This window comes from Ovis aries, chromosome X, assembly GCF_016772045.2.
Source record: "Ovis aries strain OAR_USU_Benz2616 breed Rambouillet chromosome X, ARS-UI_Ramb_v3.0, whole genome shotgun sequence".
Lineage (NCBI taxonomy): Eukaryota > Metazoa > Chordata > Mammalia > Artiodactyla > Bovidae > Ovis > Ovis aries.
In genome coordinates this window covers 81,635,282-81,694,915 of record NC_056080.1, presented here as the reverse complement: position 1 = coordinate 81,694,915, position 59,634 = coordinate 81,635,282, and the positions used below count along the sequence as shown (strand labels likewise).

Genomic DNA, 59,634 nt, shown 5'->3' with positions numbered 1-59,634 from the left:
ATGTCTGGTTTTAACTGTTGCTTCTTGAGCTCATACAGATTTCTCAGGAGGCAGGTAAGGTGGTCAGGTATTCCCATCTCTTTAACAATTTTCCACAGTTTGTTGTGATCTACACAAAGGCTTTGGCATAATCAATAAAGCAGAAGTAGATGTTCTTTTTCTGGTATTCTCTTGTTTTTTATATGATCCAATGGATGTTGGCAATTTGGCCTCTTGTTCCTTTGCCTTTTCTAAATCCAGTTTGAATATCTGGAAGTTCACGGTTCACGTACTGTTGAAGCCTGGCTTGGAGAATTTTGAGCATTACTTTGCTAGCATGCGAGATGAGTGCAATTGTGTGGTAGTTTGAACATTCCTTGGCATTGCCCTTCTTTGGGACGGGAATGAAAACTGACCTTTTCCAGTCCTGTGGCCACTGCTGAGTTTTCCAAATTTGGTCCCATAACTTCATGACAAATAGATGGTGAAAGAATGGAAACAGTGGCAGATTTTATTTTCTTGGGATCCAAAAATCACTGCAGATGGTGACTGCAGCCATGAAATTAAAAGACATTAGCTCCTTTCTTTCCTTTTTTAAAATATAAGTTTATTTATTTTAATTGGAGGCTAATTACTTTACAATATTGTATTGGTTTTGCCACACATCAACATGAATCTGCCATCCTTGGAAGAAAAGCTATGACCAACCTAGACAGCATATTAAAAAGCAGAGACATTACTTTGCTGACAAAAGTACATGTAGTCAAAGCTATGGTTTTTCCAGTAGTCATTCATGTATGGATGTGAAAGTTGAACTATAAAGAAAGCTGAGTACTGAAGAACTGATGCTTTTGAACTGTGGTGTTGGAGAAGACTCTTGAGAGTCCCTTGGACTGCAAGGAGATCAAATCAGTTCAGCCTAAAGGGAATCAGTCCTGAATATTCATTGGAAGCACTGATGGTGAAGTTGAAACTCCAATACTTTGGCCACCTGATGTGAAGAACTGACACATTGGAAAAGACTCTGATGCTGGGAAAGATTGAAGGTGGGAGAAGGGGACGACAGAGGATAAGATGGTTGGATGGTATCACCAACTTAATGGACATGAGTTTGAGTAAACTCTGGGAGTCCGTGATGGACAGGGAAGCCTGACTGCTGCAGTCCATGGGGTTGCAAAGAGTTGGACACAACTGAGCGACTGTGAATTGAACATAATACTTACTGATTGAAAGGAGGTCACAAAAGAATATGTACAGTATGATTCCATTTATATAAAGTTCAAAACTGGAAAACCAACAACACAAAAGAGAACTAAGGTGACGGCGACAATATGAAAGTGAAAGTGTTGCTCAGTCGTGTCCCACTTTTTGGGACCCCGGGGACTGTAGCCCGCCAGGCTCCTCTGTCTATGGGATTCTCCAGGCAAGAATATTGGAGTGAGTAGCCATTCCCTTCCCCAAGGGATCTTCCTGACCCCGGGATCAAACTCGTGTGTGGTCTGAGCCACCAGGGAAGCCCAAACTTAAAAAAAAAAAAAAAAAAAAAAGTTTTACAAAAGAGCCGAATATATGAGCGAGAGGAACTTTCTTCTCCATTAGGTGGAGCTGTGGCTTTGTGAACCGGCTGACAGAAAATATTTTTCAATTCTCTCTCTATCCTACCACTACTTGGAAACTTGTTTCAATCACAGAGATAGAGAAGCTCAGCGAAGCTAGTTATGAACTCCTGTGTTCATCAGTCCCCTTCCCACTCCTATACGTGAGTGAATGGGCTCTTAATGAACACACCAAAGACTTTGATTACTAAGCCCCTGGAGAGACCAAAGCCCAGGTCCCAAGTTGACTGCTGAATGGAGTACATGCAGGACAGACAGGAACAGCAGAGCAAAGGCTACAGAAACTGAGCTGCCACTGGGATCACAGGTCAAAGAAGCGGGCTAGAAGGTGTATCTTAAACTGAACCAGGTCAAGTGTCTGCTAAAGCACAGATATCAACATCCTCCATAATTTGACCAGACCTAGGGTCTTTTAAATTAACAGTCAAACCATCCAGGATACATGTACACCCATGGCTGATTCATGTCAATGTACGACAAAAACCACTACAATACTGTAAAGTAATGAGCCTCCAATTAAAATAAATTTTAAAAATAATTCAAAAAAATCCAGCCTCTCCCTCTGGCATTAAAACATGTATAATATCATATAAGAAATGAATTGCCAGTCCAGGTTCGATGCAGGATATAGGATGCTTGGGGCTGGTGCACTGGGATGACCCAGACGGATGGTATGAGAAGGGAGGTGGGAGGGGGGTTCAGGATGGGGAACACGTGTACACCCTTGGCGGATTCATATTTATGTATGGCAAAACCAATACAATATTGTAAAGTTAATAATAATAATAAATAAATAAATGATAAAGGGTTAAAAAAAAATCCGGGATAAAATCCAAAATTAGTTGGCACATGAAGAACCATGAGAATCTCAACTTCTGTGGGAAAAAACCATTAACGGTCATGACATAGATGATGGAATTATCTGACAAAGACTTTTAAAGTGGCTAGTACACAAACGCTTGCATGAGTAATCACGAACACTTGAAACAAAAGTTAAAATAGAAAGCATCAACCAAGCATTAGAAGATACAGAGAAAAGCCAAACAGAACCTTCAGAACTGAAAAATATAATTAACTGGAATAAATAAATACCCAATGGAATGACTAATTATCAGAAGGGAGATGAAAAAGGAAAGATTCACTTGAAACTTTAGATAGACGAACACAAATCACTCATTCTGCAAAACAGAAAGAAAGAGAGAGATTTAAAGAACCAAACAGAGCCTCAAGGACCAGCTGAGACAACATCTAAAGCTCTAATATTTGTGTTATTAGAGTCACAGAAAGGGAAGAGAATCAGTGCAGTAATAATGGCAGGAAATGTTCCAAGTTTGAGAAAAGACAAAACCAAAGACTCAAGTTGTATGAACCTGAACACAATACCCCGCCCTGCAAATCCATGCCAAAGCAAAATCATAATCAAACTTCTCAAAATGAAACAGCAAAAATTTTGAAAAAATGATGCAACATCTATGATTCTGATGACTATGTATTTTTCATCAGAGTCACAGGGGCTATTAATAGCTTAATGAATATAAATCTGGCCCACATTATGTTGCTTCTTTATTTTGTGATTTTTTTTCCCTTGAAACCCCAAACTTTCTTGCTAAACTCTTCCTAGGTGCATAGCCACACATTTGCTCAGTACATTTCAAAATTACTTCTTCCAAAATCCTATCAAAATTCTCATTCTTAAATGCAGCTCTGTTGCATATAAGGAGAACAAAGTTACTATGTACTCAGAGTGAATGTGCAGTTGGTTATATCATTGGAGCAATTAAGTTTTAAAGCAAAATTGTGCAAAAATAGCAGGTGCACATCATTTAAGTCCTTGGGGCCAGATGTGTTTTGGAATTCAGAATGTTTAACACAGAGAGCATGCTAGTAATACCCCACAGGGTCTGAAATAGCACCCTGTAATGAAGCACACTAATATTTATTTTTGTACCAAAATACAAATGCCAAATTCACATATGAATATTTACACTTAGTAAGATAAACAATGACTGTAGCCTCATTATAGTTCAAGTACAGTTCTGTGACCAAAAACATTTGCTGCAAACTTAACAAATCTTGTTTCCTGGCGTTTTTTGAATTTTATATTTGCAGATAATTTATTGGGGACCCATATTTCAACCTTCAACTTATCAGCAACTCTTATCAATCATATCTGCAGATCGAGCTTCTTGAAATTTTTTCTTTAGATCTACTGCCAACATTCTAGCATTCTAGACCAGATCATTCTAAATCTCTGGCCTGGATGACTTGAAAAGACTTCTAATTGACTTCCCTGATCTGTCTTATTTCCCTACTAATCATCTTCCACTCTCCTCCCAGACTAATCTTTCAAAACTGTAAAAAGGACTGTGTGGTACTGCTTATATAACAAAGCCCAAATTTCTATACAAGTTCCTACAAGTTCCAGTAACTCTTTAAGCTCGAGCTTTATCTCTTGTTGCACCCATCATCCATGACAGTATGGCCATGCTAAACTACTCCAAGTTCCCAGAATAACCCACCAAGCTTCCATTTGCCAACCAGTTACTGTCAATCCACCTCATCTCCTTTTCCCTCACGTTCAGCTTCTTTATCAAAGTAACCCACACTCCCTGTGAAGTGTTCATTCCACTTGGAATAGTCAGTGCCTCTAATTGATGACATGTCTATCTACCCTTGCAGCCCCTGTATCTTGACCTGCCAGCCTGCTGCCTAAATGCCTAATAGATGCTCAAGAAATGTGGAGCAAAGCTGGGGAACTCTGTAGCTCTCTCCCCATCATGGAATCCACTCTTCCACAAAGAGAGGAAGAGTGAGCTCAACCTGTCTACAGCAAATGTTAGCAGAATACATAGATGGGATGGGGAGGGAGGTGGGAGGAGGGTTCAGGATGGGGAACACATGTACACCCATGGCTGATTCATGTCATTGTATGTCATTTATAAAGTCTTTAAAAAAAACTGATGAAAAAGAAAACATTTCTAGGAGTGCCTGGCAGTCCAGTGGTTAGGACTCAGTGCTTTCACTGCTGAGGGCCCAGGTTCAGTCCCTGGGTGGGGAAATAAGATCCCAAAAGCCATGCAGCGTGGGCAAATAAAAAAGAGAGAGAGAGAGAGAGAGAGAGAGAGAGAGAGAGAGAGAGAGAGAGAGAGAGAGAAGACATTTCTTGCTTGACCTACTTCCCTAATACAAATGTATGTGCTACATGTATATATCAAAAAAGAAAGAAGGTAATAATACATCACAAATGTTACCATGTAGGAGATGGAAGGAGTAGAAACTGGGTCCCAGATGGTTGATACGCAGGTGCAGTTACTCAGCTGCCAGTTCATTTCACTGGTCATTTCCATCTCTGAGGGTTGACACCACTTCACGTCAGATCTAAAGGGCAATTGAGAAATCAGCCCACTTTGGGAGATGACAAGTCTACCGTGTAAACATCTAGTCAGGACATAGCCTTTGAGACAACGCTTATGCTCATCAATAGGTAAAATATAATAGGAAGGAACCAGTAAAAAAGCTAAAAAAAATAAAAGACTGTGGCTATTTTCTACATGAAATTAAGGTATCATTACAAAGCTACATATTTCAGCTTAGTTTTTATTTTATTTTATTTATTTTTAAAAATTTTATTTCAGTTGCTAAGTCATGTCAAACTCTGCTGCCCCGTGGGCTGCCGTATCCCAGGCTTCCCTGTCCTTCACTATTTCCTGGAATTTGCTCACACTCATGCCCATTGAGTCAGCGATACCATCCAGCCATCTCATCCTCTGTCATCCCCTTCTCCTCCTGCCTTCAATCTTTCCCAGCATCAGGGTCTTTTCCAATGAAAAGACCAGGTGCCAAAGTATTAGAGCTGTGTAACCTTGATTAAACAACTTAAACTCTTTCTTTATTTGTAAAATTAAGATAAACTATGATTCATATAATTAGAGTTATTAAGAGAATAAATAATGTAACACGTGTACTATTTTGTATAAATAAGAGAATATATACAGCAAAAAGGAAACAAACTCTTATTGAACTCTTACTAGGCTCTGTTAAGTGTTTTCACAATATTAAATATTTAGTTTTCATAATAACTATGTGAAGTAGATATCATAAAGTCTTGTTTTATGGATGAGGAGACAAGACTCTCAGAGAGGACAAATACCTTGCTCAAAGTCTTACAGTCAATTAGTGGCAGGCTTAGAAGCCCATATTCTATATCACTAGTAAAAGTTATTATCCCTGTTTTCTTCATCTATTTCAACTCCTCTACCAAATTATGTAATAATCTATTCTGCATACACTTTAGTTTTAATTCTAAGACACGTTTCTTGTCTCTACAAGCTCATCTTTATTTTGTATTCATCATTTGATTTATTAAAATTTAGTTTTTATCCAAGTGATCCAGAGTTTAAAAAGTCAAATAGTGCTAAAAGACCTAAAACCAAAACACCAGTCATCACAAAAGCAGCCACTCTTTTCCTAATGGTATTTAATTCCATAATCCTAAAGAAGATGTTTATGCTACTATGTCTTCCCCTCTCACCCTGCTATATCTTCACAATACAGGCCCCAACTCTAGAGCAAGACTGTCTGGGTTCAAATTCCATTTCAGTCATTTCATATATGTACATTGGAGAAGTTACAGAATCTGTGTATCTCAGTTTCTGCATATGTTAAATGTGGATTCACTGCATTCACTCTACAAATACCCATTCAATATCTAGTAGGTGCCAGGCAGTATCCTTAGTGTCTGAAATATATAAAACAGATGGAAATATTTGCTTTCATGGAGCTTATAATCAAGTGGAAATAATAACGTTCCCAAGTAGAAAGACTGAGTTATCATGTGTAAAATACTTAGGATGAACAGTATCTGGCTCAGAGGAAACAAATGTTAGCACCAAATAATATGTCATTTTGATTTTTTTCCCGGAGACCTGTCTACATCCTTCTGTTCCATTCCAAATTGGCTTCTGTACAAGTAAATACAACCCTTGGACTTCCATTGTTATACTGGGAATTCCCTCCACCTCTTTAAGTAGGGCTCTCTGTTTCCCTGAAACCCATGTGTTCCTCTTTCTTAATTTAAGAAAACCTCTGTGGGATCACAGAGTGGATCTTCCTGTGGGATCACACACTGTGGGATCTTTCTCAGCAAAGGTTCTTGGTAGGCATTTTTTTTTAAACTTTTGGGTGTCTGAATCTATCACTTATATTTCCTTGAGAGCTTGATCCCTCTTATTTCCTCACCTCTGATAGCAATTATTATCAACTCTACCTCCAAAATATGTCCCAGGGGCGTCCACTTTCCATTATACCCCCTGCATGACCACCATTCCAGTCAGAGTATTTCATGTGCACACTCAAAGCAGTCTGTACAGGTAGTGGGATTTTAAAATTTATTCCTGGATTTTATTTGTGAATATTTTATGTACAATTCTGATATCTATATTAATAAGTGAACTTAGTAGTTTCCATTTTTTGCTCTATCTTTACTGGGCTTTCATATTAAAGTTACAGACTTTCCTTGTGGCTCAGATGGTAAAGAATTCACCTGCAATGCAGGTAGACCTGAGTTCAATCCCTGGGCCAGGACGATCCCCTGGCAAAGGAAATGGCAACCCACTCCAATATTCTGGCCTGGAGAATCCTATGGACAAAGGAGCCTGGCGGGCTACAGTCCATGGGGCTGCAAAGAGTCGGACATGACTGAGCAACTAACATTAAATTATGTCATTTTCTAGACTGTACTGTAGATCGTCCCTCTTTTCAATAGCCTGGAATTGAAATCGCCTACTCTTCTCCAAGCTAGGTTTCAGCAATATGTGAACTGTGAATTTCCAGATGTTCAAGCTGGTTTTAGAAAAGGCAGAGGAACCAGAGATCAAATTGCCAACATCTGCTGGATCATCAAAAAAGCAACAGAGTTCCAGAAAAACATCTATTTCTGCTTTATTGACTATGCCAAAGCCTTTGACTGTGTGGATCACAATAAACTGTGAAAAATTCTGAAAGAGATGGGAATACCAGACCACCTGACCTACCTCTTGAGAAACCTATATCCAAGTCAGGAAGCAACAGTTAGAACTGGAAACATGTATACTGTCATGTAAGAAACGAATCGCCAGTCTATGTTCGATTCAGGATACAGGATGCTTGGGGCTAGCGCACGGGGATGATCCAGAGAGATGATATGGGGTGGGAGGTGGGAGGGGGGTTCATGATTGGGAACTCATGAACACCCGTGGTGGATTCATGTCAATGTATGGCAAAAACCAATACAGTATTGTAAAGTAAAGTCAAAATAAAAATTAAAAAAAAATACAACAACAACAAAAAAGAACTGGACATGGAACAACAGACTGGTTCCAAATAGGAAAAGGAGTACATCAAGGCTGTATATTGTCACCCTGCTTATTTAACTTATATGCAGAGTACATCATGAGAAACACTGGGCTGGATGAAGCACAAGCTGGAATCAAAATTGCCAGGAGAAGTATCAATAACTTCAGATATGCAGATGACACCACCCTTATGGCAGAAAGTGAAGAGGAACTCAAAAGCCTCTTGATGAAAGTGAAAGAGGAGAGTGAAAAAGTTGGCTTAAAACTCAACATTCAGAAAACTAAGATCATGGCATCTGGTCCCATCACTTCGTGGCAAATAGATGGGGAAACAGTGGAAACAGTGTCAGACTTTATTTTGAGGGGCTCCCAAATCACTGCAGATGGTGATTGCAGCCATGAAATTAAAAGACGCTTACTAATTGGAAGGAAAGTTATTACCAACCTAGATAGCATATTCAAAAGCAGAGACATTACTTTGCCAACAAAGGTACGTCTAGTCAAGGCTATGGTTTTTCCTGTGGTCATGTATGGATGTGAGAGTTGGACTGTGAAGAAGGCTGAGCACCGAAGAATTGATGCTTTTGAACTGTGGTGTTGGAGAAGACTCTTGAGAGTCCTTAGGACTACAAGGAGACCAAACCAGTCCATTAAAAGAGATCAATCCTGGGTGTTCATTGGAAGGACTGATGCTAAAGCTGAAACTCCAGTACTTTGGCCACCTCATGTGAAGAGTTGACTCATTGGAAGAGACCCTGATGCTGGGTGGGATTGTGGGAAGGAGGAGAAGGGGACGACAGAAGATGAGATGGCTGGATGGCATCACCGACTCGATGCACGTGAGTTTGGGGAAACTCCGGGAGTTGGTGATAGACAGAGAGGCCTGGCGTGCTGCAATTTATGGGGTCACAAAGAGTCGGACACGACTGAGCAACTGAACTGAACTAAACTGAACTCTTTTAAGGACAGATAAAGCTCAACTTCATGCGACAATGGGCCTATGCATGTTTCTGCTGCTTCTTGGATGAATTCTGTCATTAAATTTAATTTGTAAAACCATCAATTTTCTTTAGATTTTCAAATATGTTGTTACCAAACAGTTGAACAAACTATGATGTATAATTGTTTTAATCTCTCCTCCATCTGTGGTTATGTCAGCCCTCTTATTCCTCATCTTGCATACATTCTCATTTCGGTTTAATCAGAGGAGCTTATTTTATTGCACTTTAAATCAATGTTTTGGATTTATCATTCCTGCAATTTTATTAATTTAAGATTTTATCTTTATAAATTTTATCTCCCTAATATATTTTTATTAGTTTAGATGTTTTTTCTTAAGATAAATTTAAGTTCTTATTAATTTATCTTTTTTAACAATGATGATTTTTTTTCCTATTCAGCTTTCACATTGCCCCATTAACTCTGATATAAAGTTCTCTTTTTCATTACCTCCAGAACTAGACAGCATATTAAAAGGCAGAGACATCACTTTGCCAACAAAGGTCCATATAGTCAAAGCAATGGTTTTCCAGGAGTCATGTATGGATGTGAGAGCTGGACCATAAAAAAGGCTGAGCACTGAAGAATTGATGGTTTCTAACTATGGTGCTAGAGAAGACTCTCGAGAGTCCCTCGGACTGGAAACAGATCAAACCAGTCCATCCTAAAGGAAATGAACCCTGAATACTCACTGGAAGGACTGATGCTGAAGCTGAAGCTCCAATACTTTTGCTACCTGATGTGAAGAGCTGACTCAGAAAAGATTCTGATGCTGGGAAAGATTGAAGGTGGGAGCAAAATGGGGCTCAGAGGATGAGATGGTTGAATGGTATCACCGACTCAATGACATGAGTTTGAACAAATTCCAGGAGATAGTGAAGGACAGGGAAGTCTGATGTGCTGCAGTCCATGGAGTTGCAAAGAGTTGGACACGACTTAGCGACTGAATGACAAAGATACTTGATAACTTCCCTTTTGATTTCCTGTTTGGCCAAAGGATTGTGTTCTATGCTTAGTTGCTCAGCTGTGTCTGACTCTTTTCAACCTGTGGACTGTAGCCCACCAGGCTCCTCTGTCAATTGGGATTCTTCAGGCCAGAATACTGGAGTGGATTGCCATACCCTCCTCCAGGGGATCTTCCCAACCCAGGGATTGAAACCAGGTCTCCCACACTGCAGGCGGATTCTTTACCATCTGAGCCACCAGGGAAGCCCAACATGTCCTGCAATTCGCATTAATTCTTGCAAAAAGATTACTGATTCATTCAGATTTTCATGGTCAACTTTTCATTAATTAGATATAATTTTATTGGATTATGATAAAATGTAGCCCATAAAATTCTTTGTTTGTTTTTAAGATTTTCTTTGGGATTCCTTGGAAGAAAATGAACATTGTGTGTGTGTGTATGTGTGTATGTGCACTTAGGTTTCTTATTTATTTATTAGGTATAATTTAAATTCAGGTATGTCTTTCCTTATGTTTTGTCTACGAGATTTGTCCAACAATGAACGAAGTCATTGAAACTACCCATTATAACTGTACTTTTCTCAAGCTCCCCATGCATTTCTAATAGCTTTTGCTGTAAGTATTAAGCTTTGTGTACACACTATTAAGACTGTTAAATCTCCCGAAATAGTGTCTTATTCTGTTGAGTGCTTTTAAACTTATATTCTACACCATTTCTTGTTAATATCATCAGTTCAGCCTTCCTCTGATTTCCATTTGCCTATTTTGGTTTTTTGTTTTGTTTTGTTTTGTTTTTTTTTTTTTTTTGTGTGTGTGTGTGTGTGTGGCAATTTTTTGGCCAAAAAATGTAGGGAATCACTCACTGAAGTAACACTGATTACCTTACAATGCTGAGGAGCTCCAACTGGCAGTTTTATTGTCTTTGTTTAATAAAGTAATAAAATAAGTATCATTCATTTACTGCAGTTTCTACCATAAAGTAAGAAAATAACCAAGAATACAAAGAACTACAAAGAATGCCAATATATAAGACATGCTTAGCCAAAGAAGAGCCTTCAGACAAACCACGAAGGGTTAAATCAAAGTAAAAAATAACCTTTTTTTCTAGGTGCTATGCTCATCAGTCCCTTCCTCTAACATGTATTTATTGGCTGTCTTTTTAAAAAATAACTCACCTGTTAGCTGCACTTTCTCCAAAGTTAAGATCTGTTTTATAAAACAAACACAAATTTCACATTATTTTAATGTAAATACTCCTATTAAAATGCATATAAATATATATGTAAAATATTAGTTTAAAAATAGATGCTTACTTTCTACAAGGCTAACAACTGAACCGTCCAGGTCATTTGCTATGACGTTTTCATTTTGCCGTCTGGCTTCAACACGTCTGGGGGCTTGTGAAGGCAATATTGGTTGTCATATAGCACAGAGAAAAGAATCTGAAAATAAGAATCAGACGAAAACCTAAACCAAATTTCCATTAATACAGTAATGATATATTTATATTTATACCTTCCCATTACAAAGTAACAGGACTTTAAATTACTAGGCTAATTAGTATAAATAAGGTCATTCAAAATTATTTGTTAAATTTAAATTGAGCACTTGTTATGTGCTAGACACTGTACTAGGTGCTAAAGATACAGCTGTGAATAAAGAAGATAAAAATCTCTGCCTTCATTTAGCTTATGTTCCGTTGGAGACCAGCAATAACCAAGATGAAGTACGTAACATGTTAAAGTGCAAGTTGCTCAGTCGTGTCCCACTCTTAGCGACCCCATGGACTGACTATACAGTCCATGGAATTATCCAGACTAGAATACTGGAGTGGGTAGCTGCTCCCTTCTCTAGAGGATCTTCCCAATCCAGGGAATGAACCCAGGTCTCCCAGACTGCAGGCAAGTTCATTACCAGCTGAGCCACCAGGGAAGCCCAAGAATACTGGAGTGTGTAGCCTATCCCTTCTCCAGTGGATCTTCCCAACCCAGGAATTGAACTGGGGTCTCCTGCATTTCAGGCAGTTTCTTTACCAGCTGAGCTACCAGGGAAGCCCACATAACATGTTAGATGGTAATAAGTGCTAAGGAAAAAATAGCAGGGAAAGGAATATGATATTTTAGTGGGAGAGCGGGCATTTAAATTTTAGACAAGAAAGGCTCACTGAGAAGGGGACTTTTACATAAAGACCTGAAGCTTGTAAAGAGTGACCCATGCAAATCCACCAGAAGGAACAGCATGAACAGCCCTGAAGAAACACTTTGCTTGGTGTATTTGAGGAACAGTGACTCCAGTGTATCTGGAGTCAAAGTGGCCAGAGTCAGAAGGTGATGAAGGGGTTTGTAAGGAATTGGTTTTCACTCTGAGGCTACCATCTCAGCCCAAGGTCTCTGAGATGGGAAAGTCACTAGAGGGATTTGAACAGACATAATCTCTCTGACTACAAGGAGATCCAACCAGTCCCTCCTAAAGGAGATCAGTCCTGGGTGTTCACTGGAAAGACTGATGTTGATGCTGAAACTCCGATACTTTGGCCACCTGATGCGAAGAGCTGACTCATTGGAAAAGATCCTGATGCTGGGAAAGATTGAGGGCAGGAGGAGAAGGGGATGACAGAGGATGAGATGGTCGGATGGCATCACCAACTCAGTGGGCATGAGTTTGAGTAAGCTCCCGGAGTTGATGATGGACAGGGAGGCCTGGCATGCTGTGGTTCATGGGGTCACAAAGAATCAGACACGACTGAGTGACTGAACTGAACTGAATCTCTGACTTGTATTTTAATGGGATCATTCTGATTGGTATATAAAGAATGGACCACAGAGGGCAAGGGTAGAAGCAGAAAGCCCTTGCAGTAGTGTAGGTGATGGTAACTCTGACTACAGTGGTAGCACCAGAGATAGTAACACATGGTCAGCTTTTACGTACGTTTTGAAGGTAAAGTCAAAACATTCCCTCATGTATTGGATGTGGGTGTGTGACAGAAAGAAAGGAATCAAGATGACTCCAAGCCTGAGTTGCATTGGTTCTAGTCACATTCTTCCTAGAAGAAATGAGTCGCTATTTGCCATTAACTGACATGGGGGAAAATCATGGATAAAGGAGGCTTGGGGTCAAGGGTCAAAAGCTTAATTTTGGACACATGGAGTTTGGAAACCCTACTAGTTGTTCAAGTGCTACCACAGAATGGACACTTGGATATACAAACCTGGAGTTCAGGAGCAGTGGCTGCAGCTGGGAGTTCTTATCATGTAAATGGTATTCAAGGCCATTGGCTTGGATGAGGTCATCTAGGGAATGAGTGTATATGGATAAAGAAGAGAGATGAGCAGGAATCAGTGGAAAACAGTCTAAGGTAGGCAAGAGTTAGACAAGAAGAAAACCAACAGGGAAACTGAAGAAAGCGTATCAAAGAAGAGGGAGTCATGAATCATGTCCAGTAAGATGAAGGCTGAGAAATTACCACTTTATTTGCAACCTAGAGGCCACTGGTAACTTTGACTAGAGCCATTTTAGTGGTATGGTGGGAACAAAACCCTCATTAGTACTACACAACTATTAAAGTATCAATACTTAAAATAGTTTAAGAGAAAATAGGGAAAATGTGAACACACCTTTCTTAACTACAAGAACAAGCAGACAAAATAATCAGTGAAAATACAGAGGATTGAACAACAGAATTAAAAACCTCAGCAGGACACAGTTTTCAAGTGCACATGAAACATCTACCAAAAATCATGGTTATATACTGGTCCATGAGGCAAGTATCAACAAATTTCCAAAGTACTAAAGTATAGAGAAGGTGCTCTGACATAGTGCAAGTAAGCTATACTTCAATAACTACAAAAAAGGTAATTAGAAGGGTCTCATATACATGAACTTTTAAATATACACTTCTAAGTAACACATGGGCCAGGTCTTGTTCTAAGCATTCTACATTTATATTGACTCTTTTATCTTGACAGGAACCTTCTGAGGATAAGGATGCTGAGTCACAAAGCGGTTAAGTCACATAGTCCATGAATGACAGAGTGAAAATTAAACTCAAGTACTCTGGTTCCATGGCCAGTATTTTTATTTCACAGTGACTGAAGAGGAATAGTAGTTTCAGCTGGCCACAGGGTTTTTGACACAACTGGCTCAAGAAACGAGCATCAGGCAACCAAGGCTAAGTGCTCAAGACAGCATGGGCAGAGATCACTAGAAGCCAGTTTTGGGCTGTTGGGACTCAGGCAGAGACATTACTTTGCAGACAAAGGTCCATCTAGTCAAAGCTATGGTTTTTCCAGTGGTCATGTATAGATGTGAGAGTTGGACTATAAAGAAAGCTGAGCGCCGAAGAATTGATGCTTTTGAACGTGGTGTTGGAGAAGACTCTTGAGAGTCCCTTGGACTGCAAGGAGACCAAACCAGTCCATCCTGAAGGAAATCAGTCCTGAATATTCATTGGAAGCACTGATGCTGAAGCTGAAGCTCCAATACTTTGGCCACCTGATGTGAAGAACTGACTCATTTGAAAAGACCCTGATGCTGGGAAAGATTGAAGGCGGGAGGAGAAGGAGATAATAGAGGATGAGATGGTTGGATGGCATCACCAACTCAATAAACATGAGTTTGAGCAAGCTCTGGGTGTTGGTGATGGACAGGGAGGCCTGACATGCTGCAGTCCATGGGGTCGCATAGAGTCAGCCATGACTGAGTGACTAACAGTTTTATGTTTAACCTTCTTAAAAGCACTAATGATTCCCAAACCATAGGGCCTCAGAAAAAGTCCTTATTTTGGAAATGAAGCAAATGTCTACTATACATATAGTGTTACTCAAAGGACTTACGTTCATCATAGTTTTGGTCAAAGTCACCCATTGAAAATGCAGAAAGTGTGTCCATTGAGAAAATATATACAAAAGAAAAATAAAAAAAAAAAACCATCATTTAAAATAGACACAGTTTAAGTCTTCAAGTTAAATTAAGAGCAAGCAAATTTTAATACATATAAACCCCATGAGAGTATACCTCATTACTACAGGAATTTTTGTCTAGCATAGAAGGCCAAGTAATATCACTGAAATACAATCAACCTTTAAAAAAAACAGGATATGGCTGATTATGTGCAGTCATGTACCAGTAAATGTACAACAACCAGCTATCTAGGAAAAGGCCTGTTTTGTAGCGTCTGTCCATTTATTTCTGTGGTATAATGCTTCCATTACAGACAATTACAAGTTACCACTGTGTCATCAACTAGCTTCCAGATTTCACAAGACAATAGCAGCTGGGCTCCTGCAAGCTGGTCTGAGTTGTATCTTGTATACTCACTGAGTATAAGGCTAACTAACCTTTGGAATTCCCTGGTAAGCAAGACTTGCTCCACATACAGACATCACACTTGATTTATGTATGTATTATGTGTTTACTTTTTAACACTTATCTTTTAAGTAGTATTTGCAGGTACAAAATTCAGAAATTAAAAAAGGGATACAGTGAAGACTCGCTCACCCATCTCTTTCCATTTTATTCATTTCTCAGATATCCTTCCAGAAATATTCTTTAAGAAATTAAAGAAATATATATGCTTTCTTTTTTGGTGTTAAAAAGAATAAGCAGTAGCATACTATACACTGTTTCCCACCTTGCTCATTTTCTATTGAACAATAGAAAATACATGTATTTTACAATACATGTTGGAGGTCATCCCATTCCAGTGCCCCTTATAGAGGGTCATTTTGTTATTACAATGTTGTAAGGTATATCCTTGTTTATATGACTTTTCACAACTATGAATATATATATGGGATAACTTCCTAGAAATGAAGTCGCTAGGTCAAAGACTGCTTTAGGAAGAGGCGGCAGATATAGTGAGTGGTTAGGAAATTAAAGAATTAAAGATTCTAATCCTGCCCTCAATTATCACTGACATAATCATAGAACAGAGTCATATCACCTGAAATCCAGACTTTGCTTGCTGAGGTTCTCACAACTGGACTGTTTGTTATGGAGGGAATCAGTGCATGCTGCCTGCTAAAGAGATCACAGGAAAGATGAGTCATGCTAGGCAATCAAGAGAGATACAAATATCCTACCTGGCTGAGCCTGCATTTCTTTCATTTATTTATCTATCCATCCTATTATATATTAACTACATACCTACCTATGATAAAGAGATAATTAATAGTCAAGAAACTTGTATAGTAGAGGTTGATAGTATAAATCAAATATAATTAACATAACCTTAAAAAGTGGACTGAATGAATAATACATGACTCTGATAGAAATCTTTGAACAATACTGAAAAGGACAAAACAGGAAGCTGAAATCAACCATGATTATTCTACTCAGAAATAGCTAACATGAATATTTTGAAGTGATGCACCTCAAAGTTTATATTTATTTGTATGTATGTAGAGGAGTACATGTATGTTTGTGGATAAACAGTTTGCCATACCATTAAATAATCATCCACAACAGTTAATTCTGCCTAGCAGAGTCCCTAAAGGAAGAAATCAAATTCTTCAAAGAGAGGTTCTTCTAGGGCCAACTTATGACTTTGAGAATCATTCAGTATAACAAAAGATGTTCCTCTGGGAAGCAGACAACTCTGTGATGAGTATGGAGTCCCACAAAAGATTGAAAACCTCTATTCCATATTATCATTAAAAAATGGCTGTATACTATTTCACCATATTTAAAGCCCAAATTTTCTTTAGTCAATCAGATGTTGCTAAACTGAGACAAATTATTCAGATGAAAACAAAATCAATCTATATTATGAGAATTATCAACTTACCCATAAGGAGGTAGAATGTCATGTTTGTCCTCCAGAGAAGCCAAATGCTGTTTTAGTGCTTCGAGTAAACTGTAGGGTGCCTAAAGATAATTAGGAAAAAGTTGTTTTTTGATAGTTATTAGCAAATTCAGACTCTTAGATATCATGAAAAGGTTCTGAAAAACAATTAGGACACCTGTCCAGCAAATGATTAAAGTGAAATTATTGCTACAAGTAAATTCATTTTTAAAAGTAGCATCTTGGTATGAAATCAGATTTTCAGACTATGCTTTTACATACCTTTTTAAAGAAACAACAAAAAAGTCTCTTAAGATGATCAAACGGCTGCTAAAATATGTCTCCTTTGGAAACGACACTGGGCTTGAAATTATTCATTACTTATGGTTCTTTCATGAGTCACTAGATTATTAGATAAATTTCAGTAAAACATTAAGCCTAGTGGGGAAAAGGGAGAGGAGGCGAGAAGAAAACAGAGAGACAGAGAAAGAAACACAGCAGGGAACAGAGAAGCTCATTCATGGTCTCTGGTCTCCCCTGGAATGTCATCTTCACAACCAGGATTTCCTTGGGTGTCCTAGAGAAACCAGTACCTACCAACAATCTCTTTACCATCACCATCTTTTCTTTTCCTTCATGGCAATGATCATCCTTGAAATTATAGGTTTCATTCTGTGTATGTTTATTGCCTGTCTCCTTGCAGTAAAATATAAAACTCTAAGGGACTGATGTTGAAGCTGAAACTCTAATACTTTGGCTACCTGATGCAAAGAGATGACTCATTGGAAAAGACCCTCATGCTGGGAAAGATTGAAGATGGGAGGAGAAGGGGGTGATAGAGGATGAGATGGTTGGATGGCATCACCAGCTCAATGGACATGAAAGTGCAAGTGAAAGTGCAGTCGCTCTGTCATGTCCGATTCTTTGCAACCCCATGGACTGTAGCCTACCAGGCTCCTCTGTCCATGGGATTCTCCAGGCAATAGTACTGGAGTGGATTGCCATTCCCTTCTCCAGGGGATCTTCCCAACCCAGGAATCGAACCCAGGTCTCCCGCATTGTAGATAGGCGCTTTACCGTCTGAGCCATCATGAATGTACCATGAGTTTGGGTAAACTCTGGGAGATGGTGATGGACAGGGATGGACTGGCATGCTGCAGTCCACGGGGTGGCAAAGAGTCAGACACAACTGAGCGATTGAACTGAACTGAACTGAAAAAGACAGTGATTTTGTCTGTTCATTGATGAATCTTGGTGTTTAGCATATAATAACTGCTTAATTGGTATTTGCCAAATGAATGTGGATGCACTCTTTCATTTTCCACTTCAATTAAAGATGGCAGAAGTGTGCTTCTTACATAAGGTCAATTCCCAACCAGGGTTCTGTGTGTCCCAGCATGTCTCCCCGATCCAATCATTCACTCCTCAAGAAGAGTTTGTTAATAAACTACTAGAAACCACCAGGCACAAAGAATACAGCAGGTCTCATGACCTGGGGTATGGGAGAGGAAAGATATCAAATAACCAAACGAATAAATGTCAAACGAAAGCTGTGAAAAGTACTATGAAGGAGAGGTACATGGTACTTGGTGTTTAGGTGAATCTGATCAAGTGAGGGATGGCAGACAAGCAAGCTTAACAACGTAACAGCTGAGCTGAGAGCTGAGGGGGAAAAGTAGGATGGTATGAAATGAATGAGGATGACGGGGGGGCATATGGCACAGACCACAAACAAAGGTGAACTATGTTGCCAGGGCAGGGAGAGCCAAGGGGAGCGTGGAGGAGATGAAACTGGGAGGGTTTTCGATGGTGCAAGACCTTAAACTCATATCAACGTTGTGGCGTTTGGACATTAACTTGAAAATTGTTGTTTTTCAGTCGCCAAGTCAGGTCCAACTCTTGGAGACCCCATGGACTGCAGCATGCCAGGCTTCCTTGTCACTCACCATCTCCCAGAGTTTTCCCAAGTTCATGTCCATTGCATCAGTGATGCCATCCAGCCATCTCATCCTCTGTTGCCCTCTTCTCTGCCTGTTCTCAATCTTTCCCAGCATCTGGGTCTTTTCCAATGATCCAGCTATTTGCATCAGGGAGCCAAAGTATTGGAGCTTCAGCTTCAGTATCAGTCCTTCCAATGAGTATTCAGGGTTGATTTCCTTTAAGATTGACTGGTTTGATCTCCTTGCAATCCAAGAAACTCTCAAGAGTCTTCTCCAGCATCACAGTTCAAAAGCATCAATTCTTCAGCACTCTGCCTTCTTTAAGGTCCAGTTCTCACAACTGTACATGATTACTGGAAAGACCATGGCCTTGACTATTTGGACCTTTGTCAGCAAAGTGATGTCCTTGGTTTTCAACACACTGTTTAGGTTTAAAACTAAATATTAAAATAATTAAGATCATGGCATCTGGCCCCATCACTTCATCGCAAATAGAAGGGGAAAAGGTGGAAGCAGTGACAGATTTCCTACGCTTGGGCTCTAAAATCACTGCCCAAATTCCAGATGTTCAAGCTGGAGTTTGAAAAGCCAGAGGAACCAGAGATCAAATTGCCAATGTCCGCTGGATCATCCAAAAAGCAAGAAAGTTCCAGAGAAACATCTACATCTGCTTTATTGACTACGCCAAAGCCTCTGACCGTGTGGATCTCAACGAACTGTGAAAAATTCTTCAAGAGATGAGAATACCAGACCACCTGACTTGCCTCCTGAGAAACCTACATGCAGGTCAAGAAGCAACAGTTAGAACTGGACATGGAACAATGGACTGGTTCCAAAGTGGGAAAGGAGTACATCAAAGCTGTATATTGTCACCCTGCTTATTTAATATATTCAGAGTACATCATGCAAAAGGCTAGGCTGGATGAAGCACAAGCTGGAATCAAGATTGCCAGGAGAAATATCAATAACCTCAGATATGCAGATGACACCATCCTTATGGCAGAAAGTGAAGAGAACTAAAGAGCCTCTTGATGAAAGTGAAAGAGGAGAGTGAAAAAGCTGTCTTAACACTCAACATTCAGAAAACAAAGATCATGGCACCTGGTCCCATCACTTCATTGCAAATAGATGGGGAAACAGTGGAAACAGTGTCAGACTTTATTTTGGGGGGCTCCAAAATCACTGCAGATGGTGACTGCAGCCATGGATTCAAATACCCTTGCTCCTTGGAAGAAAAGCTATGACTAACTTAGACAGCATATTCAAAAGCAGAAACAATACTTTGCCAATAAAGGTCTGTCTAGTCAAGGCTATGGTTTTTCCAGTAGTCATGTATGGATGTGAGAGTTGGACTATAAAGAAAGCTGAGCACCCAAGAACTGATGCTTTTGAACTGTGGTGTTGGAGAAGACACTTGAGAGTCCCTTGGACTGCAAGGAGATACAACCAGTCAATCTTAGAGGAAATCAGTCCTGAATATATATTGGCAGGACTGATGCTAAAGCTGAAGCTCTAATACTCTGGCCACCTGATGTGAAGAACTGACTCATTTGAAAAGACCCTGATGCTGGGAAAGATTGAAGGTGGGAGGAGAAGGGGACGACAGAGGATGAGATGGTTGGATGGCATCACTGACTCGATGAACATGAGTTTGAGTAAACTCTGGGAGTTGGTGATGCACTGGGAAGCCTGGCATGCTGCAGTCTATGGGGTTGCAAAGAGTCAGACACGCCTCTTTGAACAACTGACCTGAAAATCACTGCAGATGGCAACTGCAGTCATGAAATTAGAAGATGATTGTTCTTGGCAGGAAAGCTATGACAAACCTAGACACCTTGAGAATACTGGATGACTACTGGACGGCTTTGAAGTGAGGAGTGAAATGATCAGATCTGTATTGTGAAAGTTCTCAGACCAGCATCCTGGTTGCACTGCATAAAGCAACCAGCAGGGGGCAAAGTACATGGACGTGGAGCAGCGGAGAAGTGAGTTGAAGCTACGTTCTTGAGCTTACCGTGGCAGAGACCGACCCTAATGCGGCTGAACTAGCAGCTGGAAACGGGTTTAATGAAGGAAGTGTTCACAGAGGTGTGGCAGGGCTAAGCGGCCATTCTGAGAGCAACAGGGATAATGGCACAAAAGTTATCAAGAAGGGCAACACTCATCCTCTGATTAAATAAAAAAAAATTATAAAAGAAAAGAAAAGCAGCAAACACATGAGTCTGAGAAGACTCAGAGGAGGCTGGGATGATGCAGCAAAGCAGAAATCTGTTCAGAGGAATTTCCCATCACACCAAATACGGGGACAAGGAGAAGACTTCCCCACAGACGCCTCTTAAACACATGGGCACTCTCAGCACAAAGGAATTGGAGAGTCTGTCCCTAGCCAGAGGCCACAGGCCCCTGAGCAGCAGGGAGACCAGGAGGTCTGGAGTCCAGGGTGAGCTTCAAATGTTCAAACATACAAGATGGGAAAAAAGAGGGAGAGGGACCCCAAAATGATCAGGGGACTGCCAACATCAGCAGGGCAAACACACATGTACGGCAAAGGCACAAAGCATTTCTGGATCAGTCAGTCAGTCATTCAACAAACACATAACAAAATTATTAACAGAGAGAAGTTGCCATTCCTTGCACAATGTGGGTTGGAAACATTCTTTTTTCATCCAATTTGCTTTCCAACGATTCCAGCAGAAGGGTAGGCGGGAGGCTGTCAGAGCTCTTCTGGGAAGCACCCAGTAGCCCTCTGCCCACCAAAACCATGGCCATGCCATCCAGTACGTCCCCCAGAGTTTGGGCTCCTGGAACTCTGCTGAGGAGTGCAGCCCAGGTTTGAAGTGCTTGGGTGAAAAACGAATCACAAGCAGAGCAGCCGATGCATGAGTTTTAGGGGAGTTGAACCCAACACGAACGAAAGAGCGGGGCAGGGTGGCAAGAAAAGGAGTAGACCCAGACAGACACAATGGACAGCCACTCATGGAAGGATGCTCCATGAGCCAGAGACGGGGTAGAGACCAAGGAGGAAGGATCAGCCAAGGAAGTGAGGTAGACACCTCTTCAGAAAATGGAAGGGTTTGGCTGAGCCTGAACGTGGGGAGTGCGCACTTAACATTTCCCTTCCTCCACGTAAAGTCAAGATTGTCAGAAGCATGAGAGAAATTGGCTAAGCAATGCAGAGGTGCAGAGGAAGACCTCCGCAGCCTTGCAGGGGTCGAGCATCAAGATTGACTGCAAACGCTTCTCCCAAGAGCGCATGGACCTCTCTCAAGGGGGCTGACCGAGGGGGCAAAGAGGAGGAAGGAAGGAAGACCTCATCTTGAACTTTGAATCAAGATATCTTCAGAGGAGTCAGGGGACCAGTCTTCTGGCTCTTTTCAAATGTGATCCATTGAATTAAAAGATCAAGTGACTCCCCGCCTCCCTCCCATCCCAGAGAGCCTTCCATCTCAGTCCATCCTGGGCTTTCCAAAACGCCCCAGAAAGCACATGCCCAGCGAGCAGCTCAGCCAGACCAAGGCCAGGACAGATGACTCTCTGTGCTGGCTGAGGGCCCGAAGCCAGTGTGCTGATAAGGAATCCCTTGCAGTAAAAGCAGCTGATTCACGGAGCAAGGAGTGGAGACCTGCGTGACGCTTGAACAACAAAGAGCCTCGCCTGACTTCTGCAGTCTCTCTGCCAGCCATCGATTTCAGTTTTTGATTCAGGTGTCCTGGGGATCCTAGGAACCAGGCAGAGTGGAAATAAGGAAGACAGAGGAGGGTCCCATGGGAAGGAAGGACCTCTAACCAGGGGCTGTCTTGTCCAGATGGGTCCCTCCTCCAGAGCTCCGGCTGCAGGCACTGAGCACTGAAGGGGGCCAAGGCCAAGACGCCAAAGCCCAGTTCAACTGAAGCTTGTCTGTGCTGCCATGATGGGCCGGTTCAACTGAAGCTGGTCTGTGTCACCATGTTGGGCTGCATGGGAACCGTTCCCACCTTTGCTACTACCCTCAAGGAAGGGAGGTCAAGGCAGAGAAAGTCAGAGGATGATATCTGGGAAGATATCACTAATTATAGTGACTCTGGGCAATGAAATCCCATCTTCTCCTCTACTAAGGCAGACATTCTCATCGTTTCTCTGTCTGGTTAGTGGAATTCTCATTCGGGAAGCTGTGCCTTATTGCATCCAACAGTGGTTCCCATTGTGGACCATTTGATGGGGTTCAATGTCTGTGAGGAAATTGATCACTTTGGTACCTCTCTACACATGAATGAATGCTTGTGAAGACACGTATGTTTCCCTCAAAGGTTTTTGAGAAGTCATCAGATAAGACACTCCCTCCTTCTCCTGATGCCAAACTCAACATTTATTTGCAGCTGCAATGATCCTGTCCTCCCAAGGTCCATTGGGTTTTTTCTTCACAAGCTTCCCCCTGTACATGCCTGACCACCTCCCATTCCTCCAGTCTCAACCAAGGCAGCTCTGCAACACCAGAGTCAGGCAGCAGGTTGTGCTAGAGTTAAGGACCTGACTTATGGGATGGGGAGACCTGGGGGACAGCCATGGAAGTTCTGAGTCCCCAGATTCCCCAGAAGGCTCTGAACTTGAAGAAGCTTCCTCCTCCTCCCTTGCTGGAGATGATATGGAGAGCACTACCCACCCCTCTCCAAGTTACATGCCTCATCAGGATATGTCCTCACCCCTTCCTGGCCTCTAGGCCTCTAACTACAGTTAAGTTACAGCATTGCCAGCTGGGGACATGCCTCCACCTACAGTCCAGTCAAAACAGTAAAAATAAACAAGATCACCTCTTAGGAGGATTGCAGAAATCCATGCCAATCTTAAAAGTAAAGAGGATGCAGGGGTGATGGTCCCTACTGTATCTCCATATAATTCACCAGTATGGCCCCCAAACCAGTCAGGCCCTGAAGAATGACAAACTGCACCATAATCAATCAAGTAATAACCCAGTTGCAGCCACTATAGTTTCTTTGGTTTTTGTTGCTGTTGTTCAGTTGCTCAGACGTGTCCGACTCTTTGCGACCCCATGAACCACAGCACGCCAGGCCTCCCTGTCCATCACCAACTCCCAGAGTTTACCCAAACTCAGGTCCATTGAGTCGGTGATGCCATCCAACCATATCATCCTCTGTCGTCCCCTTCTCCTCCTGCCTTCAAACTTTCCCAGCATCAGGGTCTTTTTTAATGAGTCAGCTCTTTGCATCAGGTGGCCAAAGTATTGGAGTTTCAGCTTCAACATCAGTCCCCCCAATGCACACTCAGGACTGATCTCCTTTAGGATGGACTGGTTGGATCTCCTTGCAGTCCAAGGGACTCTCAAGAGTCTTCTCCAACACCACAGTTCAAAAGTATCACTTCTTCAGTGCTTAGCCTTCTTTATAGTCCAGCTCTAACAGCCATACATGGCTACTGGAAAAACCAAACCTTTGACTCTACAGACCTTTGTCGGAAAAGTGATGTCTCTGCATTTTAATACACTATCTAGGTTTGTCATAGCTCTTCAGTAGATGTAGGTTAATGTAATCTCAGGAACATGGTATGTGGCTAACAGTTTGGTGAGTGCTGTGCTTTCCACTGCCATCTAAAGTATGAATCAGTAAGAGTTTGTGGGCAGATGAAATGGAATGCTATACATTTATGATCTGGTTCAGGCTGTGTTAATTCTCTCAACCCATATGTTGGTCAGAATATGGTCAGAAGAAGTTTAGACCCTTTGGTTACCCCTCAGAATATTGCGCTGATCTACTTCCATTCATGATGTCATGCTAAATGGACCAGATGAGCAGAAAGAGGACCTTGGAAAGTGATATGCACTCCAGGGGATGGGAGGTCAACCCTACAAAGATTCAGGAGCCTTCACAGCAGTAAAATTTTTAGAGCACCAGTGGCCAGGGGTCTACCAGGAAATCCCATTCAAAATAGAAGATAAAGTGTTGTATCTCACATGTCTCACCATGAAAAAGGAAACATGAGTACTGGGAAGTCTCTTGGAGACCTGGAGACCAGGAAAGACTGCTTTGGCTCATATTCCAAGTGACCTAAAGTAGCTTGCTGTGTTAGTCTGGGTCCCAGAGCAGGTCAGCAGGCTGGGCCTGCAACCCCTGCTGCTCGAGCCCTATAATACACGCGGGATGGAGAGGAGGCAGGTCCAGAGGGCACCCACGGGCTGCATGAGCAGACTGCCAGACCCGCATTTCATCCTAACCTGCACCGCCTGCCATCTGAGGGATTCCTGATGAGAGACTTTGGGGAAAGGAAAAATCCTGAGCTCATCTGATGCTCACAACTCTGCTGTAAAGCAGACAGTAGCATCACCCTCATTCTGCATTTGCATAAAGGAGGAATGGAGAATGCAAATGAGTTGCTTGAGGTGACACTCTTGAAAGGCAGATAACACAGCTTCAAGTTTAAACTCACTGTTTGCAATACCTTGATATTTTCTTTTTTTATTATTTTTAAATTTTAATTGGAGGCTAATTACTTTACAATATTGTGGTGGTTTTTGCTCTACATTCACATGAATCAGCCATGGGTGTACATATGTTCCCCATCCTGACCCTCCCTCCCACCTCCCTCCCCATCCCATCCCTCAGGGTCATCCCACTGCACCAGCCCTGAGCACCCTGCCTCATGCATCGCACCTGGACTGGCGATCTATTTCACACATGATAATATACATGTTTCAATGCTATTCTCTCAAATCATCCCACCCTCACCTTCTCCCACAGAGTTGAACAGTCTGTTCTTTACATTATACAGAGCAAAGTAAGTCAGAAAGAAAAATACCAATACAGTATATCAATGCATATATATGGAATTTAGATAGATGGTAACGATGACCCTATATGCGAGACAGCAAAAGAGACACAGATGTAAAGAATACCTTGCTATTTTCACCGATCAGTTCTGTCCACTGAAAAAGCATGTTGGAGTTGTTACACTATAAGTCACCATTTAGCACTCAGAGAGGAACGATCTCTTTTGTAAAACCTACAGCTCACAGACCTGTTCCAAAGACACAAGTCTATGTATATATAAGTAGAAATATAAATGTTACTCTCAGGGAAATGAAAATACACATGTAACCATACAGAAAATGATGGCATCTCAGATGATAAACACAGCACAAAGACAAAAAGCCACTTAAAGACAGACAAGAGATGTACTGACCTGAGAAAGATATGGAATGTCATTCTGGTCAATTCCAGCTTGCTGAAATCAGAAAAAAAAGGGGCAAAAATAAAACATTACAGCAACGAGTGTTAACAAATTAAAGTAAGCGTGAGACCAATTTGTACACTAAAGAGAAAGGACTCCAAGAGCAAGAGTGCCTTGCTGGGCTGGTACACACCCAGATCAAGAAAAATGGCAGGCTAAAGTATATCTTGTGGGGCTTCCCAGGTGGCTTAGCAGTAAAGAATTCGCCTGCCAATGCAGGAGACGCAGGTTTGATACTTGGGTCAGGAAGATCCCCTGGAGGAGGAAATGGCAACCCACTCCAGTATTCTTGCCTAGGAAATCCTCTGGACAGAGGAGCCTGGTGGGCTACAGTCCACAGGGTTGCAAACAATTGGACACAACTTAGCGACTTAGCAAAAACCACAAAAGAATGCCTTGCACACTTAAGCATAAACTTATATTTGCTCTCAGGGTAAAATTTAAAAAGACCTGCCAGATTTTGAGTCTTTGTTGTTTTGTGAAGAGCTTGGCTTCATTTTGGATATCATACAAATGTGTTCTAACTTTTCAAATACTCAGAATTAGCTACTAGGGCAAACCTGTGGCCCACCTCATATGTTTCCTTATCTCACTGGCTTTAGAGCTGTTTCTGGTGGGAAAGTAAGCTTGGTATAAATTATCCTCAAGTCACAAACAGAAATCATTGTAAGATCGTTTTTGATCACAAGTACACTGGAGGGTACATTTGAAGTACCTATTCCTAGTTTTTAGTTGTACTGTTTACGAAATAGTTAAAACTACCCATTTCTGTTTATGTGGCAGTGATTGTGGGGTAGAGGTATAGTTGTACAGGATACTAAACTAATACAGAAAATAGCACAAAAGCTGTGGCTAGAAATAGATTTCTGTACCTCTGCAACTTTAAGGAACTGTGCCAATTTGGTCATTCTTTCGAGGAACTTGATGTAAATATCCAAACTTTCCCTGCATTGCTTCTTCCCCATGTCAAAATATTTATCTAAAAATAGAAAAAAAAAGACAAAGTAGCCAGTATTTTAGCAATCCCAAGTTTCTTTCCTTTCTGATGATTCTATGTTAATTCTGGATATGATTTTAACTTCTTGAAAACAATTACAGGTTTAATCCAGTAATGGTTTGTTTTAACAAACAACACTGCACATCTAAATATAAACAACAAATTTTTTATACAGGAACTACTGCATGCTGAACACTGGTGCTGGTAATATCTATGGCATTTAATAGCATACACATATAATTTAGATAGTTTAGTTTAATTTCTACAAATTCTAGTCTGGAATCTTTTTGATTAACATCAAGTTCTGATGGTCTCTGACAGAGAGGCTGTATTTCCTACCCTTTATAAATCAACAAATGTACCAGGTACTTCCTAAATGTAAGAAATATCTCAAACTGTCAACAACGAAAATGGTTAGGGCTAAATGATGACTGAAATTTCCCAAAAAGTCTAAGAACCATTTGATTGTATATGATCAGAACAATAATTTGTAGGCTGTATCTTAGGAAAGTTAGAATTGTACTATTTGACATTAGTTGAGTGGGACTTACTATGTAATAAATAAATACAGCAATCCATGTTAATTTCCCAATAAATTTCCCAGAAGTATCAGTTAGCACTTATATACAAATTGAAAAGTTCTGTGGCTGATTAATTATTTTTAACAAAAAAACCCAATATGATGTCTAGTTATGTAAATATACACGACCTTGTAAGGATCTTCTATTTTGAACCTAAAACACAGGAATCTAAATTTAGATATAAAAGGTTTTTACAAATAAAGAATTTTTGCTCGTTTAGTTTTTAAAAAGTCATGTCTATTCTTTAGCTTACCTAGCAGATTAAGGATCCCCTCATTATAGGCTACAAAGAGGCGAAGAGAATCCTTAAAGAGGAGCATGAAAGCAGCATGTATTATACCATTAGTTAGTTCATCAGCATTTGCCTGGAAATTAAAGAGGAATCAATTATCACCATGGTTTTTTCCCTCTCCAACCTACAGTCAAACAATGCTGCTTAATAGTATTTTCTTAAAAAAGGATTTATAAAGCTCTTACATTAAAATTCAGAAGAGCGTCAAACTGAATTTGAATAACTGGAAGAGTGTTCAGCAGCTTCTTAGTGTTCATAGTTCTCATCACACCATCTGTCCTATAAAAAATAAAAAAAAGTTCATAACATCAGTGCTAATTAAGAGTTTGAGAAGCACTGTGACACCAGCATTTTGAAAAATAGCTGCATTTTTGCCAAACTACATATCAGAACAGATATGTACTGCAGTACTTCTTGCTTAAAAATTAACAATATTTACCTACCCTCTCTTGGTTTTGGTGATGTCTGACTCCATCAGTCTATACGCGAGTGACTTTTCATTCAAGTACTTGCTATATCGTCTGATGAAAGCTGACATAGCATAGCCTAAAAATGAAATACCTTTTATTATTTCCAGTTTAACCAATGTTAACCATTTACAACATACGTCACCAAATGCAAAGATTTATCATTCCACATTCACACATATCCCTCAACAATATCTCTGAAGCATAAAAGCACTGTTTATAATAGTCAGGACATGGAAACAACCTAGATGTCCATCAGCAGATGAATGGATAAGAAAGCTGTGGTATATATACATAATGGAGTATTACTCAGCCATTAAAAAGAATACATTTGAATCAATTCTAATTAGGTGGATGAAACTGGAGCTGATTATACAGAGTGAAGTAAGCCAGAAAGAAAAACACCAATACAGTATACTAACACATATATATATGGAATTTAGAAAGATGGTAATGATAACCCTGTATGTGAGATGGCAAAAGAGACACAGATGTATAGAATGAACTTTTGGACTCTGAGGGAGAGGGAGAGGGTGGGATGATTTGGGAGAATGGCATTGAAACATGTATACTATCATGTAAGAAACAAATCGTCAGTCTATGTTCAATGCAGGATACAGGATGCTTGGGGCTGGTGCACGGGGATGATCCAGAGAGATGATATGGGGTGGGAGGTGGGAGGGGGGTTCAGGAGTGGGAACTCATGTACACCCGTGGCGGATTCATGTCAATGTATGGCAAAACCAATACAGTATTGTAAAGTAAAATAAAGTAAAAATAAAAATTAAAACAAAACAGAACAAAAAAATAAAATAAAATTTCGTGTGAAGTTTCAACATTTGGGGAAAAAAACACTAGAATGGCTTTTATTACTCATCAAGTACAGTATTCCTAAAACTTTCTGTTAAAGATTATTTTTTAAATGAATTTGTTTATTTATTTTTAATTTTAATTGGAGGCTAATTACTTCACAATATTGTGGTGGGTTTTGCCATACATTTACATGAATCAGCCATGGGTGTACATGTGTTCCCCATCCTGACCCTCCCTCCCACCTCACTCCCCATGTCATCCCTCAGGGTCATCCCAGTGCACCAGCCCTTCCTCAAAGTGTTGATATCACCTTTGGATGTGGTGTTGATGGTGACATTCCTGAACCGGAGAAATAACTGAACTTTATTAGTTCCTTTCACATTTTCACAGACACTATTGTAAATCCTTAGCATTTTCCTGACACCCCCATCCCCTTGTTACCATTGCTCTGGTCTTCCTTTCACTCAACAAACGACCTTGCCCCTACTTCATAGACAAAATGTAAAGAGAAAGGCCATGACAGAAACTCAGCTGCTCACTATGGGCCTTGATTCATTTATTCAATTTACTTATTCATTCAGCAATTATTCAGTGTTCACTATGATGCTGTAGGATCAATAGTGAACAATAGAGATCCCCTTGCAAAAAAAAAAACCCTGCCTACATGGATCTTATACTCCAATGATGATTGATAGACAAGCAAAAGAAAAGAAAAATACAGAGATGTTTAGTTGCTGAGAAGTGAAAAGAATAAAACTTAGGCAGAGAAGGGATAAAAGGACCATGATTTTGGGGAGACTGAGGCAGGAAAGCCTTACTGAGTAAATACCTGCATATGTGTTGTGTCAATGAATTTAGAAATTACTTTCCATCACAAAACGTACACCACATCACACCCTTCATCATTCAGAACCATTTTTTAAAACTAGGCATGGTTTCCAGAATATTTCCCTCCTTGCCACAAAGAAATATTTCCATCAAAAAATCATCTTACCTTCTATAACACTTTTATCCAGAAAGTTGTGTAAAGTGAACAAAGAACTTCTTGATGCAAGATGTTGGATAAAACGCTGTCAAACAAGTGTGTCAAATTCTCAAAATTAGTTTTGGTTCACAAATAGAGTTAATTCGTGATTTTGTCTTTGTGAATACATACTTAACATAATTCTATCATACATATCTTCTATCTATTTCAGGGGGCATTGATTAAGGTGAGCATCACCACACTCTGGGATAGCCAACATAAGGATCTGTAGTGCTGCCAAGTCTGTTGACATACCCCCCAAATAAACAAGGGGTTAAACATTAAAGCTAATGTGAATACACACTTTTCACCCACGCATTTCTATCAGTAATATCTCAGGAATTAGGGACACTGACCCACCATGCAGTCGACAATTCCCATATAATTCATAGTATATAAAGTGAAAGTCACCCAGTCATGTCCAACTCTTTGTAATCCCATCGACTATATATAAAGTGAATGGAATTCTCCGGGCCAGAATACTGGAGTGGGTAGCCTTTCCCTTCTCCAGGAAAGTGAAAGTGAAAGTGAAGTCACTCAGTCTTGTCCGACTCTTTGTGACCCCGTGGACTGTAGCCTACCAGGCTTCTCTGTCCATGGGATTCTCCAGGCAAGAATACTGGAGTGGGTTGCCATTTCCTTCTCCAGGGGATCTTCCCAACCCGGGTTTCCTGCATAGGAGGCAGACGCTTTAACCTCTGAGCCACCAGGGAAGCCCCTCCCTTCTCCAGGGGATCTTCCCAATCCAGGGATCAAACCCAGGTCTCCCACATTGCAGGTGGATTCTTTACCAGATGAGCCACCAGGGAATAAAACCCAGTCAGCTATCTGCAGATGCCATACCACTGTAACTGTGATTCCATCCATGCCTGTGAAGTCAACCAAGAATGGATACTGTAGTGCTATAGTATTTACGATGGAAAAAAGCCACACACAAGAGGACCTGGGCAGCTCAAACCTGGGGTATTCAAGGGTCAGTGGCAATTATAGGATTAATTATTTTAATCATCCATGTTAAATTATTTAACAATTCAATTAATAGAAAAATAAAAAGAATACTGTGGTACATCTCTAGACCCCAATGCCCAGAAATGACAATTGCTAACTTTTGCACATATCTCCTTCAGTTCTATTTTTTGGCAGGAATTTTTCATTTATTTATTTGGCTGAGTTAGGTTTTAGTTGCAACACAATGGATCTTCATTTTGTCAAGCGGGATCTTTTGTTGTGGCGCACCGACTCTCTAGCTGTGGCGCAGGCTCAGTTGGCCCGTGGCATGTGGGATCTTAGTTTCCCAGCCGGGGATCGAGCTTTCATCCCCTACACTGCAAGGCAGATTCTTAACGACTGGACCACCAGGGAATTCCCTTCAACTCTATTTTTAAAATAAGAGGCATAAAGCCTTACAGATCAAGTTACTGCCTTTGTCCCATCCTCAAGTTCAATTTACTTCTCCTACCTGGAAGGAAACATTATCAAAATTTTCATGTGTTATCTTTGAATCCTATTTTATTTATAGTTTCATACATATACCTGTTACATGGACAAATATTGTGTGAATTTTAAACATTTTAAACATTTATAGAAATAATATTGGACTCTAAATATCATTCCCTGGCATACTTCCTCTACTAGCAAAATGGTATACTTTATTAAATACTGATTGTAAAGAGAAATTCATAAGTAAAAATGGGAAAATTGGTGTTTTAATATCTACTTCTATGTACTTTCCCCACTTGTCATGAATGGAAGCAAAATGTAGTAAGCCCCTAACACACTGAGCATATTCAGCAGTTGTGTCCCGACAGTCCTTTGTACTAAAAGGAAGGAATATACGCCATGCTCACCTCATTTCCATACACCATGAGGTGATGGACAGTAACCAGGGCTTTGAACACCACCACCCAGCTGCTGCTACCAGTTTTCTCAGAAAGAATATCAGCCAGATGGACAACACTCATATTTGTTCCATTTATGTACTGGATCAGATCTAAATTAGAGACAGTGACAAGCATTAAAACACAGACTGAGAAAAAAAATTTCAAAACCAAAATTGGTAACTTTACCTGAAATACAGATGCAATCAAATCTGAGAGACATGACAAAGAGAATCATCTGAAACATTTTCTTCATTTCCAGTAGTAAAATTTGTGCATGCCCATGCTCAGTTGTTCAGCCGTGTCTGACTCTTTGCAACCCCACAGACTGTAGCCCAACAGGCTCCTCTGTCCATGGGATTCTCCAGGCAAGAATCCTGGAGTGGGTTGCCATTTCCTCTTCCAGGGGGTCTTCCCAACCCAGGGGTCAAACCCATTTCTCCTGCATTGCAGGTGGATTCTTTACCACTGAGTCACCTGGTACTAACATGGTAGGTGACACTGAACGCCTGTTTATCCTATTTGTTCCATAGAGTTAATAAGGATTGTGATTGTGTTGACTCTGCTCACCAGTGTCTCCCCAAGACCCAGCACAGTAGCTAGCACATACCAAGTTGGAACAAGTAAGGAAAATACTTATTAAATAAATGGAAAAGACTCAAGAAGGTAAGTAACATGCTCAAGGTCATACAGGTAGTTCAGTGGAAGGGCTGGGATTTGAAATAAGGTTTGTTTGACTTTGAAGATCAAGGTATTAAACATTATGTCATTGAGCCACACTCAAGAAAAGTGTCATTCCATGATGGTTCAGTAAGGAGCTTTGTCTCCCTAAGTCTGACTTTTTGGTTTACACCTTTTAATTTCTTACTGCTTTTTCTTCTTTAGTCCACTTCCCCACAGCCTCATACCTGGTTTATTGTAACACCTTTCTGCTTTCCTGACTCAAGGTTATAACCATTAATTAATTGACTTTTACAGCCCCTCAAAAGATAAGTTTCATTGTTTAGTTTTCCTACTGAAGAACATGCAATGATTCCTTGCTGTTTATCAGTTCAAAAATTCTCCTTGCTTTCCAAACCATCTATAAACTATCATTCTAAAACAACTTTATCCATAGCACTTATCTATTACACAGCATTTTCATAAGCACAGCAGTAGGACAGGTACTGAGGAGGGGGTTTAACAAATATGCTAGCGGATTAAAGTGACAGACTGACCCTGTAAAGTAAGATTTACTTATTCAACAAACATATATACTCAGCGTGAATGCCTAATATGTGCCAGTTGCTGTGTTATGTTTTTCAGGCTTCCCTGGTGGCTCAGGCAGTAAAAAATCTCCCTGAAATACAGGAGTCATGGATTTGATTCTTGGTGGGGAAGATCCCCTGGAAAAGGGCATAGGAGCCCACTCCAGTATTCCTGTTTGGAGAATCTCATGGACAGAGGAGCCTGGCAGATACAGTCCACAGAGTTGCACAGACTTGGACACGACTGAAACAACTTAGCTCACATGTTCATGCCATGTTTAAGGTTATGAAGAATGAGATTCTCTGCTATATTTTTTATCTTTAGGTCTGCTTCATTCCTCTTTCTGTGCAGTTTCCTCTGCAACCTTTTCATTTCTGCTTTGGCATGATTTCAGTCTTTGGACTGAATCTTTCAGTTATGCTGGTACTGATTCAAGTGCTCCTGTTTGGTTCCATGCACCCTTCACATTGGTAATTATTGCTTAACCTTCAGGTTTGAAAAGTTAATCTTGGTACATGTTATATCCTAGCGCAGGGCTGGATTATATATACTGTCCCAGAATCTAATATGGGACCTGTTGAGAATAATCTTCAGGAAACTATATATATATATATATATATATATATATATATATATAAGAAATTAATCTGCTTAACTGTGGTGAACTGGTAGTTGCTGCAATAAACACCCATTATCATGATGATAAGAAAAAACCTCAGGAGACCAATGCACATTAGGTCAATGAATAGTTTTGAAGCCAAATAGCAAAATCAAGAGTTGATCAAAAGGCTGAATTGGCTACAAAGGTTGCAATAGCAATGGGATTTACATCTATTGCCAACAGCACAGATTGTTTATGAAGCCACTGCTCTGGTGCAAAGAGTCAGACATGACTGAGCACCCAAACACACACACACACAAACCCATACACCACTGCTCTGGCGCAAAGAGTTGGAAATGACTGAACACACACACACACACACACACACACACCCATACCCACTGCTCTGGCACAAAGTCAGACACGACTGAGCACACACAAACACACCCATGTGCCACTGCTCTGGTGCAGAGTCGGACATGACTGAGCACACACACACACACATACTTCACTGCTCCGGTACATAGAGTCAGACATGACTGAGCTGCACACAGGCACAAACCCATACGCCACTGCTCTGGAGCAAAGAGTTGGACACGATTGAGCATGCACACACACAAACACACATCCATCCACCAGTGCTCCAGTGCAGAGTCAAACATGACTGAGCACACACACACACACACACACACACACACACACACACACACTCCACTGCTCCAGCACATAGAGTCAGACACGACTGAGCATGCACACACACAGGCACAAACCCATACGCCACTGCTCTGGAGCGAAGAGTTGGACATGACTGAGCATGCACACACACAGGCACACACATCCATCCGCCAGTGCTCCAGTGCAGAATCAAACATGACTGAGCACACACACACATACACACACACACCCATACACAACTGCTCTGGCACAGAGTCAGATATGACTGAGCATGCACACGCATACACACACACGCACACACACCCATATGCCACTGCTCCAAAGCAAACAGTTGGACAAGATTGGGCACACACACACCCATATGCCACTGCTCCAGTGCAAAGAGTTGGACATGACTGAGCACACACACAAACACACAAATGCACACCCATATGCCACTGCTCCAGCTCAAAGAGTCAGATAGGACTGAGCATGAACACACACACACAACCATACACCACTGCTCTGGTGCAGAGTCAGATGTGACTGATCTTACACACACACACACACACACTCATATGCCACTGCTTCAGTGAAAAGAGTCGGACACGAAGAGCTTGCACACATATACACACACACACCCATATGCCACTGCTCTGGTACAGAGTCAGATATGACTTAGCATGCATGCGCATACACACACACACACCCATATGCCACTGCTCCAATGCAAAGAGAGGGGCATGATTGAGCCCCCCCCCCCGCATCCCACACACACCTATATGCCAATACTCCGGTGCAAAAAGTTGGACACAACTGAGCACAAACACACAGACACACACACCCATATGCCACTGCTTCAGTGCAAAGAGTCGGACATGACTGAGCATGCATACATGCACACACACACAACCAAATGCCACTGCTCCAGTACAGTCAGATATGACATGCATGCATGTGCATACACACACACACACCCTTATGCCACTGCTCCAGTGCAAAGAGTGGTACACGACTGACCACAAACACACACACACACCCCTATATGCCACTGCTCTGGTGCAAAAAGTTGGACACAACTGAGTGCAAACAAATAGAAACACACACCCATATGCCACTGCTTTAGTGCAAAGAGTCAGACATCACTGAGCATGCACACATGCACACATGCACACACACACAACCAAATGCCACTGCTCCAGTACAGAGTCAGATATGACTTAGCATGTGTGTGCATACACACACAAACCCCTATATGCCACTCCTTCAATGCAAATAGTTGGACAAGATTGAGCACACAGACACATACATCATAAGCCACTGCTCCAGTGCCAAGAGTTGGACACGACTGAGCACACACACACACACACACACACCTTCATATGCCACTGCTCCAGTGCAAAGAGTTGGACAAAACTGAGCATGCACACATACACATACACACCCATATGTCACTGCTCCAGTGCAAAGAGTCAGATATGACTGAGCACGCACACACACACACACACACACAGAGATACCCCCATATGACACTGCTCTGGTACAGAGTCAGACACGATTGAGTGCACACACTCACACACACACACACACACACAGAGCCATCCACCACTGCTCCAGTGTAGAATCAGACATGACCAAGCACACACATACTCATACACCCATACACCACTGCTCAGGTGCAAACAGTCAGAAACAACTGAGTTTGCATAGAGACACACAAACACACACAGCCATATGCAACTGCTCTGGCACAAAGAATCGGACACGACTCTGCATGTGCACACACACCCATATGCCACTGCTCCAGTGCAAAGAGTAGGACAAGACTGAGTTCGCACAGAGACACAGAAACACACACACAGCCATATGCCACTGCTCCACCACAAAGAGTGCAACATGACTCTGCACATTCACACACACCCACACCCCCATATGCCACTGCTCAGTGCAAAGAGTCGGAAATGACAGCGCACACACACATACACACAGCCATCTGCCACTGCTCCAGTGCAGAAAGAGTCAGACATGAATGAGCACACACACACAGAAACACTGCCATCCACCACTGCTCCGGCGGAAAAAGTCTGACATGACTGAGCACGTAGACACACAAACACACACCCATCCGCCCCAGCTCCAGTGCAAAGAGTTGGACATGACTGAGCACCCACACATACACAGACACACACACACACCCATATGCCACTGCTCCAGTGCAAAGAGTTGGACATGACTGAGCACACACACGCACACACCCATATGCCACTGCTCCAGTGCTGAGTTGGACATGACTGAGCACACACACACACACAAACACAAAAATGCACATACCCATATGCTACTGCTCCAGCTCAAATTGTCAGACAGGACTGAGCATGAACACACACACACAACCATATGCCAGTGCTCTGGTGCAGAGTGAGACATGACTCACACACACACACACACACACACACACACACACACACATGCACAGACCCATATGCCACTTCTCCAGCTAAAAGAGTCAGACACGACTGAACACGCACATACACACACCCACCCACCCATATGTCACTGCGCTGGTGCAGTCGGACATGACCAAGAACACACACGCACACACCAATATGCCACTGTTCCACCACAGAGAGTCAGACACTACAGAGCATGTGTGCACGTGTGCACACACACACACACAAACTTATATGCCCCTGCTCTGGTACAAAAAGTTGGACACAACTAAGTGTGTGCACACACACATGCACACACACACACCCCCCCATATGCCACTGCTTCAGTGCAAAGAGCTGGACACGACTGAACATTCACACATATGGACACAACTGAGCATTCACACACACACACACACACACACACTCATATGCCACTGCTCCAGCACAAAGAGTTGGACAGGACTGAGCGCACACACACACACACACACACACACACACACACACAGCCATCCACCACTGCTCTGGTGCAGAGTCAGACATGACTGAGCACACACACACTCATACACTCATACAGCACTGCTCAGGTGCAAATAGTCAGAAACAACTGAGTTCGCATAGAGACACACAAACATACACACAGTCATACGTGACTGCTCCAGCACAAAGAATCAGACACGACTCTGCACATGTACACACACCCACACACCCATACACCACTGCTCCAGTGCAAAGAGTCAGACATGACTGAAAACACACACACACACAGCCATCTGCCACTGCTCCAGCACAAAGAGTAGGACAAGACTGAGTTCGCACAGAGACACAGAAAAACACACACGGCCATATGCCACTGCTCTGGCACAAAGAGTCCGACATGACTCTGCACATTCACACACACCCACACCCCCATGTGCCACTGCTCAGTGCAAAGAGTCGGACATGAGAGAGCACACACACACACACACCTATATGCCACTGCTCTGGTACAAAAAGTTGGACACAACTGAGCGCACACACACACACCCATATACCACTGCTTCAGTGCAAAGAGTCAGACACGATTGAGAATGCACACATACATACACACACATACATCCATATGCCACTGCTCTGGTACAGAGTTAGATATGACTTAGCATGCATGTGCATACACACACACAGCCCCATATGCCACTGCTCCAATGCAATGAGTTGGACACGATTGAGCACACACACACACACACCAATATGCCACTGCTTTGGTGCAGAGTTGGACACGATTGAGCACACTCACACACACACACACACACAGAGCCATCCACCACTGTTCCAGTGCAAAGAGTCAGACACGACTGAGCATGCACACACACACACATACCCAACACTACTGCACAGGCCATAGAGTCGGACATAACTGAGCTCACATACAGACACCCCCATATGCCACTGCTCTGGTCCAAAGAGTCGGACAGGACTGAGCACACACACACACACATGCACATACACCCATATGCCACTCTTCCACCACAAAGAGTCGGACACAACTGAGCGCACGTGCACACACACACTCATAGACACACCCAGATTCCACTGCTCCAGTGCAAAGAATCAGACAAGATTGAGCAAGAACACACACACACACACACATATGCCACTGCTCTGGTGCAGAGTCAGACACTACTGAGCACACACATTCACCCCCATATACCACTGCTCAGGCGCAAAGACTAGGACACGATTGAGTTCGCACACAGACACACACACACAGGCACACCCCCATCTGCCACTGCTCCTGCACAAAGAATTGGACATAACTGAGCACACGTGCACACATGCACACACACACAAACACACACCCACCCATATCCCACTGCTCTGGCACCAAGTGTCAGATATGACTGAGCACACACACACACACACGCACACACCCATACGCCCCTGCCTGGTGCAGAGTCGGACACAACTGAGCACACACACACACACACAGCCATATGCCACTGCTCCACCACAAAGAGTCGGACACTACTGAGGACACACACACACATATGCCACTGATCCAGAACAAAGAGTCAGACACAACTGAGCATGCACGCACACACATGCACACACACCCATATGCTGCTGCTCCAGGACAAAATGTCAGACAGGACTGAGCATGCACACACACAAATGCACAAACCCACACCCATACGCCACTGCTCTGGTACAAAAAGTGGGACATGCCTGAGCACACACACACAACACACACACACACAGCCATCCGCCACTACTCTGGTGCAGAGTTGGACAGCACTGAACACACACACACACACACACACACACTCATCTACCACTGCTCTGGCACAGAGTCAAGATATGACTGACAGAGTCAGATATGACTGAGCGCACACACACATGCACACGCACCCTAACCCTAACCCTAACCCTAACCCACACACCCATATGCCACTGCTCCAGCACAAAGAGTTGAACATGACTGACCACGCACTTGCACACACACACACACACACACACACACACACACTTCCACATGTCACTGCTCCAGGACAAAGAATCAGGCATGACTGAGCATGCACACACAAACACACACACACACACTCACCCATCTACCACTGATCTGGCACACAGTTGGACACGATTAAGCACACACACACACACACCCATATACCACTGCTTTGGTGCAGAGTCAGACTGGAATGAGTGCACGCACATACACACATACACACACACACACACACACACACACACATGCATATACCCATAAGCCACTGCTCAAACGCAGAGTTGGACACGACTGAGCATGAACAAACACACAAACAGCCATCCATCACTGCTCCAGTACAGAGTCAGACATGACTGATCACACACACACACCCCCATGTGCCACTGCTCCAGCACAAATAATTGGACATGACTGAGCATGTCCACACACACACACACACACACATGCATATACCCATAAGCCACTGCTCAAACGCAGAGTTGGACACGACTGAGCATGAACAAACACACAAACAGCCATCCGCCACTGCTCCAGTGCAAAGAGTCAGACATGACTGATCACACACACACACACCCCATGTGCCACTGCTCCAGCACAAATAATTGGACATGACTGAGCATGTCCACACACACACAGACACGCCACTATTCCACCACAAAGAGTCAGACACTACTGAGTGTGTAAACACACACACACACACCCATATGCCACTGCTCCAGTGTAAAGAGTTGGACATGACAGAGCACAACACACACACAGACACTCACACAAACACACCCATATGCCACTGCTCAGGTGCAAACAGTGGGACAGGACTGAACATGAACACACACACCCATATGCCACTGCTCTGGCGCAGAGTCAGACACGACTGAGCACACACAAACACAAACACATACAGCTATCTGCCACTGCTCCAGTGCCAAGAGCCAGACATGACTGAGCACACATATGCCACACACACACACACACACACACACACACACGTACATACGACACCCACACACCCACATGCCACTGCTCTGGTTCAGAGTCATACACAACCAAGCAAACACACACACACGCATAGAGCCATATGCCACTGCTTCAGCACAACGAGTCAGACACGACTGAGCATACAGACACACACATACACCCATATGCACTGCTCCAGTGCAAAGAGTCAGAAATGACTGAGCACACGCACACACACACAGCCGTCTGCCACTGCTCCAGCGCAAAAAGTCTGACATGACTGAGCATGTACACATGCACACACACACACACCCATCCGCCAATGCTCCAGTGCAAAGAGTCGGACATGACCGAGCACGCGTGCGCACACACACAAACAGCCATCCAGCACTGCTCTGGTGCAAAAAGTCTGACACGACTGAGCACATACACACAAACCCATCCTCCACCACTCCAGTGCAAAGAGTCAGACATGAATGAGCACACACACACACAGACATGCACACACCCATAAGACACTGCTCCAGTGCAAAGAGTTGGACATGACTGAGCACACACACAAAAAAACACACAAGTGCACACACCCATATGCCACTGCTCCAGCTCAAAGAGTCAGACAGGACTGAGCATGAACATACACACAAACACAACCATACGCCACTGCTCTGGTGCAGAGTCAGACATGACTGATCACACACACACACACACACACACACACACACACACACACACACAGACCCATATGCCACTGCTCTGGCTAAAAGAGTCAGACACAACTGAACATGCACACACACACCCACATATGCCATTGTGCTGGTGCAGTCAGACATGACCAAGCACACAAATGCACACACCAATATGCCACTGTTCCACCACAAAGTGTTGGACACTCCAGAGCATGCGCATGCGTGCACAAACACACACACACAGGCCTATATGCCACTGCTCCGGTGCAAAAAGTTGGACACAACTGAGCATGCACACACACACACACACACACACACACACACCCATATGCCACTGCTTCAGTGCAAAGAATTGGACATGACTGAGCATGGACACATACACACACACACACATATGCCACTGCTCTGGTTCAGAGTTAGATATGACTTAGCATGCATGCATACACACACACCCACACACCCACAAACACACCCACCCTTATGCCACTGCTCCAATGCAAAGAGTTGGACACGACTGAGCACACACACACACACACACACACACACACACACACCAATACGCCACTGCTTTGGTACAGAGTTGGACACGATTGAGCACACTCACACACACACACACAGAGCCATCCACCACTGTTCCAGTGCAAAGAGTCAGACACGACTGAGCATGCACACACACACACATCCAACACTACTGCTCAGGCCATAGAGTCGGACACAACTGAGCTCACACACAGACACACAGACACCCCCATACACCACTGCTCTGGTCCAAGGAGTCAGACAGAAAAAAAAAAAAAAGAAAAAAAAAGGAGTCAGACAGGACTGAGCACACACACACACACACACACGCACACACACCCATATGCCACTCTTCCACCACAAAGAGTCGGACACAATTGAGCACACGTGCACACACAAACACACCCAGATTCCACTGCTCCAGCACAAAGAGTTGGATAGGACTGAGCAAGAACACACACACACATATGCCACTGCTCTGGTGCAGAGTCAGACACTACTGAGCACACACACACCCCCATATACCATTGCTCAGGCGCAATGACTAGGACATGACTGAGTTCGCACACAGACACACACACATACACACCCCCATCTGCCACTGCTCTTGCACAAAGAGTCGGATATAACTGAGCATGCGTGCATGCACACACACACACACACACACACACACACACACACACACCCATATGCCACTGCTCTGGCACCAAGTGTCAGACATGAATGAGCACACACACACACACACACACACACACACACACACCCCTATACGCCACTGCCTGGTGCAGAGTCAGACATGACTGAGCAAACACACACACACACAGCTATATGCCACTGCTCCACCACAGAGTCAGACACTACTGAGGACACACACACACACTCGTTGCCACTGCTCCAGCACAACTAGTTGGACACGACTGAGCACATACACACACACCCACACCCATATGCCACTGCTCCAGCACAAAGAGTTGGATACAATTGAGCACGCGCGCGCGCACACACACACACACACACATACACATACACCCATATGCCACTGCTCCAGTGCAAAGAGTCGGAAATAACTGAGCGCACACACACACACACATACACACCCATATGCCACTGCTCCAGTGCAAAGATTCAGACAGGACTGAGCATGAACATACACACACAACCATATGCAACTGCTCTGGTGTAGAGTCAGACATGACTGATCACACACACACACACATGCACAGATCCATATGCCACTGCTCCAGCAAAAAGAGTCAGACACGAATGAACACCCACACACCCACACACACAGACCCATATGCCACTGCTCTAGCAAAAAGAGTCAGACATGAATGAACACGCACACACCCACACACACACCCATATGCCACTGCACTGGCGCAGTCAAACTTGACTGAGCACACACCCATACGCCACTGTTACACCACAAACAGCCGGACACTACAGAGCATGCGCATGCACGTGCACACACACCACACCTATATGCCACTGCTCTGGTGCAAAAAGTTGGACACAACTGAGCACACATGCACACACACACACACACCCATATGCCACTGCTCTGGTACAGAGTCGGAAACAATTGAGCACACAGACACACACACACACAGCCATCCACCACTGCTCCGGTGCAGAGTCAGACATGACTGAGCACACACACACATACACCCATTCACTACTGCTCAGGTGCAAATAGTCAGAAATGACTGAGTTCGCACACAGACACACAAACACACACACAGCCATACACCACTGCTCCGGCACAAAGAGTCGGAGACAACTCTGCACGTATACACACACCCACACCCTCGTATGCCAATGCTCGGTGCAAAGAGTCGGACATGACTGAGCACACACACACACACACAGCCGTCCGCCACTGTTCCAGCGCAAAAAGTCTGACACGACTGAGCACATACACACACACACACACACACCCACCCATCTGCCACTGCTCCAGTGCAGAGTCAAACATGACTGAGCACACACACACACACACACACACACAGACACACACAAAGCCATCCACTATTGCTCTGGCACAAAATGTCTGACACGACTCATCACATACACACACACACACACACACACACACACACACCTGCCACTGTTCCAGCCCAGAGTCGAACATGACTAAACACACACACACACACACACACACACCCATCTGCCACTGTTCCAGTGCAGAGTCAAACATGACTAAACACACACACACACAGCCATCCGCTATTGCTCTGGCACAAAATGTCTGACACGACTGAGCACGTACACACACACACACACAAACACACATACACACATCTGCCACTGCTCCAGTGCAAAGAGTCGGACATGAATGAGTATACACACACACACGCACAAACCCATATGCCACTGCTCCAGTGCAAAGAGTTGGACACAACTGAGCCCACACACACACACATGCACACACACCCATAAACCACTGCTCCAACGCAAAGAGTTGGACACGACTGAGCACACACACACACAAACACACAAATGCACACACCCATATGCGACTGCTCCAGCTCAAAGAGTCAGACAAGACTGAGCATGAACACACACATACAACCATACACCACTGCTCTGGTGCAGAGTCAGACGTGACTTATCTCACACACACACACACACACACACACATGCGCACAGACCCATATGCCACTGCTCTGGCTAAAAGAGTCAGACACGGCTGAACATGCACACACACACATACACCCCCCCCCATATGCCACCAAGCTGGTGCAGTTGGACATGACTGAGCACACACACGCACACGCCCATATGCCACTGTTCCAACACAAAGGGTTGGACACTACGGAGCATGAGTATGTGTGTGCACGCACACACACACACACGCACCTATATGCCACTGCTTCATTGCAAAGAATCAGACGCGACTGAGCATGCACACATACACACACACACACCCATATGCCACTGCTCTGGTACAGAGTCAGACACGATTGAGCACGCACACACACACACACACACAACCATCCACCACTGTTCCGGTGCAGTGTCAGACATGACTGAGCACACAGCACACACACACACACACACACACATACACCACTGCTCAGGTGCCGGGAGCCAGCGTGAGGAACTCTGCCCGTGGCAAAGGTCATGAGGAAGGAGGCTCAGCATATGCAAAGGTGGGATCGAGCCTCAGGAGACCCCCTGTTCTCGAGTATCTACCCCCAAAACCAGAGTCTGCCTACTTTACTGCTTTATGCTCTCACCTACACCTCTGACTTTACGGGGTGCTGTCTCCCACCACCTCTCTCAGAGAAGGAGTTAACTTAGAGCTCCAGTTAATAAAAATTCCTGGGCATGACAAGAGTGTTTCAACTTACAAACTCCTCTGAAAGTTCTGTAGCCTGACAGGTTTGTCCGGCCACATGTGATTGTTCACAGCCTCCCAACCCTGAGAGGCACGAGATGCTTTAAACTTTCTAAATACAGACTTTTTTGAGAAGTTAGAAAATTATTAGTATAGTATTAGTGGTGAAGGGTTTTCATTTGTTGGGCCAATATTTGCTGCCAAGTCTCCATATTCTCTGCCCTTATACACATAAATGAATATAACTAGCATATAGGAGAAATAGGTATTAACCTTTGATATTAATCATGTTAAACTTTAGGCTAACTAAATTCCTTTCTTAACTGTAACCCACTGCACCTTCACCCTATAGGAATGCAACTTTATCTGGTGCCTAGTTTAAGAACAATAACCTCTGGAAAAAATAAGTTTTCTGCTTGACTAACCATTATCAGAAAGAAAGGGCCATAAAATGTTAGCAGGCCCCCTGGCCAGAAGATGATGTAAAGCCACCTAAGACCTTTGTATACATTTATATGAAGCACCTGATTTTGATAAAGGTCAGGTCTGCTGACCCTGCATAACTTTGTATTCTATCTCTATGTATAACAAAAAATATATAAGCAAATCTGGAAAATAAAGAAAATGGATCATTTCCTGGAAAGACTGGTCTCCTTATGTCATTCTTTCTCTCATTTTCTGGCTGAATTCCCATCTGGAGCATGGATGCCCACCAAGCCTGCTAATTATGCCTGGGCTTCTAAGATCTGACAGGGGAGGTCTTAGTGTCTCCTCTCCTTTAGGAGAACGGAAAGACACCCGTGGCCTATGTAGGTGGTGCAAACCTCTTGTCTCGAGGTTTTATTGGTATTCCACATAGACCAAGTTATTTAGCCCCTTTTCTCCACTGATTTTTCCCACTGAGCTATCCTTATTAAGTCTCTCTTTATGTCTTTCAGTTCGGTTCAGTCGCTCAGTCGTGTCTGACTCTTTGCGACCCCATGAATCACAGCACGCCAGGCCTCCCTGTCCATCACCAACTCCCGGAGTTCACTCAGATTCATGTCCATCGAGTCGGTGATGCCATCCAGCCATCTCATCCTCTGTCGTCCCCTTCTCCTCCTGCCCTCAATCCCTCCCAGCATCAAAGTCTTTTCCAATGAGTCAACACTTCACGTGAGGTGGCCAAAGTACTGCAGTTTCAGCTTTAGCATCATTCCTTCCAAAGAAATCCCAGGGCAGATCTCCTTAATTAAGCTATTGCTTCCTGATCTCTGACTCCGTCCCCCCTTCGAATTCCCTGAATCCACCAGGGCGGGACCCTGGCACTCAGGTGCAAATAGTCAGAAACGACTGAGTTTGCACTCAGACACACAAACGCACACAGCCATACGCCACTGCTCCAGCACAAAGAGTCGGAGACAACTCTGCACGTACACACATACCCACACCCTCATATGCCAATGCGTGGTGCAAAGAGTCGGATGATGGAGCACACAAACACACACACAGCCATCCGCCACTGCTCCAGCACAAAAAGTCTGACACGACTGAGCACGTACACACTCACACACACCCATCAGCCACTGCTCCAGCGCAGAGTCGAACATGACTGAGCACACACACACAGAGCCATTTGCTATTGCTCTGGCACAAAATGTCTGACACGACTGAGCACGTACACACACACACAAACACACACACATCTGCCACTGCTCCAGTGCAAAGAGTCGGACATGAATGAGCATACACATACACACGCACAAACCCATATGCCACTGCTCCAGTGCAAAGAGTTGGACACAACTGAGCCCACACACACACACACACGCACACAACCATAAACCACTGCTCCAATCCAAAGAGTTGGACACGACTGAGCACACACACACATACACACACAAACACACAAATGCACACACCCATATGTGACTGCTCCAGCTCAAAGAGTCAGACAAGACTGAGCATGAACACACACATACAACCATACACCACTGCTCTGGTGCAGAATCAGACGTGACTTACCTCACACACACACACACACACACACACACACACACACACACATCTGCCACTGCTCCAGTGCAAAGAGTAGACATGAATGAGTATATACACACACACGCACACACCCATATGCCACAGCTCCAATGCAAAGAGTTGGACTCGATTGAGCCCCACCCCACACACACCACCATAAACCACTGCTCCAGTGCAAAGAGTTGGACACAACTGAGCACACACACACACACACAAACACACAAATGCACACACCCATATGCCACTGCTCCAGCTCAAAGAGTCAGACAAGACTGAGCATGAACACACACACACGACCATACACCACTGCTCTGGTGCAGAGTCAGATGTGCCTCTTCTAACACCCACACACACACACCCACACACACACACGCACAGACCCATATGCCACTGCTCCAGCGAAAAGAGTCAGACACGACTGAGCATGCATACACACACACATACACACCCATATGCCATTGCTCCAGTGCAAAGAGTTGGACACGACTGAGCATGCACACATACACACACACACACACACACACACACACACATGCCACTGCTCTGGTACAGAGTTGGACACGATTGAGTGCGCGCACACACACACAGAGCCATCCACCACTGCTCCGGTACAGAGTCAGACATGACTGAGCACACACACACACATACACCCATTCACCATTGCTCAGGTGCAAATAGTCAGAAATGACTGAGTTTGCACACAGACACACACACACACACAGCCATTCGCTACTGCTCTGGCACAAAATGTCTGACACGACTGAGCACGTACACACACACACACACACACACACACAATCTGCCACTGCTCCAGTGCAGAGTCAGACATGAATGAGTATATACACACACACAAGCACATACCCATATGCCACTGCTCCAGTGCAAAGAGTTGGACATGACTGAGCACACACAAACACACAAATGCACACCCGTATGCCACTGCTCCAGCTCAAAGAGTCAGACAAGACTGAGCATGAACACACACACACGACCATACACCACTGCTCTGGTGCAGAGTCAGATGTGCCTCTTCTAACACCCACACACACACACCCACACACACACACGCACAGACCCATATGCCACTGCTCCAGCGAAAAGAGTCAGACACGACTGAACATGCATACACACACACATACACACCCATATGCCATTGCTCCAGTGCAAAGAGTTGGACACGACTGAGCATGCACACATACACACACACACACACACACACACACACATGCCACTGCTCTGGTACAGAGTTGGACACGATTGAGTGCGCGCACACACACACAGAGCCATCCACCACTGCTCCGGTACAGAGTCAGACATGACTGAGCACACACACACACATACACCCATTCACCATTGCTCAGGTGCAAATAGTCAGAAATGACTGAGTTTGCACACAGACACACACACACACACAGCCATTCGCTACTGCTCTGGCACAAAATGTCTGACACGACTGAGCACGTACACACACACACACACACACACACAATCTGCCACTGCTCCAGTGCAGAGTCAGACATGAATGAGTATATACACACACACACGCACATACCCATATGCCACTGCTCCAGTGCAAAGAGTTGGACATGACTGAGCACACACAAACACACAAATGCACACCCGTATGCCACTGCTCCAGCTCAAAGAGTCAGACAAGACTGAGCATGAACACACAACCATACACCACTGCTCTGGTGCAGAGTCAGAAGTGACGTATTTCACACGCACACACACACAAACACACACATGCACAGACCCATATGCCACTGCTCCAGCAAAAAGACTCAGACACAACTGAACAGGCACACACACACACACACAACCATATGCCACCAGGCTGGTGCAGTCGGACCTGACTGAGCACACACCTATATGTCACTGCTCCAGTGCTAAAAGTTGGACACACCTGAGTGCACACACACACACACACACACACCCATATGCCACTGCTTCACTGCAAAGAATCAGATACGACTGAGCAGGCACACATACACACACACACCCCCATATGCCACTGCTCCAATGCAAAGTGTTGGACACGATTGAGCACACACACCCATATGCCACTGCTTTGGTGCAGAGTCGGACACGACTGAGCACACTCACACACACACACACACACACACACACACACACACACACGCACAGCCATCTGCCACTGCTCCTGTGGAAAGAGTCAGACATGACTGAGCATGCACACACACATACCCAACACCACTGCTAGGTCCATAGAGTCAGACACAACTGAGCTCACATACACACACACCCATACGCCACTGCTCTGATTGATGCAAAGAGTCGGATAGGACTGAACACACACGCACACGCACACACCCATACGCCACTGTTTCACCACAAAGAGTTGGACACAGCTGAGTGTGCGCATGCACACACACACACAGACACACCCAGATTCCACTGTTCCAGTGCAAAGATTAGGACATGACTGAGTTCGCACACAGACACACACACGCACACCCCCATCTTCCACTGCTCTGGCACAACAGTCAGACATGATTGACCACACACACACACCCACACACACCCAATGCCACTGCTCTGGTGGAGAGTCAGACATGACAGCACACACACATACACATGCACCCACCCATATGCCACTGCTCCAGCGCAGAGTTGGACAGTACTGAGCATAAACACAGAGGCACACTCACATGCACACTCACATACACCACTGCTCAGGCACAGAGTCGGACACTACTGGTCACACACATACACAAACACACACCTACACACCCCTATCCACTGCTCCGGTGAAAAGGGTCAATCATGATTGAACATGCATACACACACACACACACACACACACACACACCCATATGCCCCTGCAGTGGCACAGTTGGACATGACCAAACACACACACACATACACATGCATATGCCACTGTTCCACCACAAAGAGGCAGACACTACAGAGCGCATACACACACACACACCCTTATATGCCACTGCTCTGGTGCAAAGAGTTGGACAGGACTGACCACACACACACATGCACACACCCATATGCCACTGCTCTGGTACACAGTCAGACATGATTGAGCACACACACACACACACACACACACACACACACCCATACAGCCATCCACCACTGTTCCAGTGCAGTGTCAAACATGACCAAGCACACACACACATACACCCATACACCACTACTCAGGTGCAAATAGTCAGAAATGTCTGAGTTTGCACTCAGACACACAAACACACACACAGCCATATGCCACTGCTCCAGCACAAAGAGTCAGAGACGACTCCGCACGTACACACACACCCGCACCCTCATATGCCAATGCTCAATGCAAAGAGTCAGACATGACTGAGCACGTACACACACACACACCCATCCGCCACTGCTCCAGCGCAGAGTTGAACGTGACTGAGCACGTACACACACACACACACACATCTGACACTGCTCCAGTGCAAAGAGTCGGACATGAATGAATACACACACACACACGCACAAACCCATATGCCACTGCTCCAGTGCAAAGAGTTGGACACAACTGAGCCCCCCCACACACACACCCATAAACCACTGCTCCAATGCAAAGAGTTAGACATGACTGAGCACACACACACACAAACACACAAATGCACACACCCATATGCGACTGCTCCAGCTCAAAGAGTCAGACAAGACTGAGCATGAACACACACACACAACCATACACCACTGGTCCGGTGCAGAGTCAGACATGACTTATCTCACACACACACACACACACACACGCACAGAGCTATATGCTACTGCTCTGGCTAAAAGAGTCAGACACGACTGAACACGCACACACACACACACACACACCCATATGCCACTGCTTCAGTGCAAAGAATCAGACACGACTGAGCAGGCACACATTCACACACACACACCCATATGCCACTGCTCTGGTTCAGAGTCAGATGTAACTTAGCATGCTTGCACATACACACACACACACACACCCATATGCCATTGCTCCAATGCAAAGAGTTGGACACGATTGAGCACACTCACACACACACCCATATGCCACTGCTTCAGTGCAAAGAGTCAGACAGAACTGAGCATGCTCACACACACACACACACACACACACATATGCCACTGCTCTGGTACAGAGTCAGATATGACTTAGCATGCATGCGCATACACACACACCCCCATATGCCACTGCTCCAATGCAAAGTGTTGGACACGATTGTGCACACATGCCCATATGCCACTGCTTTGGTGCAGAGTCAGACACGACTGAGCACACTCACACACACACACACACGCACAGCCATCTGCCACTGCTCCTGTGGAAAGAGTCAGACATGACTGAGCATGCACACACACATACCCAACACCACTGCTCAGTCCATAGAGTCAGACACAACTGAGCTCACATACACACACACCCATACGCCACTGCTCTGATTGATGCAAAGAGTTGGATAGGACTGAACACACACACACACGCACACGCACACACCCATACGCCACTGTTTCACCACAAAGAGTTGGACACAGCTGAGTGTGCGCATGCACACACACACACAGACACACCCAGATTCCACTGCTCCAGTGCAAAGATTAGGACAGGACTGAGCACACACACACACACCCATAGACCACTGCTCAGGTACAAAGATTAGGACATGACTGAGTTCACACACAGACACACACACACACGCACACCCCCATCTTCCACTGCTCTGGCACAAGAGTCAGACATAACTGAGCATGCGTGCACACACACACACACATGCACACACACCCATATGCCACTGCTCTGGCACCAAGTGTCAGACATGGTTGACCACACACATACACACACACCCAATGCCACTGCTCTGGTGGAGAGTCAGACATGACAGCACACACACATACACATGCACCCACCCATACGCCACTGCTCCAATGCAGAGTTGGACAGTACTGAGCATAAACACAAAGACACACTCACACGCACACTCACATACACCACTGCTCAGGCAGAGTTGGACACTACTGATCACACACATACACACACACACACCCATATGCCCCTGCGCTGACACAGTTGGACATGACCAAACACACACACATACACACCCATATGCCACTGTTCCACCACAAAGAGGCAGACACTACAGAGTGCATACACACACACACACACACACACACACACACACACACCCTTATATGCCACTGCTCTGGTGCAAAGAGTTGGACACCACTGAGCACACACACACACATACACCCATATGCCACTGCTCTGGTGCAAAGAGTTGGACACCACTGAGCACACACACACACATACACACACCCATATGCCACTGTTCTGGTGCAAAGAGTCAGACACGACTGAGCATGCACACACACACACATACCCAATACCACTGTTCAGACACATAGAGTTGGACATGACTGAGCTCACACACAACACACACACACACCCATACGCCACTGTTATGGTGCAAAGATTCGGACAGGACTGAGCACACAGACACACACACACCTACCAACCCATATGCCACTGCTCTGGTGCAAAGAGTCGGATATGACTGAGCATGCACGCATGCACACACACACACACACACACACACCTATACTCCACTGCTCTGGTGCAGAGTCAGACACGACTGAGCATGCACACACACACACGCCACTGCTTTGGTGCAAAGAGTCGGACAGGACTGAGCACAGACACACACTCACACACAGACACACACTCACACACACACAGCCATACGCCTCTGCTCTGGCACAAAGAATCGGACATGACTGAGTATGCATGCACACGTGCACACACATCCATATCCCACTGCTCCAGTGAAAAGAGTCGGACACAAGTCAGCATGTTCATGCACACACACACCCATATACCACTGCTCTGGCATAGAGTTGCACACAACTGAGCATGCACATACATACACACACACACACACACACACACACTCCCATCTGCCACTGTTCCGGCACAAAGAGTCGGACATGACTGAGCATGCACACACACACAGACCCCCATACTTTCTCCACAGGGAGTCTCTGCGCAACAGATAACTTCAAGAATGAGACCCCTCTCAGAAAACCGAGTTGTTACTCCACTGCCTATTATGTCCCAAGCTTCAGGCAGAAAGTGTAAAGAGTTCGACGTTTGGGGTTAGAGACCATAGGTTGGGTTCCAGGCTCAATCAAAGGCACTGGAGTGCGAACGCACCCTCCCCCACGCCCGTGGCCTCCCGGCGGGGGGGGGGAGGAGTTGGGGTGGGAGGGGGCTGGGGTTGCAGCAGGGCCTGCAAGGCCATGGAGCATACTCACCCGCCAGGTGTTTCGGCTCGGGTTCGGTGGGCTCGTTGGTGGTTGCCCCGAGGGCAGCCTTGGACGCAGACGACCCCATAACTGCGTCGCTAGCTGCCAGCCACGAGGGTAGGCAGCGGAAGCTGGTCCCTCCTCTTCCGGCCAGCGGACTGAGCCAAGACCCGGGCGATGGGAGGGGCACCTGAGATGACGGAAGAAAGACATTGCCTGGCAGCAGGCCTTCGCCGCCACTCTGTCCTGCACCCCCTGACGCGGGCCTGCAGAATTATGAGGTGAGGCATGAAGTCGCGAAGCGCTGGGTCTGGGTATAGCGAGTTCAGGCGGGGCAGGACTCCGCGTGAGGCAGAGCATCTCAGGCGACCCAGGCAGACTCGTGGCGTGATAGACCCTCAATAAGAGAATAAACAACCACCATCGAGTGAATATCATGAGAAAGAGGGACATGTTGGGGACCACAGATGAAAGATCTGGAGATCTTTTGGTCTTAGGAAGTTAAGTGGTCATGTGACAGTGCTTTGGAAATCCTTGACCTGGCCTTCTTAGGGAGGCTTCAGTCGCGGGTAACGGGATCTATATCCTGCCCGAATCCCTGGCCTTCAACCCTTCACCCAGCATCATATATGGAAGTTCATAGACTTCTTAATACTATTTCCTTTACCCCTGCAACCTGTAGTGACCTTACTACTCTCATTCCTGATAGTAATGGAGGCTTCAGTCGCGGGTAACGGGATCTATATCCTGCCCGAATCCCTGGCCTTCAACCCTTCACCCAGCATCATATATGGAAGTTCATAGACTTCTTAATACTATTTCCTTTACCCCTGAAACCTGTAGTGACCTTACTACTCTCATTCCTGATAGTAATGTATGCTTTCTCTCTCTTTTTCTTCCTTAATCGATCTAGCTAGACAACTATCAATTTGATTGATCCTCTCAAAGGACCACGTTTAGGTTTCATTGATTTTTTTCTGTATTCTCTTTTCTATGTCGTTGATTTCTGCTTCTATCTGTATTAATCCATTGCTTCTACTTGCTTGCAGTTTATTTTCCTCTTCACTTTCTAGTTTCTGAAGAGAGGTTTGATTCCTTAAGATTCTTTTTCTATAATAATAGGACATTAGGGTTAAGTACAACTTTTGTTGCTGTCAAAGATATTATTTCAGTCTTTTAAATATGATTGAGATCTATTTTATAGAATAGAATATATGCGCTACCAAGATAAATGTTCAGTGTATCCTTGAAAGCTGCATATGTTTTAAATTTATTTTTTTATTGAAGGATAATTAATTGCTTTACAGAATATTGCTGTTTTCTGGCAAACTTCAACATGAATCAGTCCCTCCCATCTCCCTCACCATCCCACCTTTCTAGGTTGATACAGAGCGCCTGTTTGAGTTTTCTGAACCATACAGCAAATTCCTGTTGGCTATTTCACAAATGGTGATTGCAGCCATGAAATTAAAAGACGCTTACTCCTTAGAAGGAAAGTTATGACCAACCTAGATAGCATATTAAAAAGCAGAGACATTACTTTGCCAACAAAGGTCTGTCTAGTCAAGGCTATGTTTTTTCCAGTGGTCATGTATGGATGTGAGAGTTGGACTGTGAAGAAAGTTGAGCACCAAAGAATTGATGCTTTTGAACTATGGTGTTGGAGAAAACTCTTGAGAGTCCCTTGGACTGCAAGGAGATCCAACCAGTCCATCCTAAAGAAGATCAGTCCTGGGTGTTCATTGGAAGGACTGATGCTAAAGCTGAAACTCCAATATTTTGGCCACCTTATGCGGAGAGTTGACTCATTGGAAAAGACCCTGATGCTGGGAGGGATTGGTGGCAGGAGGAGAAGGGGATGACAGAGGATGAGACGGTTGGATGGCATCACCAACTCAATGGACATGAGTTTGAGTAGACTCCAGGAGTTGGTGATGGACAGAGAGGCCTGGCATGCTGCGATTCATGGGGTCACAAAGAGTTGGACGTGACTGAGTGACTTAACTGAACTGAACTGAATGTAAGTTTCCATGTTACTCTTTCCATACATTTTACCTTCTCCTCCCCTCTCCCCATGTCCATAAGTCTATTCTCTATGTCTGATTCTCCACTGCTGCCCTGTAAATAGTGCCAGGAGCCAGCACGGGAGATCCCATCCATGACCAGGTCATGTGAAGGAGACCTGATAAGCAAGGCTTCAGGACTCGAGGGACTCCCTGGGCCATCCCACCCATGACAAGGTCATGCGGAAGAGACCTGACGAGCAAGGCGGATCTTGAGGGACCCCCTGGACCTGCTCGAGCATCTACCCCAAAACCAGAATCTGTCTGTCTTACTATTTTATGTCTTTTACCAACTCTTCTGTCATTAACAGGTGGCTATCCCCGATCACCTTTTTCTGGAAAAAGTTAACTTAGGGCTTTAGTTAATAAGTCTCCTGGACATGATAGGAGTGTTTCAATTCAAATCCCTCTGATGGCTTTCTAGCTTGCCTGACAAGTTTATCCAGACTCTTGCAGCTACGCTTGTGATTGTTCACAGCCTCCCAACTGTGAGAGGCACAGGAAGCCTAAAATATTCTGAAAATATAGAGCCTTTCGAACAGTTAAAAACTATTAGAGTAGTGCTAATGTAGGATTTCACTGTTGAGCCAATGCTTGCTGCCAAGTTCCCATATCCCTTATCCATTGTGCACCTGGGAATGCATTAGTTAACATAGTTGGAATTTAAGAAAAACAAGCAGTAACCTTGGAATTAACCACATCAGACCTTTGAGCTAATTGGTTCTTTCTTTGTTGTAACTCACTGCACCTTTGCTCTATGAGAAATGTAACTCTAATACTTTCTGAGGCTGACATAGATTAGAAATATAAAGAAAAAAACACTTTGAGGGAAAGTAAGTTTTCTGGTTGAGCAGCCTTTATCAAAAGAGGGTCGTAAAATGTCCACAGGCCTCCAAGGCCAGAAGATAATGTATACGACATTGTTTATGGGAAAGGTATGCAGAAAAATCCTGGTTTCGATAAGGGCAAAACTGCTGGAGTGTTTGGGCTGATTCTGCATGACTTTGCATCTTTCATTTCCCTCTATGTACAAGTCAAGGTATAAAAGTCCCTTTTGAAAATACAGTTACAGGCCTTCTTCACCGAAGCTTGGTCACCGCATGTCATTCATTCATTCTCCAACGTCATCCATCCTGAGGGTATCCCTGGACTTTGCTGAGGCTGGACCCTGGCAAAATAGATTCTTCAGTACCATTTTTCTAGATTCTGTATATATGCATTAGAATATTATATTTATTTTTCTCTTTCCAACTTACTTCACTTCGTATAATAGGTTCTAGGTTCATCCACCTCATTAGAACTGACTCAAAGGCATACCTTTTATGGCTGAGTAATATTCCATTGTGTATATGTACCACAACTTCTTTATGCATTTATCTGTCTGTGGACATCTAGGTTGCTTCCATGTTCTAGCTATTGTAAATAGTGCTGCAATGAACAATGGGATACATGTGTCTTTTTCAACCCTGATTTCCTCAGGGTATATGCCTAGGATTGGGATTGCTGGGTCATATGGTGGTTTTATTTCTAGTTGTTTTTTTTTTAGGAATCTCCATACCGTCTTCCATAATGGCTGTATCAATTTACATTCCCACCAACAGTGCAAGAGCATTCCCTTTTCTCCACACCCTCTCCAGCATTTACTGTCTGTAGACTTTTTCATGATGGCCATTTTGACCAGTGTGAGGTGATATCTCATTGTAGTTTTGATTTCCATTTCTCTGATAATGAGCGATGATGAGAATCTTTTCGTGTGTTTGTTAGCCATCTGTATGTCTTCTTTGGAGAAATGTCTGTTTAATTATTTTTCCTACTTTTTGATTGGGTTGTTTGGTTTTCTGGTATTGAGTTGCTTGTATATTTTGGAAATTAATCCTTTGTCACTTGTTTCATTTGCTACTATTTTCTCCCATTCTAAGGGTTGTTTTTTCACCATGCTTGTAGTTTCCTTTGCTGTGCAAAAGCTTTTAAGTTTAATCAGGTCCCACTTGTTTACTTTTGTTTTTATTTCCATTCCTCTAGGAGGTCATAAAGGATGTTGCTTTCACTTATGTCATCAAGTGTTCTGCCTATGTTTTCCTTTAAGAGTTTTATAGTTTCTGGTCTTACATTTAGGTCTTTGAAAGCTGCATTTTTTCTTTTTCCTGTTCAATGCAGTGTTCCATTAAATGTGTTTTACAGTTATTGGTATTGTATCACGAGTGACTGAAGCTCTGTTCATTTGCATTTTTATAGCCTTTCTCCCCCCACCCTGAACTTCAGGTTGGAGAGTTTATTTTGCTATGTCTTCAAGTTCACCGATCTTAGCTTTTGCAGAGTCTAATCTTCTCTTAATCCCGTTTTGGACAGTTTTCATGTCCAATAAGGTATTTTTCATCTCTAGAATTTCCATTTGATTCTTATCTTTCAATGCTCTCTTCATTATGTTTACATTTTCCGTTAAACCCTTGAGGATAGCACAGTAACTATCAAGGTTGTATGCTTGTCAACCAATTCCTTCATCTTTGGCATTTCTGGCTCTGTTTCTATTGACTTATTTTTGTCTTTGACGTAGCTAACATTTTTTCTGCTTCTTCCTATGCAATTTTGTGTAGATGTCAAATATTGTCAATTTTGCTTCACTGAGTGCTATATTTTTAGATATTTCTTTGCAGAATGCTGAACTTTGTTTAGACAGGCACATACATTACTTTAATATCTCTTCTATCCTTTCAGCATATGTTTTCTCAAACAGCTTTATTGTTATTTAATTCATAGATGATATTTAAATCATATATCATGGTGCAGTGGTAAAGAATCTACTTACCAGTGCAGGAGACCCAGGTCTGATCCCTGGGTTGGAAAGATCCCCTGGTGGAGGAAATGGCAACCTAGTCCAGTATTCCTGCTTGGAAAATTCCACGGACAGAGGAGCCCGGAGGGTTGCAGTCCATGGGGTTGCAAAGAGTCAGACACAACTCAGTGACTGAGCATGCACACTATCATACCATTCACCCATTTAGTCTACAAATTGGTAGTTTTTAGTATATTCAGAGTTGTATGACCAGCACCAGGATCAATTTACAACAATTTACAAAGAAACTCCACGCTCATTAGCCATCATTTCTCTTTTCCACCTAAACCTCCCATCCCTAGTCAATCACTATTCTACTTTATGTCTCTGAAGATTTTCCTATTCTGAATATTTCATATGAAAGAACTCAGTCAATATGTGGACCTTTGAAACTGGGCCCTTTCACTTAGCATATATTCCAGCTTCATTCATGTTGTGGCGTTAATCAGTACTTCATTTCTTTTTATGACCAAATAATATTCCATTGTATGGATATACTACAATTTATCCATTCATTGATGAACATTTGGGTTGTTTCCCTTTTTGAACTATTGTGAATACTGCTTCACATGCAAGTATTTCTTTCAATACCCTTTTTCAGTTCTTTTAGATACATATCTAGGAGTGGAATTGCATGTTCATACGGTTATTCTGTGTTGAACTTTATAAGGAAGTGCCAAAGTATTTTCCATAGGACTGAACCTTATTACAATTCCACTACCAATGTATAAGGATACCAATTTTTCAACATCCTTGCCAACATTTCTTTTCCATTTATTTAATTATAGCCATCTGAATGGGTGGAAAGTGGTATCGCTTTGTAATTTTCATATACATTTTCCTGATGAATAATAATTCAGTATAATTTTTTCATGAGCTTATTGCAATTTGTGTATCTACTTTGGAGTAATGTCCATTCTGATCCTTTGCTAATATTTTTCTTTTTTTATCCTTTGCTAATTTTTTAATTGGGTTATTTATCTTTTTTCAGCTTTATTGAGGTATGATTAACAAATAAAAATTGTAAATATTTAGGTTGTACACCATGATGTTTTCTTTTAAGGTGTGAAAGATAAGGACTGTGAAATGATCACCATGATCTAGTTAATTAACACATCCATCACCTCCATACTTGAAATATTTTCTGGGTTGGAACACTTATGATCTATTCTTTTAGCAAATTTCAAGTATGCAATATTATTAATTATGGTCAACATGCTGTGTGTTAGAATCTTAGAACTCATTCATCTTTTTTTAATGAATTCATCTTATAACTGAAAATGTGTATCCTTTCATCAACTTCTCCCCATTTCCCCCAATTCCAACCCCCAGCAAACATTATTCCACTTTCTGGTTATATAAGTTCAACATTTTCAGATTCCATATATAAATGAAATAATATAATATATTAATATATTATATTATTATATTATATTTGTCATTCTGTGCTTAGCTTATTTCACTTAGCATAATGTCCTCCAGGCTTATGTATCTTGTTACAAATGGCAGAATTTCTTCTTTATTTAATGGCTACATATATATATATATATATACACACACACAGAGACACAGACACAGACACACACACACACACACACATTTCCTACAGATATATGCCCAAAAGTTGGATTACTGGATCATA

At 43.5% G+C, this 59,634-nt stretch overlaps 1 protein-coding gene across 1 annotated transcript; it reads right to left on the bottom strand.

The window, feature by feature from the left end:
• Positions 1 to 16,672: 16,672 nt before the first annotated feature.
• On the bottom strand, positions 16,673 to 53,184 carry LOC121818340 (phosphatidylinositol-binding clathrin assembly protein-like). The gene is made up of 9 exons (XM_042242337.2): positions 53,106 to 53,184; positions 31,853 to 31,995; positions 29,976 to 30,051; positions 28,145 to 28,247; positions 27,887 to 27,980; positions 27,663 to 27,774; positions 26,704 to 26,810; positions 25,784 to 25,825; positions 16,673 to 16,756 (listed from the first exon to the last, which is right to left on the bottom strand). Exons 1-9 carry the CDS (start codon positions 53,182 to 53,184, stop codon positions 16,673 to 16,675), a joined length of 840 nt encoding a protein of 279 aa, XP_042098271.2.
• Between the last annotated feature and the right edge of the window lie 6,450 nt (positions 53,185 to 59,634).

What these genes read in the sequence shown, in the direction of transcription:
- LOC121818340 (XM_042242337.2), bottom strand. Translation starts at nt 53,184, where the DNA reads ATGGGGTCGTCTGCGTCCAAGGCTGCCCTCGGGGCAACCACCAACGAG. An exon ending in ACGCTCTTCTGAATTTTAAT is followed by an intron (nt 27,775 to 27,886) that starts GTAAGAGCTTTA and finishes TTTAATTTCCAG; the next exon opens with GCAAATGCTGATGAACTAAC. An exon ending in GGGGATCCTTAATCTGCTAG is followed by an intron (nt 26,811 to 27,662) that starts GTAAGCTAAAGA and finishes TTCTATTTTTAG; the next exon opens with ATAAATATTTTGACATGGGG.